We start from the raw sequence: 72,089 nt of genomic DNA on the forward strand, positions 1-72,089 counted from the left end.
GAAAATAAATCTGATTACCAAAATTGAATTGCAGGTAGCGCATGTGTGTGTGTGTGTGTGTGTTTGTGTGCATGTGTGAGAGAGAGAGAGGTAGAGAGAGAGAAAGAAAGAGAAAACAAAGGAACAGAGAGCCAAGAGCAGTCTGCAGTCTAATGCAGTAATTTAAATCTAATGCCAAAAGCTAAGTTTACCTGGGTTGTGCAGTTTTTGGTTGTTGTTTTTTTGAAATACCAAAATGCATTCATTAGAGGTTTAACACTGCTGAAAATAAATGATGGCTCCAACAAAATTCACCCATGACGTGATGCTGTGATATTACTTCAGAGCTGACTAAAGGCTACCAACTCATGCAGCCAAATTCCACCCACCTACAAATTCTCATTTGTGTGCTTTTCATTGGTTCATTTAGTCTCACTTGTATTATACACTTTAAGTTTCTTTTATACAAACTAACAAAACTTCATTGTCCGTGGCACTTGGAGTGCCTACCTTCCTACAGTTAGTTTTCCCGAAAGAGCCACATTATGTTGCTGTGCCGTGACCTGTAAGCTCAAGTATAAAGGTTTACATCAGTGACGTCCTCATGATAGTCCAAAAGAGGTTTATATTGTCTCACTTATACACTTAAATGTACTCAGCCCAGAGGACAGTAAACCAGTACACGGGGCACATTGTAGAAAAACCGAAGAACAACTTTAAAAAATGGTACCAGATTAGATGCTGGATAAACGCTAACAGAGGGGAGGCAACTGAGGGCAGACAGTGATATTGTGTTACTGTTCCTGCAGGTTAGGACTTGCAAAACATTTGGAGTGGCAATGTATATTTGCTCTTCCTATATAAAAATAAATATTCTCATTTGTTTGTTGTCTTTTCTGATGGGGTGAGAGCGTGTCGTGTTAGCGAGGCAATTAATGAGCTAGCAGTTTTACAAAACCATATTGAAACAGTTGGTAACTGTTATGTGTCTATGGTTATTCAACTCAATATGATATACTTCAGGTATATAATTAAACCTTGCTGTTGTTGTAAGTCTTAAGCCCTAAAGTGGGAGGTAAAAGATTTGTGCGATATCTTTAACAACACAAAGTCAACCACTGAAGAATGCTAACCTTGTTTTGCATAGAGACGCCCACAAACTGACAAGAAACCACTGGCAAATAAATGTTACCTGACACACCAATAAAGCACGTTGTGTTGTTTTGACATAAAAACAACCACACACACAGGCCCTCAGCCCATTTAATCAAACCCTAAACCCTCGGCGGCTTAATAAATGTCCCTGCCAAGTTTCATAAATGGGGATCAATTATAATTGATTTCATAGTCTGATACATTTATTAAAGTGACACCCATTTATTCACATGCTTACCTGTTTTGCCCCTGCTTGCAGTTGATGATAGAATGAGCCGACTACCTCATAGTTTATTCAGAGTATCACTTTCAGATATTTGGGAAATAACATGGTCAAGGCGGATTTGTTACACACACTCCATTTCTCACATCGGTCAGCCAATGAGACATCTCTATAATTTGCTAACTACATGATATGTGCTATTTCGTGTTCATACGGGTAGGGAGGAAATGAAATTTCCCCCCAAGAGCAGAATAAATTAGTTCCAGGGTGTCACCCGCCATCACATTAGGTGACATCCCCCCCAGATGAAACCTGCCACTCAGCAAAGGAGACCATCAGTGATCCTGATCTAACAGACGACGTCTCTGACACGCTAGATTGAGCATGCTCTGTTGCCGACCGCTAAATGTTTGTTTTGTCATGGCCATAAAGTCACAGCCAGGGTGTCAAGTCAACAAATATGTCAGTGCGTAAATCTATATGTGTATTTGAGCGGTAGTGTATTTCCTTAACCAGATGAGGCTGTGTGCGTTAGATGATTGACTATGAATGTTCCGCACCATATTTAATCAAGTACAGTGCACCCATATTGACTTTCATTATAGATAAAAAACAAAAAAGGACAAGAAATGAATGAAGAAAGTTTCAAACTGGAATTTCTGCCTTGCAGTACATACACCTCTGCCAGCCAGTCCAGTTGCAGTTTACATTTACATTTGTCGGGACTCGCCATGTGGTGCAAGTGTAACAGTAAAAATACAGAAATATTTGTGCCAAATCTAAAGAATTTTCCTTCAGGTGTTTTGATATTGTAATGACAAGGATGGGTCACTCACCTTCAAATGAAGTGACAATGACCTTCACTGTTTGTGCCAACTTAACTTCTTTTACAGAAGTGAACTGACAGAATGACAATATTGCCCACCATTTCCCGCCGATGCCCTTATTATGTTTATAATATATGTCATCGAATGAATTCCTGAAAATCCGCAGGAGGAAAAAAAATATCTCGTTACCTTTTTCAAACTTTATTATACAAGACATGATTTGACTTCATATAAAAGCAGTATCTTCGTGAAGCAGATTCTACAGCTTTGCGCCAACAGATAAGCATGTGCTGCTGAAGATGGAAAAGTGTGTTTTCTCATTATCAAAAAGTGAAGTGGGGCTCAAGCTGATGCTTTGCTGATTTCTTGCTCTTTTTTTTTTTTGCACTTGACAGTGTGTTTTCTCTCTGCACATGGCAAATTGTATTTTCACTTTCTCTACATCTCCAAACAGAGTACACGAGACAACTGTGAAACAGATGGTTATTTCTCCAAGAGATTCTCTGACCTTTGAAAAGTAAAGAAGTGACTGGAAGGTCTGTTCTTTCAAGTGCAGAATAGAAAGTGTATTTCGTGCTACGCAGGTGCTCATGATGGGAAAGATAATGAACCTGCTGGACCACTTGTTTGTATGTCCATACTATCCTTGATAATAATGTGATTAAATCAAATAAGCTCTCACATCTTAACTAAAGTGGTGAGCGTTTCTCTTGCATAATACTGCATACTTGCTCTCCTGCATTTGTGACTAAAAATAGATGTGTGGGCTCTGAAATTGATGTACGAGCACTGTAATGTTATAGCTGCCATTGTAGCAGCGGTTTTATACGATGTACCGTTGTTTGTTTGTTTTCTTAGATGTTGCTGACCTTTAAGGTCATCATAATAATAAACCGCACCTTATGCTGGATCAGGGTTTGTTCAAGGGTGGAATAGCATGATCCTCCCAGATGCTGCACCTACTCGCCTTCAAGTGAAAGGTAATGAAGTAATGTGATCTAATGTGATGGAGGAAGCATGCGGTAGTCCGAGGGGCATAAGAGCTGCAGCAACACAGTGAAGCAATGCAGAGGACACCCACCCCCCCCGAAAAATAAAAAAAGTTGTGAGCTTAAACTTGTACATCTGACTTTTTAGAAGCCAGAATGAAAGCGCCATTCCACAGGCCAACTTTACGTCAGAGCAGACCACCTCATAGAATCAATCAGATCCCCTTCCAAAAAAAAATGATTTAATGAATTGTTGTGATACCCCGTAACTTCTTTATGTAGTCCTAAATTTTTCAACTCCAGAGTAACCATTACCATGTCATTTTTCTGATCTGGCAACCCAGTCAAGATACAACCAATTACTCAGCGTAGGTTAGGGAAAGTTCATGGCCATGATAAACATATCAATCACCAATGGATGTCTTTGATTAATGCAAAGAAAAATAAAAAGCCACATTGAGGTTTGGAAGTAAACTCAAAGTAAATCTCTTCTGAGTTCCAAACATCACCCCCGCCCCCCCATTCCTTGCTAAGAAGCTTCCTTCCCCTGCTAACGTTTACTAAGTTGGTCTGATGCATTTCAGCTGTCTTAACAGTTTACCTTCTCTCAAAAAATATGCTTCCATACACACACAAATATATCTATAGATGAGTAAATCCACAGCAACTCAAAGAGGAGCGTGTGTGTCCCCTTAGATGTTCACATATAGGTGAGGAACAGTTCAAGGATAAGATACAACCACCGTCAGGTCTGGTTTGGCACCGATAAGGTGTAATACGTTACAATCCTCTTCCCAAAGTGATGCAACCCAACGCCCATTGGACCAGGAAATGCTCCTGAAAGCAGTAAAACAGCTTAAAACATCCAGCTGCCCTCTTGATCCCATCTCCGACACCTTTTGTAAAAACAAGTTCAACCCATTTATCTGAAGAGATAGAAGCAATTATCAACCAGCCTTTAAAAACCACATCAGAGAAACCCATCCTGAAGAAAAAACAACCCTGATGCATCAGTCTTCAGTAGATTTGGGACAAATTGTAATTTTCAGTTAGTAGAAAATGTAGTTTTTTTTCAAATTTTTTCACCAGTTTTCTGTCTTTTAAGTAAACTTAAACTACTTGATCATCGTCATAGTTTTTTCTTGACCTGCAGTCAACCACTAACGCGTTAGCCCTGGTCTCTCATAAATATAGAAAATGGATAGGATTGCCGATGATACTCACCTCTGTTGTTGTGTTTCCTGGTCCCAGGAGTCCTGTTGATGCCCCTCCTCAAATGAAGTCACTGGAGTTCTTTTTATTCAGTCACTTACACCTCATTAATTCAACCACCTGTGTTAAACCACTTGTTCCTCATTACCGTAATCACCTGAGCACACGAGTCACTAACACCTCTTGTTCATCTCACCCCTTAACCCCCCCACAATTCTTCTCCTTCCTCCTCGCTTTCCTTATCGGCAGTGTTGAACCACTGGGCCAGGATTTGTCATCTGTGTTCACTCTGTGTTTTATGTGGGTGCTACAGTTTCCTCAAACCGGGGTATTTATCTAACTTTTCATTGAAGGAACCCAAGGTGGGAGTCATGGCTTTGGTATCTGGCCGCTCAGAGGTTCTCGATACTCTGTTTGATCCCACTTTCCCATTCATCCCTTCACCATCACCAATCGTCCCTGAGCTCCCATCCCTCCTCCTGTCCTCTACCTGAACCTTTACCAATCTAATTAAACTCCTTTTTAGAACAAACTGTTGCTGTGGTCGTTGTTCGTGAAGTGTATTAATACTTGGATGGCTCAGAACCTACTTCAGCACAATACAACAAACCTGGTCACAGGGGGAGAGGAACACAATGACAGACTGCCTCCTTAACCCTAGAACACTAACGTCAGGTGATTTTCACGCACACGCGTCTTCTTATGTCATGTTATAGGGTCCTCCAAGGAACCCATTTTTTCATGTTATGCGACATTGCATATTGGGAAATTAAAGAAGAGCACTTCAATTTGGCATACAGTGTTTTACTTTAATATGTTTTGATGAATACTATATTTTATCAGGAATATTATATCAGATAAAATAGACCCAACGTTAGTAATGGTGTGACTAATTTTAATGTTACTGTTCTGGGGTAGGGTGATGCAGTGGTTAGCACTGTCGCCTCACAGCAAGGAGGTTCCGGGATCGAGTCCCGGTTATGGCACGGGATCGTTCTGTGTGGAGTCTCCATGTTCTCCCTGTGCCTGCGTGGGTTCTCTCTGGTACTCCAGCTTCCTCCCACAGTCCAAAGACATAAAGAGGGGATGAGGCTGATTGGTACTCTAAACTGACCGTAGGTGTGACTGTGAGTGTGAATGGTTGTCTGTCTCTATGTGTTGGCCCTGGGATGGATTGGTGACCCGTCCAGGGTGAACCCCGCCTCTCGCCCGAAGGCTGCTGGGATAGGCTCCAGCCCCCCGCGACCCATAACAGGAATAAGCGGAAGAAAATGGATGGATGGATGTTCCAGAGTAATCATAGTCATTACCATGGTGATACATCCACATACGTGCACGTAACCTTGTACAATTGTGGAACAGCTTTATGACATCTATTTTATCACTTGACTTTTTCTGGATTACAATTAAAAACCAAGCACCATCAGAGTGAAGTGTTCGATGATTGAAGGTGGGTGAGTGGTGAGGGGTTTGGAGATGGGTAAAATGGTCCTAGAGGGCATTGAAATATTGAAAAATTAACACCATGAAGGCAAAGGTGTAAAGTCATTTACGAATTTGAGGTATGATATATATATATATATATATATATATATATATATATATATATATTGTTGAAAAATTCCTACAATATATATAAGAAATATCTTAAAGACGAGATTTAACTAGTTCCCTCACTTTAGTTATTTTGAGGCCCCAATGTATCACTTCTTTGCTCGATTCAGTTAATTTGTTGCCCCGCGCTGTGGAATGTTTTTTTTTTTTATATAGATTTAGTTAATTTAAATTTATGAGCAAGATAAACCTCATGGCTTCAATATATGCATACAGTATAGATGTTTTTTTAATATCCATGAAAAAAAAACAAGATGTGCGCTATCTATGGCCCCTCCAAGTCTTTGTACTGGCTTCTGTCAATTATTAGCCCTTTCTGCACATTTAATGGCGCTGGACTGTGTTGTTGATTAATTAGATTCTGACTGAGGTGAGAAGCATCTACCTTCGGCTGACACAGTAGTTGAAAACAAATATCTTTATTTCCATGGGAGCTGTGAAATCTCCAGAAAGGCCTGATCCAAATAAAAACACTGCTGCATCTTGATGAGCACGGATGAGTCACCAGAGACAGACGCCGCTAAATACTTGCCCTTGTTGTTTATTAATTCCTTGTTGACTTTTAATAATGGAGCTCTCAGCTGCTGCAACAAAACCAAAGACCTTGTCTGCCTGATCAGCCTTTGAAATTGCTGAATGCCAAAAAAAGACCAAAAAAAACAAAAAACAAAACAACAACAAATCATATCAAATGCAGCATTAGCCAGACACCTACGGAATGATGTTGTTGTATTGCCGAAGGCATAAGAGAAGCATCATGTTTTATTCAGTCTTATGTGAATTAAACTCACACACACAATCCCTTGAAGTGACCACCACCAGCAGCAGCAGGCCTGGAAAGTTCTGTCTTTGGGCTCCATCCTTTGGTCAGTGGGAACAACTGCATCCACAAATTGAGCTTTTTATTATGGCTGAGGGCTGAATAGCAAAGAATATAAGTGTTTGGTTGCTGCTGATTCTTACATTTTGTATTTCATGTATGCTTCCTCATAGAAATGAGATGTTTATTTATGCATAACTAATTTTAGATTTTCACAGTACCATACTTAGCTCTTCAAACAATTCAGTCTGACACATTAACCAACCATTTTTGCACCCCGATGAACTGTCTGACAAGAAGTAATCTACAAACCCTACAATATTACGGCCGATTACATCTCACACATCACTCCAAGGGACTTTTCATTTTCCAAATGAGTTATCCCGCCTGCACAAATGATGTAGCCGCATGACATCAACTGTTAAATAAGCTTTGGACCAAGGCTATCCATTCTACTTTGTGCCTGCATAGTAATGTCTGTTCCACCATAAAAACATTCTATCCAATGCAGGTAAACAATCTCCCGGGATATTCATGTGCTCATTTAACTTTCTAATCGAGGACTTTAAAGACATAAATGCTGTCTCAAAGACCAGATAGGCCTTCTCAAGTGCATCCTGGCATGAGAGCAGTTGACAAAAATGCATGAGAAATGTGGGTGGTAGGTAGATGGAGGCTTTCCAAGGGAAGAAAAAACAAAAGTGGGACATCTATTTATATTTATTTACTTTCTTAGTATTGGTTGGTATTGTAAATAATACTATGTGTTAAATAGTTTGAGTGTTATTTGGATTTTCTTTGGCTGTGAGCTGTCATGGAGGAGATGCAATTATGACTGCAGCTGAATCCAGGTAAAAACTCACACACAGACAGAATTTCAATTGTGCTGTGGCGGTTTAAACTGACACTGTTTATTTCAGTGTGCCTTCACGCCCTCACTAGCAAATGATACTTGTTCCACCAACGAAAAACCTGAATGCTATCCAAAATGTCAGCTAGTCCTTGAAGCTCAGTGGGAGACTCTTACTCATGCCTATAAACCCAGACAGAGCTGTCAGATGAGCAGAGAAATAACATTGATTGAATCGCTGTGTGTGTGAGCGCTGTCAATGTGGTGAGAAAGGAGTGATTCCTGAATAATATAGCGAATCATGTATTCAGAGGCAAAAAAAAAAAAATTTCACCTTATAAATAGAGAGCAGTTCGTACTTGCTCGGCTTCTACAAAGAGATATCTGCATTTGAATGCACAAGCCGACATTGGCTAAAATGTATTCTGGAAATCTTCAACAGATGAGGATTTTGCTTCTTTATTGTCAGTCTTCATATTCACATGTAAATGGTGAATAAATATCCAAGCGTTTTTCAGTTCAACTCTGTGCACGAAATTTCTTATCAGATGGTAAACTATGACCAGCAGTTTTAAGAAGAAATGGCCCAGATGTATCTTACCCCTCCTTTGAGCTGTGCCAGACCAGAAGCCGTGCTCAAACACGTTATCATTCTGCTATAGTAGAGAAAAATACCCTGATGGAGATGGTCTGTTTCTAATTATCCTAGCAATTTATAATTTTAGAGTTTAGTTACAGTTCTGCAGCTGCCAAGTGGAGTGAGTTTCATGGATCTGACATTTTCCTTGTGGGCGATAGGAAGAGGTGCACTTCAGACTGGCTCTGGCTTGCTTGTATTTCTGTAAGCTAATCGTGATTGAGGTGGGCGGAGCTAAACATACAGGAGGAGGCAGTAGTGGTGGCCTTGCAAAATAGCTGGTCCTCATGGTCATCAGGTCAATTTGAATTTTTTCCTGAGGTAAACTCAGCTAGTAAAGTCTGAGGCTGTTGTTTCACATAGCAAGAGGGACTAAATAACAGCACAGAAGTGGAAAGACGGGATTCTGCTGACAGAAATATTCGCTCAGTTAGACCCCCAGTGTTGATACGATAAACTTTTATGGAAGCAATTAACCGATGACGACACCAGAGGCCCCAAATCTGTGGGTGATGTGTTTCAAGAGTGATCCCCTTTTGCAGCCTATAAAAAAAGTCTAAAAATCTTAAAACTAATTAGAAAGAAAGAAAATAAAATCTATTTAGACTCTGCCTCTAAAGGGACCAATATTATTTGAAATTAAGGTGAGGATACAAATGTCTTGCTTCAGCAGAGCAGGAGTTCCAGTAGACAATTTTGCATGCTTGTTCTAAAATTATGGATTACGGCACTGAAAAGGAAGAATGATGAGTGAATGAGAGGCCTGCGCAGGAAGTTTACTCGCCAACGTTTCCATCTGTCTCGGATCTTAAAGGAAGCAGTCAAATATTTCAGCAAATCCAGGATTTTAGGGTAGCAGTGTTGGCAGATCGAAGCTATAATGGTCAGATCATGGAGTAGCTCTTTTGCGTGAGTCAGACATGACTAACAGTTGCACATTTAGTATCATTTACCTGGAACTGGATGAACGGAGAAAGTAGTGCATGTAATGATTATATCTTTTCCTCTATGAATCTAGAAAGTACTTAGAGAACCACCAAGTTTGATCAAAATCCCCTGCTGCTGTCAGACAGGCAAACGCAACTGAAGGCATTACCTCTTTGGTGAATTTAATTATTTCTCTCTCCTGAATACAAAGAAGGCAGAAAAAAAATCTGTAGCTGCTACAATATGTGTCTGTATATGTATATCTGGCCACAGATGCACTTCTCATCCACTCCATTCTGGGATGGACTCCAGCCTCTGCAACCCTGACAGATGATGAGTAGCACTGGAAATGAATGGATGGAAATTAATATGACTGACTTACTCTCTACTTCTCCTACCAGATAACTGAGATGATTGATGAAGAGGATGATGAAGAGGATGATGAAGAGGAGGATGATGATGATGCACAACCACTCAAATGAGAACCATTATGTTTACAAATAATGCTGATGCAACAAATCATTAATGTGAGATCTGGATTATAGATTGTGTCTTTAACTGCGATGGGAACCCTATGTAGGTGTAAGCAGCAGACCAACTGCAGTCTTATCAAACCCCCACACACAGTCCTTCCAAACCAACAAACACATTTCACAAAACATCTGCAATGCATTCCCATCAGGCCTGAAATGTACTGTACATTGGCTCAGGGAAATCTATAAGCCTGACTCACCTCACTAGGTTTTTACTTTTGTACTAAAGTTCCAGTGTGTTGCTTTCTATCAGCCTGGGAGAGGTGACACAAAAGCCCAAACAAAGCAGACCTCTCCACTAAAATTCTTCTTTTTTTTTTACTTTGCTCAAATAAACCATAAATCATCCATGGTTCATTATGACAGTTCCAGCTACGCTTCACCACATTATTTCACAAAAACACCACAGTTACATGTCTAGATATTCCCAAATCATAAAAATGCTATTTGGCTTTACACGTTTTGTTTCTCCTAAGCTAATAGAATCATGGTTTTAATCATGGTTGGTGGGCTGGAAAAATGTATGGGAGAAACAAAGTGTGTGAAAGTGTGCAGGCTATACCCACTTGGAATTATTGCTGTCAAATTGTCAGAAGCACATTTATTTCCTTATAAGGAACAACCCCCTGTGGTTTCATGGTTCTTAAAATGTTACTTTAACCAAAAAGTGTATTTTGCCTTTCAATTACTCACGAATAGGTGACTGCTCTGACAAATGTGTTTTTTGTCCCTCCTGTATTACTTTTTGTGACTCCAGAATGCTGAAAGAGAGCCATCCATCCTTTTTCTATACCACCTATCCTTAAAGGGTCGTGGGCGGGGGGCTGGAGCCTATCCCAGCTGAGATTCGGCGAGAAGCGGGGTTCACCCTGGATGGGTCACCAGTCCATCATAAGGGGCTCAGTATCTTGCTCAAGGACACGTCAACATGGTCACCGGGGAAGTGAGGATCGAACCAGCGACCTTTTCGGTTGGTAGATAACCACGCTACCTCCGAGCCACGCTGCCCCTGGCAGTAAGAGCCAAACATATATTTAGCTTGAAGCTGATGGCTAACAACAATAGCTACAGCAACAGAACAAAAACAAAACTGCTCATCATCCAGTCAATTTCACTTCTTCTTTATCTTTCCTTAATACTGCGATATGAGCGAAGAAAACAAACACCCACCCCCCATTAATGATTTAAATGAAGTAAAAGGTCACATCTGTGTTGTTATGTGGAAGCTTTTTAAACCCTAGAACTAACATGTTAGTGTTGGTGACAGGCATCAAAAACACCTTCTGAATGATTCACCATTCTTTCACTCACTGAAAAAAAGCAGCAACATCTTGGATAATGTGCACCATTAAGAGCACAGAAAGCCATATTATTCCTCTAGAAAAAGATGCAACCATAACAATTTTTTTAAAATTGCAGGGATAAGAATCAGCTGAGGAGCTAGACAACTCCTGGCTATGCCAGCACTCCCACCTGGCACTAAAGTTTTTAGTCTTTATTTAAGTTAACCCCTTCAATGGGTGAGTTGTCATGAAAGGGGACATTAACTTCAGAGGCCTAAACAATCTTTGTGGCAGGCTGTAAACATGCCCTAAAGTTGGGCTGTGTAGTGAAGCGGGAGATGTATGCAGTCTGCAACACTGCAGTTAGACTCCTTTTCAAACTTGCTTGGTCATGTTGTTAGTTTTTACCAAGAATAAACTACAATTAAGTACAATATTAGACTTAATTGAATATGTAATTCCTCAGCCAACTCAGCAAATGTTAGTAGCCTTAAAGCTGCAGCTACACGCAGGGCGAGGAGTAAACAGCAATGTGATTAACTAGGATGGATTCACATGCATTCTATTGTGGGATACATCAGTGGCGCCTGTAGCATTCAGCCTGGCTATGTTATAAGCTGACTAAAGCGTTTCCACATTCTTTCACAGGAAGTACTATGAAACATTTTTATAATTCACCAAACATGTAAACGTCCCTTACACCACATTTGTATTCTGTGATTTGTGATGTTACAGAAGAAAATATGACTAACGGTGTGGACCAGAGATGAGGAACCAACCATTATTAGCTGCACAGGGCGCATCTCCATCAGAGTAAACAGTTAGCAGAGCTGATAGCTCTTTCCCCAAATGCCTCGGGCAGGAGAGACAAGAAGCAGTATGTAGTTATTGTGCTGTGGCACAAAGGGTGTTGCTAAAGATTTTTCATAAAAGGAGCACATTGTTTATGTGTTTAACCTCTGGCACCTCGGCGGTTATTCCCTGTCTCTCACTGGAGCGGATTACTTTGTTTTAATCCAGCTCAGAGAGCCCCTGCACAGCACACATTAGTCCTTCATCATCATAACAGGCCAGGTACCGACACACAGGCCCCTGTTTACCTCCATAGGGCAGAGGGATTAGAAGCCCCAGCTTTGATGTCAGATTCACAGACAGTAGTGGAGCAAAGCTAAAACCTCTCAGGGTTATTATGATATCCAAGTCCATATTTTTTTTCCCCTCTTGCCATTATAAAGCAACTGGAGAGCAGAGTGGAAGAAGAAAAATGGCACAACATTTTCTTTTATCTTTTAATCGTTTTAATATCAAGATATTGCCGTTCATTTGTAATGTGGAGATAAATAATCTTAATTAAAGTCCATTAGGAGATTTCAGCCCTTAAATGTGTTTTCTATCTCTGAAACAGTTGATAATGATGATGCTGTCTCTTTCACTTGAGCCTCTTTAAAAGCTGCTTCATTATCTATACCCTGCTGTTGCAGTCAGATTTAATCTATCTGTTGCACTTGTAATTGCTTACAGGAAATACAAAGGACGTATCCATTGTTATATGTTAGTATTAGATTCAACAACAGGACTGCTACCCTGAGTCAGAGTTTTTTGATTATCTGTCAATTTCCCTCCTGGCCTGCGGCAGAAGCAAATCCATCCTTTCAGCTCTTACTTTTGGAGTCTGTAAACACTGCCGATGTGTACCTCTATCGACGTGATCAGGTTGAGTGGTGCTGATGCAGTGACATTTCCAGTAATAGGAGACTGATAATCCTCACACAATTGCTTCTCCACTTTTACACCATAGGGGAGGCCATGGGGGACACGTAGTGCTTCTGCAGTGAATCTGCTGCTTACTAAGTGACCATGAACATGATAGCCTAGCCCTCTCTCTTTAACTCTTATTGCTCTGTGGAAAATGGGAATCTTGCTAGATCAGAACGTTTGTGCTGACTTGGTGAATGCTGAGGAGGATTTGGGCCGGAAGAAATAAAAAAGGAGCAAGAGCTCTCTCAAGTGGTAAAAAATAAAACTTTTCTCTCTACCAAACAGTCACATTTCTTCTTTTTTTTAATCCCCTAGGATTTTTATCATGCAGGCAAAATATATTCTCTGTGATTTTTAATTGCCTCTTTAAAACCGCACAGTAATTTGTCCAGATCAAATTTTCTCCATGCAGCTGAATTAAGTCTTAGTATGGCAGCAGAATGCAGAATTGCAGCAGTAGATGTTTAAATGAGATACTTAAACCCGGGAGTATTATTCAAGCAGGTGTAAGTCTTTTCATTTTCTTGCAAGATGAGTCTACATTTCATACATCCTGTTGTGTGCAGATACAGTACTCAACACATTTAGCAAGTACATGTAAGGGAGGTAACTGTTTTCATCACAGGTATTGCTACAGTCCCATGTCAACTGAAGTAATACTAGCTTGCTTAAAGATGTCATTCATGAGATCATGACTGTAGCTCCAACATCAACACCAACCACTAGTCTTCAAACTAAAAGTTGCCATACCTGAAGCCCCACCCACTCCCTGCCTGCTTTGACCTAAAGACCAACAGCCTAGAAGTTAGCATAGCAATGAGTTTGCTCAATCAAAACCAATGGAATTTTTAGATTATTGCACAAAAAATGATCTGCCAGCTCAAATGAATTACTTTTTAAAATTTTTTTTTAATGATGGGCTGATGGCGGGTGAGCTACAGTGTAGCATGAACACACTGAGCATGCAGGGAGCACCAGGGAAGCTGTCAGCTCACTCAGTGTCAATGGGGCGCTCCGGTTTGGATTGGTTGAGGAGAAAAAGTAATGCTGGAGTTTTGTGACACAACTTTCTCTCCGTATTTCATTCATACCAATCATGTCTGTGGCGGACAAAGTTTATTTGAAGTCACGTTTTTTATTGATAACAATCATCCTCTCACATGTTGATTTGAACTAGAACACTAACACATGACATCACCTCAGTTAGCTTTGCAATTCTGCTTTTGGATTGATGACTTTTTAGAATCGTGTTTAGCCATGAACAACTCATACATTTATTTTATTCCATAGAACCTAACATAACAATACATTTAGCAAGTGTTATGACCTTCAGGCAATTAACCACAAACACATTTAAAAGTCCCACTGAATTTGAGACAAATGAAGCGATGCTCAACAGTGCTCACTTACTTCCAGGACACATTCCTGCCCCTACTGACAATCTGTCCATGATGACTGTCTTTCCAAGCAAATAAGCCTTCTGCAACTGACAAATGCCAGACAACTGGATGAGTATTATTTCTGGACACAGGTGTGTGCTCATTTTACATTGGAGTGCACACAAAAATAAAGGCTGAAGGCTGCTGAAGTGGTATCCAAATGAACAAATTATTTGCCCAAACATTTTAATCATGTGGGGTGATGATCACATTTTCGATAAAGGCAAAAGGTTGGATGGTGTTGCCCATATTTTAGGTGGTTTGTCATATTGCTAGTGTGATAATATCGTGCCAGTGCATCATGAGCAGCAGCTCTCAAAGGACCATGATTAACATGAGTTATGCAATCACAGGTGGACAGTCATGAGTATGCGAGCCTACACCAGGAATACATCTCCAGTGACCACTTCTAATCGGTTCTTATTTCCCAGCTCCCTGTATGCAAAGACACACCTACGTGGTTTCAGTTTACAAAAGCCTGGAGAGATGATTTTTCACATGCTTAAAGCCGGTCATGAAATAAAATGAAATTAACAGCAAGAAGAAATGAAAAACACAGGGAAACCAACGCACCTAAAAAGCATGACTCACACTTGTAAATGAGGTATTCTCTTGGATTGTTAACCAAATTCCTAGATTTTTTTTTTACTTCTTGACTTTTTTTTTCTTAAACATGTGATAATAATTTCTGTTGCTGTTTGTTTTGGTTTGGACAACAAAATGACTTGGTTATGTCGAGGCAGACAGAGGTGTACCGAGCTGCTGCACTGAACTGGTGTGCAGTGTATAAATCGTAAAATGAACGAAGCTGTGCATGTATATTATTATTCACATGTTGCCATAAAAATAAATCATGCAGTCAGGCAGACTTCCTGCATTTTGTGAAGATGTATTTTTTTCTGATAGTTGTGACATGAAATATATGTTCACTGGAATATATTTATTTGGCTTTCGGCTGCAAGTGAGTAAACCTGACCAGCCAGGGGCCAGTCCGGACAAATATCGTGCTGAATTTGATTCCCAGTTCAACCTTGACAGACTCCTATCTTCAACCTGACCTGCTTCCAAAGCTGCCTTGTGAGTTCTTTTCCAATCAGATTCCCACTCTTATAATATGTGGAGCCAATGTGAAAGCCATTAACCAGCAGTAAGCAATGTGTGTTTCTTTTTGCTGGACGAGTTTATGGCTTTGGTCACTGAATACGGCTGGAATCGAAATCATCAAAATCTGTCTTAGCTTATCGTTCACATTTGTAATTACACCAAAAAATATATATTTCGACACTATTTTATGGAATGTTTCAGAAATGAACTTCTGCATTGCACAACAAGCCTGAATAGAGAATCCTTCCACAAACATTCAGCCACCAATTTCTATAACTGCATGCACCTGATTGAAAAGATGTCTTATCTTTGACGAGCTTCTTCTGTAACGAGCCATCAAAGTGACTCCACGTCGTCCACACTGGCAGTGACAGCTGAGGGATTTGACAGGATCTGAGCACTGTGATGTTTCCTCTAGATCTCTCCTGTAACAGGATCTAATTATAAAAGTATTGTATTTTGACGCCAGCTACGTGAAAAACAACTGCAACAACAAAAAAGAAGGAAATCAGCATATCAAAACTGCTGATTGTGAGTACATGAGAAATCCTCTTAATGGTGTTTGATTGTGCTGGTGCAGCAGTAAAGTTTTCCTGTAAGACCAAGAGTCCCACAGACCTGTCAGCAGACATGAGTCCTCACTTCCTTGATTTGCTCACTGATGATCCAGCATTGTCCAGGTTTTTAGAAGATGCTGAATTCCAACGGCTGACCTCTGACAGAGGTCAGTTACTCCATTCTCTGTGGTTTCTCTCCATGCTGCCACCATCTCTGTCACCAGGCTGCTGCTGATCATGTTCCTCTAGTTTCTTATACTACTTGTATGACTTCTTTTTTTTTCTTCTCTTTTTGTCCCTGTGGTTGAGGAAGTCAACCATTAGCTCAAGCAAATGTAGGTCAACTGTAAAAAATACTGTAAAACAAAAAAAAAGTTAACTATTATTGAATGCATACAGAGATATCCCATTGAGTGTTACATGGGATTGCATGCCGTTATAGTCTAAGTATTTCATATGTTGCTGTTGTTTTTCTTCTAATCTTGGGGATATGTAATATCCAGCAATGATCAACCCAATACCAGCTGTTGTCTCCTGGCATTTTTAAGCAAACAATAATGTAAACTTTGTAGCTATGAGGTTCCTTTTAAAGAACTGAGAAACTCAGTCCACAGATATAAGATAAAGCTTGGCACTTTCTCATCACCGGTTGCCATTTTGTATTCCTGTAAGGGACGGGAAGGTGACTACATCAAGGCCTGTATTTTTACAGCGGACCATCAGTTGTTGGCCTCCTTGTTACTCTGCTCCATGAAGTAGCCGTAGTACACTGCAGCAGTGATAAAAGGTCAGTTTGTGGTCTTTCTTGAACGTGGCAGGTGAAGTAAGATATTGAACCCATCACAAATGTTCGGTGGAACCCCCATTTTTTCTGATCTTCAGAGAGCACTGGAACTTTTTTTTTTTTGGGGGGGGGGGGGTGAAAACAGTCTTCCTGGAATTAAATTTCCACCCTGGTTCCTGCAGTCAACAAGCAAAAAAAAAAGAGAAAAGATCCAAGAATGTCTTTTCATGCTTTAAAAAAAACAGCACAGGGGACTGAGGACATAAATATTACAACTGAATGAAATGATGATACTATGACATACTGATGAAGGCCCAGCCAAAAGGTTCATGTCCTCAGATTCCAGGTGCTGTTGTTAAAAGCATGATATGATAGATACTCTTTTTTTTAATTGATCTGTTGTTTCTCCAAAGGTTTCTTGTTATTGGAGAAAGTTCTGTGGTCCAGGGGCTGGACTGTACCATCTACTGTCTTGGCCCTGTGGTATACGGTCAGGCCTCTGGTCAAGGTTCTTCATGGACAAATATTACAAATTATCAGGCACGTTTTAATTCACATTAGATGTCCCGTTGTTGAATTGCTTTTCACAAGAAACACGGATTAATCATTGATAATTAAGTTGTTTATTGAGAAAATATTGAAAACGCAAGTCCAACAGAGTGCCAATTAATTCCTCATCTGCAGTGAAAAAGAATTGAGAGGAAAGAAAACTGCTGAACTAGCCTGGTGATTTCTCAACTTTGTCTAAAAGATTTTTTTTTTTTTAAGTTTTGTTTTTATTGAATAACCACAAATCCCTAATTTTACCATTGTTACAACTCTTTGGACGCTTTGCAAGGCTCAGAAAACATCAGTTAAAGTCAAATACCAGATTCACTCTCCTCTTGAGCCACTAGAAGGGTGGCTCTGCACTGCAGTCCTCCAGCAGGCTAACATTTTTGAGTTAACCAAACACAGATGTGCTCAGTTTAAAGTCCACCTCGGCTTCCACCCCCTCACATGATTGGCTGGTTGAAAATGTTACAAGTCAGGGTGAGAAGATTTCTCCACCCAGCTGTAATTTAGGTGTCATGATTTTCTTTTCTTTTCTTTCTTTTTTTTTTAACCGTATTTCTCTGCTGTCTTCACAGAAGTAAAAATGGCCTCAGCACATGACAGAGCCGTTCTCCAGGCTATATTCAACCCCACCACCCCCTTTGGAGAAGTCCCCGGCCTGAGCCAAGAGGAGGAATTAATTGATGATGGTGAGCATGTGTCTCTTCCTGTATCTTCTCACAGCTTTTTATGTTTATCTTTTCGCAGCATATTGAACTGATTTGAACGCATTTCCTTCCTGGACCAAAAAAAAAGGAAGAAAAAAAACCCAACAACAACAAAAAACATGACATTTTAATCCAAGCTGAGTCCTCGTGACATTTCTGCTTCCTTGCCATGGTACCTGTCAATTGAGTTTGAGTGCTTTTTTTCAACCTGTTTATCTCCTCCTGCCAGACAGTGGCTTTGACACAGAGTTACTGAAGCAAGTGAAAGAGTTTGAGATGCAGGGCGTCTCGGCTGCAGAGGCTGGGGATTTGCAAACTGCACTTCAACGGTTCAGCCAGGCAATCCAGCTTCTGCCCCGGCGAGCCTCCGCATTTAACAACCGGGCCCAGGCACTGCGGCTGCAGGGGAACACCGCAGGTACCTGCCACAAACTCAGTAATAACCCCCTCTACACACGCCGCAGTGCGCTGACATCTCACACTGATGTGAGGCAGCATGACAACGCATTAGACAGAACTTTATTCTCAATGCACTTTGGCAACAGTTAGCCGTCTGTTCACTTCATGTACCTGCTGTCAGTCTGGCAGGGTTGTATACATCGAATTTGAAGAATTATAGTTGTGTTTGCATCATTAAATTTTATTTATATTTGCTGCAGTCAGATCTGAATTGCCTCAAATTTGAAGAACCTTCTGTTCAGTGCAATACATTGAAACTTGTTTTTTAAAAAAAACTAGTAGATAAACTATTCATTTCTATGAATTCTGTATTAGTTAGTTTTGAAATGTTGAAACATTCCATTATATGTATTGTATTTATTATATGTTGGTATTTGAATAAGGGTTGTATCTTCAAGTCATCTTTGGCTTATTGTCCATTTCACAATAATACATGCAACAAAACTAAAACGAAATGAAATGAAATGTATTAAACATTATGGATTACAAACCTTTTACCTCTTATAGATTATATAGTGCAGCATTGTTATTTTCAGTCAACATCTTAGCCATAGTCTACTAACCTTGGGCATTCTTTTTTCTTCTGTTACACAACCTCTTCTACTGCTGTGGTGCCATTCTTTTGAACTCCCAGGAGATCACTTCAGTCACATACACTTTAAACCCTATTTACCTCTATTGTCTGTGTCTAAAATTAATGGATGTATCTATAGGTGCCAATGCTAACCTGAGAGATGTTTGTGTATTTCCAACAAAACTCCCACACATCTGTTTACAATCACTTATTCCAAATGAGAAATGAATTGGTTATAGAATGAATCATCGCTCCGTAATGGAATAGCAAAATAGGGCCATAACCACCCAGAAACGTTATAATTTAAAAACACTTTGAAATGTTCCACTGCGATTTTTTTTTTTTTGGACAAGTGAAGAACGTTTGAGTAATTGTCATCTGCAGACTTCACCTGAAAACAAATTCAGCTCCACTGTGTGAGACAGATTCAGCAGAGTGACTCAAAGCCCAGAATCAGCAGTCTGTAAAACTTTACAAATTGAAAACCAACCTTCCAAACCTCACCGAGCTCCTCTCTCCTCCCAGGAGCCCTGGAGGACCTGGACCAAGCCATCTCTCTGAGTGGCGGCACTGGGCGAACTGCCTGCCAGGCTCTGGTGCAAAGAGGCCTTATACACAGATTAACATGCCAGAGTGATAAAGCCAGGGACGACTTTGAGAAAGCTGCTGCACTTGGAAGTGAATTTGCCCGACAACAAGCTGTGGTTCTTAATCCTTATGCAGCCTTGTGCAACAAAATGCTGTCAGAGGTGATCAACAAACTGCGCAATCCTGATGTGTCGGAGATGCAGTAGTCACTCTATGCATTTCAAGTAGTTTATCGAATACAAATAAACTATTTTTTTTGCATTTGGTGTCATTTTTCAATTTATTATATCAAATATATCACAGACAGAACACAGTCCTGTACTTTTCCTTAACTACATTATTCATATACATGCACTTTTACATGCTATCAAACAAACTCATGTGATCATTGCATCCCAAATTACAAAGAGAGGAAAGTACTACAGCTTCTCACCAACAGATGGCAGTATACACTTGTACCTTTCTAAGAAGCATTTATTGCTCAGTGGTGACACGAGCAAACAACAATACACAGCCAAGTAAAGTAATCAAGGCAATATTATCTGATATAATCCCTGTTTAACATCAATATATCAATAACATGGATGGAGAATTTGAGTTTCATCTTCTGTTTGTCAAATTTACAATCTTGCAGCAGTTTGCCAACAAAAAAAAAAATGACATTGAAAGAAAGTCATGGGGAAGTAAATCACAGGAAAGAGTTCAGAAATTACAAAGTTAAATCTTCACATCTATAACCACTGGAGTATCTGTGAGCTTTAACACTGCAGCAGCTCTGAATCCCATTCTCTTTCCACATAACTTCAAACGCAGGAGCCTCTTCCTCGCTTTTGCGGGTGAATACGTATCTCCTCTAAGTGATTCTAAACATGCATCACTTGCTCGTCCACCCACTGAGCTCTGGGACCACCAGTATCATCTTTTCTGCTTTACTTCTCCATGTTTGTGACCTCTACCAGGCAATTTAAAGCCACCGGCTCAGTGCGCTTCTCTATCTGGTAGTAGGAGCAGGTTCTGAGATGATCTGACATCGAGGGTGTGTTGCTGAAACTCCATCTGGCCACAGAGGAAAACCGAGTACTGAACTCCCAAACCTGCAAACAACAACAACAAAAACAAATAAAAAATAAAAAAAAACAGTTGGGGGGTAGAGGTGGTAGGAGGCTGCTGTTAGTAACTGCACAGAAGCTACAGCCAGGAGGTTGAATTTACTTCTGATATCCATGGAATCTCGATCCACAGGTTTCTTTTATCACGTGAGTGTAGGATGTTATTTTTGTGTCTATCTATTTGAAATGATATAAATTATGCCCTTCATTGGGGAGCAAATACCCAGCTGTCACCCACACAGTCTTATCAGCATCCTGTTTCCATGAATGATCACATATCTGGCTTGTTATAGTGGGACTCTGTTTACTGGCAGGGAGGCTTCAGGCCATTCCACATCACTGATATCATCGTCACGCTGTTATACCCATAATAACAGCGTGCAGTCGACAGAGTCAATGAAATACACACATTTACTGTGCGGGTTTTATTATCTTCCCCAGTGAGAGTCTATTTATGTCTAATATATCTCAAAAAGTACTTGAGAATTTGCCAAATAGCAAAGAAAAGCTGAATAATGGCTAAGTGATTGGCTGCTTCTCAAAATGAGTATTGCTAATTTTATCCGTCAAGAACTTTCACAGCAGACACTTTGACATGTCAAAGCAGGAAAGGCACAGATGTATAAACACTGACATTAATCACGGCCCCATTCCAGTTAGCATGTACAATACCAGAGCTCTGGCTGGCTCACCTTGAGTGCAGCCATCATAAATATTCTGGTCTGACAAGCCAAAACGTTTGCTTTGAGAAGAGCCCAACAGATTAAATTAGTAGACGACATGTTAAAAAAAGATTCATTATGATGTTGAAATATTTATACGTCCCCTCCGAAACCAAACCCCTCCAAATAAACGAATGGCTGAACTTTCATGCTTCTACGCCAAGCTCATAATTCCAGACGGGATTGAAGTAATCTCCGCAAATCGATGCAGCTGGGGCCGTCCGCGTGGCTCAGACCACAAGGAGACCATGTGACCTTGCATTTAGAGCTGAGGGGTCTAAGGTCTAGATTAGTGGTCTGAGAAGCATACCATGTATTTTCAGGGTTCTGTATTTTATTCCATTTGTGACAAATCATCCAACTCATTTCTGTATCCTTTCAACAATTTAATAGTGCAAATTTCATAACTGAAAGATTAAAAAAAAATCAGGACATTTATTATATATTTAGAGAAATTGTCTGTAATTATGCACATTCTGTTCCAGGTCTGGATCCAGATGTGCTTTTCTATCATTAAATTTAAAAAAAAAAAAAAATCTGATTGTGCAGCCTTGGCAGAGTCCTCTCAGAGCTTCCTTGAAAACCAAACTAGTATATTGCAACACAAAATTATAGTTAATTACAATGGTGCCATTTCAAAACTCCTGCATGTAAGATGCCCAGTGAAGAAAAGTAAACTTGCTGACCTGTCCAGAGTTGTGCGATTGAGTAAAAAAACAAAAAAAAAACAAAAAAAACAGCATAACAATAAAAAGCTGCTTCTGCCAACACAATATGGGGCAGTTTGTAATATTGCTGGAGAGGCCCAGCGAGACTGTGAGCAGTGGTCGCAATGCGGCAGCTGTCACGCTGTATGAATGGCTGAGATTTTTCAGTGACAGGATGAAGTCAGATACCAAAGAGGAACTGATATGGATGTTCACCTTTAACGTAGAAGAATACCTTTTATACATGCAATATGATATTACTAAATAACTGCATTGCACTATCAAGGCTCCAAAAAAATAAAAACCTTTGGGGATAATGGTTTGGAACTTACTCAGTTATTGCTAACTCAAGGAGGCAAAATGTTTAAAAAAAAAAATGTTGCACTTAACATCAGCTAAAAAATGGTGTGAAACTAATTTTACCTAAACCTGTCAGACTGCAATTCAAGAATAATTTTTTGAAATTTAATCACTGGGTATCAAATGAGTTAAGAATGATGCAAAATAATAATAACAAATACAAGAAAATATATCGAAAATATGAGGGTACTTGCTTTCTTTCGACATCTCCAGGAGCTTCCCCCGTGAGAATAGGTCTTCTTCTCCCACTTGAGAGACACCATCCCTCTCTCCTGCAACAATGTAGCGCACACATCCCTCATCAGATGGGAAACCTGGGACAGCTGAGATAATGTAAGACTGTCAAGGTAGCTAGCAATGTGCTGAAGGATCTCCAGGGGCAGGCAGCTCAAGGGATCAAGATTATGTCTCTGAAGGTTGGCGGTTTTCCCCCCTTCACACAGTGATGAAGGGACTTGTGGCTGGATGACTAAGGTATTGACACCTTGGGAGTATTTGATTGTAGCTTGTTGACCTGCAGGGTAAAACCTTGTCTGGGTGAAAGTGCAGCCGAGGTATGCTAAAGGACAGCGTTGCTGGAACCAGCCGTTAAGGCCGGCCTGAATATCTGAGTGCACATTCCTGAAATGAGAGTGGTATTCATCACGGCGAAAGAAGAGGCCGCACATGGAGGTGAATGCAGAACTTGTTTTGTTATGTCTTCTTGTAACAGATTCTGCTTCAGTGTGCAAGTAAAGAACAGGAGGTTTTTCAGCTATCACATCTGCAAGCGATGCATCGGTTTTGAATGGCGCTGAATCGAAGGTGTACGTTTGTGTTCCTGTGTCTATATAAAAACCGTCATTTCCAACCGTCTCTGAGATTAAATGCCCTTTCAGTTCCTTCTCCATGCAGCAAAGCAGCGTGGCACTAATCTCGTCACACTCTGAAAGATTCTTCACATCTAAATCATCAGTGTCAACACTTTGGTGCTTGACCATGTCCTTTTGTGTTGGGTCCTTCAAGTAATTCCGTTTTGCTCTGTAGCTGGTAGGTATATTGAAAGAGCGAATTGTTTTAACTTCAATTGGATCAAGATTTCCATAAACAAAATCCTTTTCTCTTGGGGTGCAAGCAGGAAGTTGGCCAAAGTTGATCAGCATCGCTCCATTGTGTACCAGATACATGTTATATTCAGCGATGTTGAATTCTTTGCCTAACCTCTCGAGGACTCCGTCTTGCCATGGTGCGAAGCCAGTTGCGCCAGTCATGCTTGAGGTAGCATTTTCTTCATGGGAGTCTCTAGATTCTCTCTGACTCTCTTCCTTTTTTGTTCCCAGATCCTCCTTTTTATTCAGGTTTTTGACAGTTTCCTTGCACCCATCCATCTCCTTCTTGAATATTCTCTCCCAGGAGCTACGGCAATGAATACCCTCCACATCTCTGTTTTTTGCTAAAGCTTCCCTCGCCACATGACTCAGTTCCTCTTCCTTCATCCCTTTCCAGCCATTTTCTGTGAATTCACCACAATCTAAAGAGCAGGCTGCTCCCGCTGCAGGACAGCTGACCCCAGAGGTGTTTTGATGAGTGTCTGGATCCTCCATCATCATCTCAGGGAAAATGTTTTTCATTTTGATAGATTGAAATAGCTGCTCTTGATCCCTGAGAGCCAGGGCAACATCAAGATCTAGTTCAGTGTGCTTGGAGACATTTCTGTAGAAGGCCAAGTCAGTTTCAGAAACAGGCCAACGGTTCCACTCCTGGGAGCAGCTGACCACGCTGGCAGGACACACCTCCAGGTGTTTGGCTAGCCTGCGGCGCAGCATGGTGAGGGGACAGCCGTAGCCAGCATTGAGGCAGGGGACCGTCTCATTGGGACATAGAAGCTGGTGCTCCTCTTCCTTGCACATATGAAGAGCAGCACCGCATTTATTATGGCACTTGATGACCATGCATGCATTGGAGATCCGCAGCGGGACTTGACAGCGGATATCGTAACACTTGTTGCAGTGTTCATGATGACCAACCGGCATGTTTCTTCTTTTAACCTTCAAAAAACAAAAAAACAATCCAACACTAAAAAAATAATAATATAACTTCGCAATACCATAAGATTAGAATCAATAATTGTAAATGTTCATGCACTAAATGCATTCACTGTTCTACATACTATGATTTAAATGAATATGATCATCTGAGTTAGAAAACACTGCCACAGAACATGTTGAATTATTTAAAGTTTGCAAGTTTATTGGAGCATATCCTGTGAATTATGAATGTTAGAATGGGGAAAATACTTCCACAGCATAAATATTGATATTGGTAAATTTCCCAAATGAGTATTATCTAGTGTAAAAGAAGGCATTATATGTCCAGCTCAAAAGAAGACGGCAAACACACATTTATTCTGTATAAAGCGTCACCAACAACAATCGCAACAACAGTAAAAATTCTCACCCTTTGCTCCTCTGTGCCTGTCACCTTGTGTTTGCTGGCACCTCTGAATAACCTCCGCACTGTGTCTGGACTTTATAAATAGACACAACAGAGGGGTGGATAGGCCAGTGGGACGGGGCACCATTATCACCGCTGTTAAGAGGCAAGGTCAAGTTACAGTCTCAGCCACTGACGGCTCACCGAGAGGCTGGTGATTATATCGGATAATCCAAGTACTCAACACTTCTGTTTGTTCAAATACATCAGCATTATACTGTCCATTCTTCTTCTGTATTTACACTATACTATCAAACCAATGCTTACTCTGTTCTATATAATTCTATTACTCTGCACATTCTCTTACAAGTTCATTCTCTTACAACTCATCTGTGCACACAAAGTGCACAGATGAGTTTTTCTGATGATAGATTTAGTTTGAGGGGATGAAATTACTACTCATATGTGATGCTGTTGGTCATACCATTCTCACACAATTAACTATTCTGTAGTTAATAATGTTAATACAAACCAAGTCAATTGCTTTTAGTGTAAAGCATTATTTGTCATTTTCTGCCATGAATACTTTGAGCTCCTGACTCTTTCAGCAAGTGCATAGAATAAAAGTATTTCAAATAAACATTAAATAAATACTGTATCATTAAAAAAAACAACACATGAAACATGTTAGACCTTTGTGGCTAAAGGTCACATGATTAAGTTCGATTTTAGTCACGGTTCTGACTGATAACAAATAAAACACACCTAAGTGTTATTCAATAAACAGTGTTATTACAGGCTTAGTTGATTTGATCCCTGCTGTCCACTAGATGTCAGTATCACTCCTTTAAAAACTGGATCAACCTCTCTCAGCAGCTGTGACTTCAGGGTCAGAAGGAAGTGTTTATTTAAATACATCAGAAGTCTGCACGTATTACATCCCAGTCAGATTATCAGCACATCATATTGACTATTTGCTATAGCGCTATAGCTGCCTCTTCATCAAATCACCATTTTGTGGTGTTTTGTCATATATCACTGCTCCCAAACAGCACTGGTTTGATTGCCTTTATACAGCTGACTCCGAAAATATGGGATTAAAAAAAACAAAAAAGAAAACAAATGATGAAACATGCACATATCACACTTTCCTTTTTGTCATGCATTATAATTGTTTTATTCATTTGCATAATTCCTCTGTTTTTGGAGCATAATGGGGCATTGATCCAGCCTAACTAGCTTTAACTAATTACTCTGATTTACATTAAGGCTGGCTCAACTATCACCCCCTTCACTCCTCCCCCACACCAATCTGCAAACACCCTCTGAGACCCGTTTTCCACCCCCTGCAAAAATGTGCTGGAGTAACAATCTGCATCTGGAAGTCTTAGTGCAACTTCTTTCTCCACCTGGCGCAGATTACAATAAATGTCTTATCAGACAGCTGCCGCGCTCTCTATAGGCTCAGTAATCAGTATACATCTCATCGAGAGAGAAAGAGAGAGAGAGAGAGAGAGAGAGGGAGAGAGCAAGCAGAAAAACAATCCTGGTTATGGTACACAACTGCAGTGCAGCTGAGACTGATTGTTGAGGTTAGATGAGACTAATACAGTTTAAAAAGTGTTTTCAAGCAGGTGTTGGAACAATAGGTCACTGCTGCATGATTGTTTCAAAATGAGCTGACATGATCTTAACACACCCTGATGTGATTGAAACAATTTGTGCAGGTTGTTGTTCTCAAACTTTAGCATAGGAGCACGTTTGAACTTTGCTTTGTCTCAAGCAGGAGGAAGCAAGAGGTTATAATATCAGCATGGTCGGGCAGGAAAGGGATAACCCACAAATCCTGCTGGATATTTCTAAGACGCAGAGTGTATACAGCTTAACGACTTTGACAGAGAGCAGTTTTGTTATGTTTATGTTGACCATACTTGTATGTATTTATCATTTTAAAATTTGCATCATACTGATTAGGAATTGTCAATATCATCACAATCTGGATGGGTGCACTTTAACTCAAGCCTTTTTTTCTTCGTTCATCATCAAAGAGCAGTAAATCATGTACAATAAATTCATAGATGTATCTATGATCCTTATGTTGAGAAAAGCATTATTTTAAAACTCTTGTACAAAATGAGGTTTTTTTTTCCAGATAATATCCATAAAAATCAGGCCATATTGTGAAATATCACCATATCAGACAGCTATGAAAATGAATTGTGGAACCCAGATATGAAAGATGTCAATATGGAGTCTGATCTTTTTTAAGCTTCAAAAAATGTAATTTTACTTGCTGAGTGTAAATTAATAAGACATTTAACGGAACATAGTCCAACAAACTTCATTTGAACAGCCAGCTTTAGCTGTTCTGTAGCCTGGAAGGTCAAAAAGGGAGTAATTACAGCTTGTACATTGTTTCTGTAGTGCAGATTTGAACAATCCTGAGACGAGGGGTTAACGATTCATGCAAGCTCCGTATCATTTAATTTAATGTTTTGAAATCTGACTTGACAACAGAGAGGAAAAAAAAGTCAAGCTGTGTTAAAATGCAAAGCGCCTGAAAGCTGTCAGCACACAGCAAGACTACTAAAAGTTTCATATTTAGAAGGTTTGCCTGCAATAAGCAAAGAACACTGCATTCTTTCACATTCTGCAGAACCTCATATATCTCAGCCTCCTCTATGAGATGGTTTTGTCTTGGTAACATTATTCTTAACAATCGCTCTCCATTTTCCATCTAGTTTAGTATAGAAGCCAAGCATGTTAATTGGCCAAAGACAATGGGACAATACTCAGAAAAATATGCCCAAAGACCTAGAAAAAAAAAAAATGTTGGTGCTATTTTTATTTCAGCTCTGCAAGGCAGACACCTATAAATAAGCTTTAGAAGACTAATGAAAATGTTGTATTTCTGGACTGACCTTTAAGGGGGTGGGTAAACCAAATAACACATGTATCCCAACTGATACAATTGACACCCGAAGGTCAAAGTTACAAAGACAGCACTAATGTTAATTTTAACACGAATAACATCGTTCGATCTAACAAGCCAGTTATCAGTTTAACATTATTGAATTGCCTAGTGATAGACTGTATTATACAGTCAAAAAAAATGGTGTATTTTACATTAAACCACCACACAGCCGTCCTAGCAAGCGACAGTGTCAAAATGGTGCCAACCAAGGCTGCTCTTGAACGTACATCTTGACAGTTGACTGTCATATATAACTGTGACATTTGCTATGAGAGAATGGGTCTCTACATTTCTTGGCTAAGCAAAGCAAACCACAACCAATGTTCTCCTTCTAACCGTGGGGGCTATTCTGATTTTTTCTGTTGTCTTTGTTGGTGTGGTTGGTGTTGTTGTTGTCAGAATTCTTCTTCTTTTTTTTATTTTTGTGTGATGTCAGAGTCACTGTGTGTTCACACCAAACGCAAATGCGAATTTGACCGCCGGATCATTTGTGTCATTGGCGCGAATAGGCGAATTCACTCACTTGCCCAAGTAGCGAGTATTTCCAGTAACGTTTCTTTCCGCCATTTCACCACAGATATTCAAAGAACTGTTGCGTAATTGGCGAAATTTCGCGCATTCGCCTCATTCGCGCTGCCCGACCAAAAATTTGCGTCATTCCCGCGTTTGCATAGACTTTGAATGGAAACCGTTCGTGTGAATTCGTGTTCAGTGTGAACACACAGTAAGGATTTCTGATGTCAGAAAAGATAACTGAGGATGTATAAGTTAACAACTCATCATTTAACAGATTCCAAACCTGTTGGTGCCTTGCAGAGAAAACTATAAAGACAGCTCAGTCTTCCTTCTTTAAATTCTAAATTTCCATACCCCACACATAAAAAGATGGCTCTTGAATACAATGTCCAGAAGGCCAAGGGGTTTGGAGTCGAGGGAAACCATCATGATTCAGCAAATTTCCTCTACATGGCTCTAAAAAAGGAAGCCAGGGTCCTACAGATGGCCTGGAGAGCCCGAAATGCCGAATACAGAGCAGAAGAGTATAAGGCAGCAAAAGCCCTGGAGGCTTACCAGCAGGCCACGAAAGAGACGTGCAATGAGGGAGCAGAAGTCCCTGAGAACCAGCAACAGCCCGACAAGGACCATGGTGATGCACCAACGACCCTGGAAGATGGGCTGCCACAGCCACCACAGGTGGAAGAGGTTTCCCAGACGGGAGGCATCATCCAGCAGTCCAGCATGATGGACCACGTGAACGCAGCAGAGGTCCTGGAGACCCATCTACAGTCTCTGGTGGACCATAGTGATGCAGCAACAGCCCTGGAAGAAGAGCTGCCACAGGCACCACAGTCTGCCCAGGCTCAAGATGACGTACAGCAGCCCAGTGTGATGGAGCGCAAAGACAAAGCAAGGGTCACGAGGAACAGGCAGCAGGAGGAAGTGTTGCCCTGGGACTGTGGCAGCATGGCTACCCAGTTCTGGTCAGCTGCTGTGGAGTATTTCAGTGGTTTTTCCTATCTGCTTTGCATCAGTCCTCAATCAAAGGATGTAGACTAAGTTTGGATTGCACAGAACTGAAAATTGTGATGAAAATAAAATGTGATTGATACTGAAAAATAATGTATTTGGAATGTTTTGCTTTTCTAAGGAACGCTCAGTAGTAGGAACATCACTAATGTTTGAAAAAGTCCCATGATGCATTATTTTTTGGGGTGGACAGCCCTGTTGTTGTTAAAAGTGAGATACACCTTAATGTGTTTTGAGGTTTTAGTCACATGTCACCAGACAGTTTAATAGGTTAAGTAATTTTATTAAGATTTTTAAATAAAGTGACAGTACTGCTTCCTTTGTATGTCTGGCCGAATGCTTTTTTTCAATCATGTAAGACAGGATACAATGCAATAATAATAATGATAAAATTAGCTTTGCTTTCGTCAACGATAAGTATGACTAAATGTCCTCACCGAGCCTTTATCACCTGACAAAGACGAGATGCAACGTTGGCAGATGACAATGACGTGACTAAATGTATAATGCAGTCTTGTTGAGAAATTAAAACAAGACTAAATGTGGTTTATGAAATAAAAACTATGCTAAATTGTCTCTGCATTTTCGTTGGCTAAAACTAGACTAGATGAAACGTTATAAAGTTATTTCGTTGAAGTATTTTACACTCGACGTCACTCCCTCAAGCGCACTCAGGATTTTTTAGAAGATGCATGCAACTGGCAGTTCCAGAGAAGCTAGAATCTAGCTTAAACAACATCAACGAAGGTTGTAAATTCATATCAGTGTCTGGAATGTGTATTCTTAAGTCCATCTATACTGCTTTACTAAAAAGAGACTGAAATACAATTTCCATCGACTACAAATACACTACAATGTCATCAGTTTTTGTCGACTAAGACCAGACTAAAATGCTTAGACTTTTAGTTGACTAAAACTTGACTCGACTAAAAAAAAGAGTATGACAGCGACTAAAACTAATAAAAACTAAAACATTCGTTTGAGACAAAGCCTAGACTGGACTAAGATTAAAATAGGCTGCCAAAAACAACTCTAGATAGAATATAAATGTACATATAAATATATGTGTTACACGTGCTATATATCACATGAAGTAAACATGGTAAAATTATTTTATTCTGGGGTTTTGAAAGATGGAAAAGTGATCATGAGGACTGCTATTCTTGGCTTTCCATTTAAATATTTTAGCTTCATGACAATTATATACCGGGTCTGTCGTTTAAAGGTCTGTTTAACCTGACACTGAATTAAAAATTTGTTGGCTGCATTTAACAGAATATGCTTTTGAGAGTACTGAGAATACTGTAATTAACCCCTAATGGATAAACTATGTAGTATATGGCTTGCAAAAATAGGACAGAAAATCACACCTAGTTTTCACTTTCTCATTATACAGACCCCCCCCCCCCCACCACCATCACCATCCTTTCCCACTTAATCAAGAGGGTGTCATGCATGCCTTATTATAATCCCTCTGCAATTCAACTCTCCAGCCTCTTGTCAGACCTGAGTAAAAACTGAACCATTTGCTAACCCTGACCAATGAACATGTAAATGTTTATGGGCATATCAATTTAGCTTCCAGCCTTTCTACACCATATATTCTGATTTTAATTACAAAGACTAATTAAAAGTGCCTTGTAATGAAGCCTGTGTTGGTTCCCCTCAGGGCAGCGTACTTTCTGTCACATGGTATAAACTGAAGAATGATCTCAAAAAGTTGTAAATTTGACATTTTACGTCAGATTTAATAACTTCTCAGAGAGAGGGATGCTGGGTAGAGAAAGATCTCTGCACCAAGTCATTTAGTTTTCATGCCACACACACACATAAAAAAAAAAAATATATATATATATATATATATATATATATATATATATATATATATATATATATACACACATACAAGATACATTTCTGTGTCATAACATAAGCACAAACAGCACTAATGTCATTGTTGGGGAGATGATTTCATTGTGCCATGCTTTTAGCAACACCGAAAGGACAACAGCTATTTTACTGTCAATGTAAATTCATCAAATTATAATTTAACATGCATTTATTTATCCTTTTGTTGGGGAGTTTTGCGAGCCTTGTTATTTGTCTGTCTTTATTCAAAGATTATGAGACCAAATTTGGAGGAACTGCGTGCAGCATGAGCCAAGGAAGGAGGGAAAAAATGGTACCTTTTGTGCTGGATCCAATTAACATTGCAAAAAAGTCTCCAAGTGCCTTTTTGACACTTTTAATTAAAGTATACCACGCAGCAAGGTCCAGATTTCAAATCAAATATCACTACCAAGCCTTTATGATGCTGATTTAACTTTACTTGCCAACAAATGCAAAATAATTTACATCAAACTGAATTCCCTCCACCAAGTAGGTGATGTGATTACTAGCATGGGTGGAGGTGTTATATTGCCATGGTGGCTGTATTAAATCTCCAGGTGGCCATCCCATCCATCCATTTTCTATACCGCTTGTCGGTTAAGGGTCGCGGGGAGGGGCTGGAGCCTATCCCAGCTGACACTCGACAAGAGGCACGTTCACCCTCGATTGGTCACCAGTCCATCACAGGGCCATCAGGATCAATCGGTATCTTGCTCAAGGAAACTTTGAAATGGTCACCAGGGCAAGTGAGGATCGAACCAGCAACCAGGCCACTCTACCTCTGAGCCTTGCCGTCCCTCTCCAAGTGCCCTTTAGTTTATTTATAAGTCTCTTGGGAACAGTATAAAACATCTGACCGAAACACAGGTGACATATTATTATCACCTTACAATGCTGTCATGATTCATTTCTGAATTTGGTTTTATTATTTTTGACATGTGAAGCGTTTCTCTGGTTGTCTCTAACCTTTGGGAGAAACATGCTGATCTTATAAGCTGCTACTTGTTAACTTTGCTCAGGTTCATCAGAGGTTGTTTGCCTGCAGGGGATTGATGAGTGTGGTGGGACTGAGCCTTACTGTTGATGCGCTGTGATGGGTTAAACCAGGCTTAAAAAGCTCCATGTGGGGATGAAACTCAGGGTCACTACAAGCAGCCTTTACACGTGTTGGTCGTCCATAAATGGCAATGAAAATAGTGATTAATTGGGTATCGTTCAATTTGTTTATTACATCGTTTAATACTTTAAGCAGATGGCTGACTAATAATGAGATGATTTACATGCACACAATAACCAGGTTATGGCAATACTCTGAATTGACATGTCTACAGTCACTGTGATAAGATAATATCTGATGAAAAAAAGGTTTACATGATGATATAAAATTAAAAATCCCAGCATGACCATTTCTGAAGATACTTTTAAACATATGCTTCTGTACCATTTCTATATTCACTTCAAACTGGGAGATACTGTTAAAGAGTGTGAAGTTTGTCACTGCTTAACTCCCCAAAAACAGCTGCTGCCCGCCTTATTTACATCTTAACAACATCCAATTTCTTCTTTTGTCTGTGTTTCGTGCAGATTGTACACACACACAAAGATTCAAAATATTTCCAAAAAAATCTGCATCTTTATACATGCACTGAAAAAAAAGATCGCCTTTATCTGATTTCTCATAACGGATTAAACGCTTTACATCCAAACAACCGATCTCCCAGAAAAATCAGTCAATGATTGATCTATCAGTGATAAATGTAAAAACACTCGGCATTTCATCAAAACTTACGTAGAGAGCTTCAACACTCAGTAGAAATGGTTCAAATGGCACTTGGTTAACTGTGTGGTTGGCAGAAGCATCAACCGTCACCTATCTGGTCAATGAGCACTTATGGTTTATGTGTGTCATCTGTGCAGCCAATTTTGAATCTGTGCACAAATCATGTTTCACTGTTTTTTGTCTCAGTTTCTGCTGCCAGCATGTAATGCATAATTTTATCTGAAATCCACAGGGGGGGTGGTGTGGTGGGAGGTTGGGGGGTGGGGGGCTAGCAGCATGTCATGCAACATACACTGATAAAGATAATTTCTTCACAGGTGCTGCAGCTAAAATAGTTTCAGTGTGTCTCTGCTCTTGTGGGGCTGAGTGATAAGCAGCCAAAGCTGATAAGAGACCTCAGCCAAACTGCAGGATGTCACGAACCCCGTACAGTACTTCCCTAACATGTTAAGGAATGTTCCTGTGTGTGTGTGTGTGTGTGTGTGTACGTTTGTAAGCACGCTCACATATACATATGTTTTGATCTTATCCTTTGGAAAATAAAAATGAAGTATCTTGCAGCATTTCTATGCCGCTAGTGCTCTGACTATCGTGCGGCATATTATGCAAATATCATATATTTTGAGATTTTTTTTTGTGTTATATCCTCCATGTGGCATTACACCCCACAAAAATGATGATTATTATCTGAAACTGTACCAAGGAAATAATGTGAAAGTTTGTTGTATCTCTCAACAACAAAATGTGGACATTTGAAGGTTTATCATTGGGAAGACATTCTTCTTGGTCGTAATATCTACTATTACCACTTTAGCTAATCATGATGCTTTTATCAAGATGCAGAAAGAGCAGTACTTCTCTCACGTTAAGGTACATTGACTGGCATTATTTCATGCACTGAGGAGCATTTACTAACAGCTAATAGTTATAGTTATCATTTACTTGGGCTGTTCTCAGGTATTAATATGCATAATCTAACTGTTTATGAAGATGTCCTTAAAACAATAATTCATATATGAATACAGTCAGTGTATAACATCTGCTAGGAAATAAAAATGTGTTGCAATTTCAAAATGAGCTAAATACATACTTTTCTCACTGTTTACAATGATTTGATGCTGCGCCTGAAAACTTGTGCACACGAATGTTTGTTGATGACTGAGAGAGCTAGTTACTGTCACTATCTGTGAGGATGAGGAGGATTAACGTCTGGAAGCTGATCTATGGGAATCAGAATACATAGAGGAGGGGATAAAGGTTTCGAGGCTTGATGGAGATAGGAAGCTGTAAAAAACAGTGAGCATTGGAGTTCGCTGACTTTTTAATCAACAAAATGTTGACGCTAGAATGTACGTGTTATATGTATGGTGTCAAATTCTAAAAGTGACTTACAATAATTCCTTTTCATCTCATTCATGATACTGCTCTGTAAGAATCTTAAATGTATGAAATTCCCTGCTGTGTTGTTGTCCAATTACAGCCACTGATGTTTACCCCCGAATTGGCCCAGAGTCACACAGCATGCCCTCTTGGTCTCAGTCTCAAATAACTGCTGCCTGCAGCTCCTCTCCGAACGGGGGCGTGACTCAGCCACACAACTTCAGGGTAACTGTCACTCTCATGCTCCATTAGCTCCTGTGTCCCCAGTGGATGAAGAAAAATGTATTCACCACTGGGTTGCTGCTGCTGCTGCTGCTGCTGCTGCTACAGTCATCTAAATAGCAACCGTTCCTCCTTTGTGCTGTGTTACCGGCAGTTGAGATGACCTCACGACTAGAAACCATTTTTGTGGTTGAATCAGTGGAGGGGAAACTGGGTTTATAATCTCAGCATGGAACAATAAGGAGGTTGACATTGATGGGTTTACCCTTAAAATGTGCTGATAGATGAGGTGTGGGTTATTTCATGCAAACATAGACGGATAAAAAATGTGGATTCAATCTTCAGAATATCAAGCAAGCAGGGAAGTGGCATTCAAACAAGGTTCTGGAGGATTTAGGTGTCAGTAATAACAGTGGCTAGGTATGTAGATATACCATCTAAAGTGTGTATTTGCCACAGTCCAGATCCAAATCCAGAGGGAAATCAGGTCTTGTATCTGTCAGACTGGCAAGTCTGTAGCTCTAAATGGGATGAATCAAGAAGCAAACGATCAGTTCACTACTCCAGTATTGATTACCAATGGAAGCTGTCTGATTCTGTTACTCAAGGCTCACTCTTTCACCAACCACACACACACACACACACACACAAACATATATATACACACATACTCACAGAATACTACCTTTCTCTTTTTTTTAGTTTAGTTAGCTAAAATGTTCATGCACAAGCTAGAAAACTGATCTAGTCAACACACATTATACAAAGAGATTGCTCTGAACCAATTTCCAATTTATAGAGGAAGTGTTTTCCAATCAGCGTTTGCTAGAAATACTGTACAGTATCACTCAATGGGCTGGTATTAAATTTGAAAGCTTGGTGGGGTGTTTATTGAAGTCCTGACCCCGTCTTCTGCTCATTAAATTGATTCATGGATTCAATAAGTGGGGCACGGGCGGCAGGTGTGCATGTCGGTGTGTGCACCAGGCTCACAGGCATCCATCACTCTGATCAGGTATCTTCAGCTGCATTCTCACAAGACCCCTGCAGATGTTGCTGGCACACAGCCCAGCCTGACCCAAGGCATTACTATATGTAGGTCCATATACACGCACCCACAAACTCACACACACGCACACACACACACACACACACATACACACACACACACACACACGCACACACACACAGATGCATACCTGCAAAAAGAAAGAAAAAAAAAGCACACACATAAGTGAGCATTAGCGTCCTCAGTTTCACTATCAACTCTGAGCCATTCAGGCCAAATGCCAATTGAGGTTAAACAGTCCTCTGAAAAGAGATCGTTCATGTAGACTGGACAGCGAAGGCCCAATCTAAAGCCTCACATCTAAGGATATAAACTGTGATCGAAAACATTCTCAGTGTTCAGCAAGTTTTTGATGTTCTGTGAAGCTTATCTTATAGAGAAAGAGAGGGGGGGGGGGGGGGGTGAACACCAACAGCCAGTTAAATGCCATCTGATGCAGGCAAAAATTCCATTACCAGGTTGTGTATTTTTACAAAATGCAACATTTTATCTCAGTGACTGAGGAAATGTTTTAGCTCTAAAACATCTTGATTTAAAGGGAAATTTGACATAAAAAAAAATCTTATCCTGATTCATCACAGAATGTTGAGAAAAACCAATAAACCAGAGAGCACTGGCAGGGGGCACACATTCATTACAAAGTAAATATTCTGCTTTTTTTGTGCTTGTGTGCGTAGGCCATCAAAATTGTGTTCATGTTGCAGTGTGCATCTCTTCCTTGGAGCAAGAGGGTGGTGGAACCTGGATGATGTTTGTTACATTACATTTACTTCCTGTATCAGCACTATGACTCAAATTCAGCTCTCACCAATCGTCTGAAGTTTAGGAAAAAAATCTGAAAACTCACAGTCTTCGCATCACCCCATCAAGAAAGTTGTTTCTGACTAAACTTGAGACCGATCTGCCCAAAGAATTAGGAGGAGTACATCAGAGTGTAATAAAGAAACAAAACCATACACTTTCCTTTTGCCACCAGGTGGCACTATGACAAATCTGCCCAAAAAGGCAACAGAGTCTTCCTTTGCCCTCTTTACACCAAGTTCGGTGAAAATTATACTCATAGTTTTTTGCATAATTCAGCAAACACACAAACAGACGATATTAGAATCATGACCTCCTTGGTGGAGGTCACTATCTAATAATCATGCAACTAAACAAAGCTGTTTTAATCTGAAATGTTTTGTTGTGAGATCATTTTTGGCCTGGTGTTTCTTTGTCAACCAGGCAGCAATTTCATCCAAACAACTGGGAGGAATTGGAAGACCTGAGGCATTTATAGTTCAACCTCTGACAAGTGAAAATATTCTATTAAAGTGTTTTTAGTTAATTAGCTCTTCCACAGTGATAGGAAATTCTGTTTACAAGCAGTTCTGAATCATATCTGCAAATTAATTAAATCCACATGGTAAACAGGACAAGATTTCTCAACAGTCCGTCATCCAACTTTCCACTACAAAATGATTACTTGGGACTCAAAACAAGTTTTATCATTCACAACTTTTTTTTTTTTTTATGAATGTAGTTAAATTCCATCACCTTAAAATAATTGCTTGAGTTAGTTTTTGACAATTTTTTCCTTAAATCAACTCCTTATGATGTCTTGTCTTCAGTTTTTTTTCTGAAAAACTTGTATCGATGATTTAGGCAATTATTTTAAGAGAGCAAAGACATTTTTTCTTTTTGTGGTAGATAGGTATATTGTAAGATATTACATTCTTATTTGACTACAATTTATTTTCATGATGTTTAATTAAACACGATTGCATTTCAAATTTCAATCTTAAACTCGGATTCAAACAAACTCATGAAAAGTGGCACCAAGAAAAAAAAAAAAATGACGGTGTGAATAAAGTGTGAACTTTGGCACTTGGTAGTATTTGTATGAAATATAAGCAACACTTACTACAACTAGAGCACTCTTTTTTTTTGTATTGTCAAAGCTAGGTTCAAACAATTTACCTTAAAAATACCGCAAGTAATGTTCCTCATCAATGCTCCACTAAAAAATTGTAGGCTAAAGCTGTTCATCACAGTGGCAGCTCCTTATAAGCAGAAATCTAGTTTGATTCACCATCTCAGATCTCCCTGATGGGTACAGATTATCTTTGGTCACGCTGCATCTGCTGTTTCTCTTGCTGGGCACACAGGCTAAGTAGCCAGTCAGCTTTGCCTCCTGCCACTCTATCAGCTTGTGGGCTTTTCCCAAGAAGTACCAGTTCAGATGCTCTGGCATTGAAGAGACACACGGGGTCAGTTTGAGGTCACTTTTTATTAGTTTATTTATGGAAGCAAGAACAATTCATTTCCTTCATCCTCCAGACGATGATAGAATCCCATCCTCTCACAAATCATCAAATGTGGAAACTTGGTCGAGCACTTCAAACTATGATTCATTTCAGCTTGGGAAGTATGTCACCTTCCAAAACAAAATAAGAATCTTAAAAATAATGATACTGTATGATGTGTGAATGCTTGAGGTTTGGTTAGACACAACACAAATGGTGGACTGCTTCTGACATGATTATTTTAGCCTGAACAAGCCAGCACAAGACCAAGGACCTGACAGTAAGTGGTTATACTGCAAAGTTTCAACTGTAGTCTCTTTACATGTGTTTCCATTAAAATAGTTTTGATAAAACGTTGATTGCAACTATCAAGGTTGTGCAGAAGAAGGACCCGAATGCAGAGAAGAGCGAGAAGCAGGACAGAAAGAAGTTGCTCGCTTTAATGATAAAAATAAATAGCACATGGACCAGATGGCTTCCCTGCCGAGTTCTACAAACATTTCTGGTCCACTTTCTCACCATTATTCATGAGAATGATAGCCGAACTCTGAACCACCTCCAAAATCTCCCAGTTTATGAGCACAGCAAAGATTATCCTCCTTTTAAAATCAAATGAAGACCCCACTTATCCAGCTAATCGATACCCACAGAGATTATAAACAAAACTTTAGCATATAGAATTAAAAGACTCATCCTATATCTTATACATCCCAAGCAAACAGGTTTTATTAAAAGGACGACACTCAGCAACCAACACTCGCAAACTATTCAACCACATGCAGCTTTCCAATAACCAAAAATCCAGCTGATTTATCGTTATCGATCAAGACAGAAAAAAGCTCTTAACGAGGTCAACTGGAAATTCTTATTTGCAACACTGAAAAAAAATGGGTTCAGGGAGTCATGAGCTGGGCAAGGACAATCTCCTCATCACTTTTCTTTCAACAATAAACCATAGCACTTCACAGCCTTGAAAGGGATCACTCATCTCTTTCATATCATTCAAAATAACTCATTTATCAGTGTCCCCTAGCTCATTCAGGAATTACGTGTTTGTTTCCTGGAGCATCTTCAATTAAAATCAGTTGTCACAACAAACTTGACTCAAATTTTAGCAATCAAACTCGAATCCAGTGGAGGAAATGTTCAGCATCTCAGGTCCGAGTAAGATTATGCCAAGAATCGACATATTTCTCAGCAACTCAAACATTTCAAGAGGCATCCCAGTCTCCATGAATGCTGACTTCTGAACTCAAATCTGTAAAAAAAAAAAAAATTTTAATATATGCAAAAATGTGAATTTGCAACTCACACATTAGAAGGTTAGTATACACTGCAGTGGTGAGAAATAAACAGAGGATGATATTCAACGACTCAGACACACGCACTGTTCATAGAAAACCACCGATACTTGCTTACCATAATATGTTAATCATCATTAATAATATGCACGAGGTACAAACTAAACAGAACATTATTCAACAATTTACACACCACCACAACAATTTAACACTACACCAACCGCCCCACCCCATTTATTATTTTTTTCAATTATCTTTTTTCTGTCTCTTTAACCTTTAATTAATCAATTAGTTTCATCATTTCTCTTTTTATCCTCCTCCAATATCTTGCCTCTCCCTTTCCAGCTCAGCCAATCTTCTTTGAGGAAAAAAGGAACAAAAAAGACACCTTAAAACTGTCGGATTGATCGACTACTCGAATGAATAAATAAACCTCCCATTGAATGTGGGGGTTGTGCCGTGAGGTGATGGAATAGTGGGTGGTGGCTACCATCAGCCAGCTTCCTCCCCAGGGCCTGGTGGAGACAGAGTAAAAAGAAACTCCTGTATAACTAGACAGTTTTTTTTTTTTTAATTTTGTTCTCTTTCTCTACTTAATTTATTTTATCTAAATCTAATTTGCTTAACCAGCAGCAACAGCCAGCAGGGAGGATCTGACAAGAACCGACTCAGACAACTAAAATACAAACTCTTCTCAGGACACTCCGGGAAACAGGTGTGAGAACGCGAGGGGAGTGAGGGAGCTGATTGGATGAGAGCCGTGAGACAGGGGAGGTGACATGGCTGTGACTGACGAGGACTGATGAACAGATAAGAAACAGGTTGGAAGTGTTAAATGTAACACGAACAAAGACACTGGATGGATGTGATAGCAAAATTTAAAAAAAAAAAAAAGAATTTTCTAAGCTCATAATGAAAACCAAACCACAAACAAAGAAACATAATCAACACAAAGTTGTCAAAGATCACGGTTTTCTGACAGCGATACTTTAGAGAATGGACGGATGTTACGAGTATTTTTGCCCAATTTTTTTGTGCGTAATGTCGAGCAACATGACGAACCAATGAGCAAAGGCCTGCAATGAGAATATCAATCAAAATGACAGCTTTTCTTAATCTTCAGTGAAGTAACTGCAATATTTTAAAGGGGCCACAGTATAGTGTAATGTGTATTTACCAAATATTTACATGTACATAAGGTATATATATATATATATATATATATATATATATATATATATATATATAGTATGTCTGTGACGGAATGAGAATAGGTCAATTTCATTGGTCGGAAGAGAGAAGACTGAAGTGCTTATTTTTTCAGATCACATACAAATGCCACCTATGCCATTAAGTGATTTCTGTCGTCATGGTTACAATAGTAACTCACATTTATGTTGGTAAATGTCAAACTCCAGCTTGGAAAGAACTGAATGTTTGAAAACTATGTGACTCATTTATTCTCCAGATTTCTTCACTTTCCTTCCACATTGTTTTGCCAGTCTTTTGCTAAACAAATGTGCACGTCCAAAAGTGACACTTGTAGGGTTCTTACAATCCCATATTTCCACACATGGGCATAGGTTTAATCTCTGAGGCTTTTCTGCTCTGTACGTAAAAAAGCAATTTGAGGTATCTGTAAAGTTTATTTTATATCAGCAGGAACAATGCCTTCACTTCACCTCTAAAGGATGATGGAAACCCAGGTTTGCCGGTCTCATCTAGCGTGATGAACCGCCGCTGCTGCTGCAGGTTGCAGTCAGCTCTTTGCTCACTCGCTCTCTGCTTGACTGCAGATTGAAAAACCCCATGGCGTCCTCGTCAGAGTCACATACACTTACTAGGACCACAGCTTTGGGCATAAAACGACAATTAGAGGGAGGTGAACTTTACCTGCTGCCTTTAAGGATTATGCCTCTCTCTACTTGTCATAGCTGGTGCTGGATTACAAAACGTTGGCATAGCATTCTGCTTGGAGCTGTGTGCACTGAGCATAGCTGGCTCTTTGTATTCTTAGTTAGAAGTATGGGGACATGTCATGCTACATGTCACCAAAGCTGAATGCACGTTAGAGCAAAGATGATCTGTTCATCTATCATCATGTCCTGTAAATGTCACCGACCAAGCAATTAATGTAAAAGTCAATAAATGATTGGAAGTGATGAATTTAGCTGTTGTTAGAGGGACAAATGTGTGAGGAAAATGCATCTGCAGCTGTGATAAATCTTCTTTCAGGAAATACACACTAAAGTCCAAACAACTTCAATCCCCTTTCAGCAGAATCATTCCACAAGCATAGCACACATTCCACAATCTGTAGCAGTGCTGTTGTAAAGCCTAGTGACTCTCTTCTGCACTGTAGAACCATGATGATTATTTTTATTATTTATTATTTTAGTGTAGTACACATTCATATTGGAAATGAAAGAGTGTTAAAATCATTCCATTTTCTTCTGGTTCAGATGTGAAAACATCCTTGGAAAACTGTAAATGCGCGTGGAACAACCCTCATTGGAAATATGTCAACGATTCCTTGTAATACATCTTTCTCTCATTGTTTCTAACATTACACTCAGAGCACTTGATTGACATCCGTGCGTGACAGTAAAGAGGACAGATCCCTAATTTAGAACATGCCTTCAGTTCGTGTGTACAATTTGAATTCTGATTGTGGAGGAGCTGCATGAGTCCAGAGAGGATACATCAACATGATGATGCAGACAGGAGGTGTGAATGCTTCTAATTAGCACAGCGATGGCGATGAAACCTGGCTGGCCTGAATGCTTTCTCACTGAGATGTTCAATAATTTGACAAAACCTCAGGCTTTGAAAAAAAAAAAAAAAAAAAAACACTTGTCATTGGCTTGTAGGTCTATTCCAATTGGTCAACTGGACAATCATATATATTATACAGTGACACTGTAATACTCTGAGTAGTAGTGCAACTACAGGATGATGTGATGATGCTCTGTCCCTCTTTTAATGATACAATCTATGGGTGTAATTAGCCACTGAGCAGCAATTAGCAAATAAGCCTCCAAACTGACAGCAGTGGCACACTCTTCTCTGGAGAATACATTTTCTTTTATGTTTGTTTCTTTCTTTTTTTCTTTTTTTGCAGGGGGAGGGTTCATGTAAAGTAAGTAACACCCTGAATTTCAAGCGAAATGGAATGCACGTCATTCGTAGATTTGATGCGTACAGCGTAGAAGAAGTTTAGTTTTTCTGACTTTTAACTATATCTGAGGAGACTTTCATGGATTAAAAAGTAGCAGGGAATTGAAAATGAATTGCACAAACAGGTTGCTATATGTTTCATGGGAAATTTGAACGATTTTGAAAATGCAGTTTGATGTTTTTTAAAAAAAAAAAAAAGCAAAGAATTATCCTTGGTATATCCGGAAGCATTTGATGTTGAAAATACTTGACATTTATCTTTAATAAAACCTAATTTTCTTCACACCATCTTTTATTTAGCTGAGGCTCTAAGAGCTAATCAATGAAAATGTACATTCTGCTCTCTTATCTTTTTCAGTATTCATGCGCTGCTGCATACTCACACTCAGCAGTTATTTCCCAGTTGAAGTGAAACAGAAAGCTTTGATGTTAAGAATGTTTTTAATGATTTGGCAAAATTAACAGAATAAAAGTGACAATATGTGGTTAAAGGGCGAGCAAATAAGATACAAATTATTTCCAAATGAGCGTGATGATTGTTGAATCTGCAACATGGTGTTTCAAATTGTAAGAAAGTAATAAGAACATGAATCAAAAAACATTATTCAGAAGTTCTTATCTAGAAAAAAAAAAATCAAAGCTCATAAGCATTTTCCTTTATGTGCATATATACAGTACTTGATCAAAGATGGTCGATGCGGATGTTAATATTTGATATATTTTAATTAGAGACAGCCAAGAAAAATGTTTGAAATTATTGAAAGATTGAAAAAGCTGGAATCCCTCAAATCAAGTCTCATGTCAGAAGGTTTGAAAGAAGAAGAGCGACTGTTGTTTTGTTTTTTTTGCTATCGGCCTTTAAATTAGCTCAATAAACTTCCTTTTCTCCAAACGTTTCTAATGTGTGAAAGATCATTTCTGTTGTCTGCCATTGAACACAATTTGATAATAAAAAATCATGAAAATAGAGACGGCATTTAAAAGAAAAATCCGTGTGTACAAAGGTTGCCCTCGGACTTAAATGCCTCATTCCTCATTCCAGTAACTGTAACATAAATGTCTGGGTGACCATTATGGTTATTGATGGTTTTGATGGAGGTCATTATGCATGCTGTGGGCAGCATATGCTCTTCCAGTGCTCTTGAAAGTCCTCCGGGTTAAAGAACTCCTAAAAGGCTGCATGTCTAGACGTCAGTGTTTACACCGAATCAATTACGTGCCTCTATTTTGACAGCAATTGCATAAACGTATGCAACTGCATGTGTATTCTCAGTCAATATGTCTGGATGCTGCTTTGCTTATTATGACTGCGTTACATTTCACTCCATGCACAAAGGGGGTTTATAATATTAATGTCAAAATGTAGTTGAAGGAAAGTGGATTCAAAATTTGTGTGCGTTCACTGAGAGCACTGAGATATGGCTAAACTGTGTGTTTCAAATTCAGATGGAACTACATTCATGTCGCACTTGGGGGAGTTTTGATATCAGAGCTACACCATGGCATGCCTGCGAGCAAACATCTCACTGTCACTGCTACAGATTAGTTATTGACTCAATTTTAGATAACTAGTCAATGTCACTGTTCCTCACACTCAGTGGCAGTAGCATATAGATATATATGGAAAGCATTCATATCTCTCAAAAGGCTTCACAATTTTCTTGCCTCCGATTTTTTTTTAAAGTGTTGGATTTACATAATCAAGAACGATGATACTTCCTTTTTTTTTTTTGTCAACCTTAACGCTGGATATTAGAATTCCAGCCTTGCAGTTGTGTGTCGACCAGTGTAGTAGCTGTTTACATTAATATTGTCCAGACTTCCAATATACTTTATGTTCTGTAGACTTTAGACGTGTGAAGTCCAGACTTATGGCCAAAAAAACCTGCTCATGTTGTCACAGTAACCTTGACCTTTGATCTTTACGTCACTTTTATAGTCCGAGTGAACATTTGTACTGTGTAAACTGAGATATTGCGTTCATGTATACAGGTGACAGACACCTTGACCTTTGTCAATCAGAATCTTTTCTATCAGATGTTAGCAAGAATGGAACATACAGACAAAATGAATAAACAATGCCCTATAAAGTAGTTAGTGAAACATGTGCTGTAAGACATCAAAATAAAGCATATTTGTCATAATTTTCTTCCAACCCTGAAAAAAATGTAAGCTACACTGTATAGGTTTGTTTGAAATGTGGAAGCTTTCCTCTCATTACTTGGTATTACATCCTTGTTACTTTCATGGTTGCTGACATTCAAACACTTGTTGGGGGGTTGAGAGACAGCAATTTCAAACCACATTTATCTGCAGTGAAATTCGTGCTGCTGATCTTGTTTGATTGCAATTTGAGCGCAGATTTATCCACATCCCCTCAGCCTGCCTTTTTGCTCTTTTTTTCTCAGTGTCCCAAATTTTACAAAAGACATCAGAGGTGACCAATCCATTGGCTGTGAGAGGTATTCAGATGTGGTCAGGCAAGCTTTGTCCAGAATTTTGGGGGTTATGTGGCTTCATATCACAGAAGGCACCACATGGAGCGCTTGTTTTATTATACATTTATTCATAGGTCTCCTCGCAGATTTTATGAGAGAGGAAAAAAAAAAAAACATTTTGGGGGAATTTAATTTACTCAGCCTTAAAAAGACCAACCTGATTCCTTCCTTTGTTTTCAGTTGTAACATAACATGCTGATCCTATTACCATTGATTCACACTGGCACATTAAGAATGTTCTTTAAACATTTCTCCATAACCTTTTTAATCATTCGAGTGTGTTTGCCGCTGTAAAACCATTAAAAGAATGACATTTCTTTGTTAAATTAATCATCCGTAAAATGATGTCATTTACAGCAGATTGAGGTTACCAGGTAACCAGATGAGTGCGGTTGCTGCGGGTCACAGGTTGGCATCGTCTGCGAGCTAAATGAACGTACTGACCTCCAATCGTTAATGTACAGTAAAGGGAAACATTTTTACAGTCCATCCAGGATGATAAAGCAGAGAAATGCAGTTGGATCTTTTAAAGGAACAGTTGTGGAACAATCACTGCTGTCACTGCATTTCTGCGCTGATGTCTCAAATAAGATATTCAGACAATTAATTAGGTGTTATGGAAGCGTTACCATGGAGATAAAAGGGGAGGATAAAGCAGGGCGTCTCAACATGAGGAACATTTGAATTTCACTACTGTAGTTGCATTATTTTAAGCTCTTTAAATGCTCTCAACTAGTGAATATGACACAGCACTGACCTGACCTGTAAATATATACAGGTATTTGAAATATAATTTTCTCTATTTGTTGAGAAAAAATTATATATATATATATATATATATAGTATATATATATATATAGTTTGATTTTCTTATCTTATTTTTTGACAATTATTTGATTCTGATCCTATTGTTAAGGTATATGTAATATAATATTCATAGTTACTATCGGTGATGTTGGATCACATTTTTTGTTCATGTAATTTTGATCCAAAATATTACTACATTTAATGGACGATACTTAGTTAATCAAATCAAGTAGGGGTCTGCAGCTGATTGGATTTGAAGCTCTTAAACACTAAAAAAAAAAGTTTGAAATCCCCTACTTTAACTTGTCCCTGCAGGATTTCATCCACTAGATCCATCACAAATAAGTGCAGTGAGGCTGCCAAGTCCAGAAGGTCAAGAGGTTTTCCCTTCATTTGTTGCCAGAAAGTTCTATAGGCATATAGGCTTCCTCTTTTGCAGGGAATGTAGCGCTCTCTCTCCAGGAAACATGAAGGCGACGTGTGTATGTGTCAAAACTAACACCCACACGGCCCTCCTGCTTGCTCACTCTTTCATATCTTCCACCACCTCCAGTGATAAGATGGTGATATAGAAACGTGTCTACATGATCTGCGTGATCAGACAGCATTTTCTGAAATCTTGTTGTAAAGGTCCACCTTTTTTCCTAAATCCATCAACAATGCACACTTTCACCTTTTTCAGCTGAGTTTTTTTTTTTTTGTCAGTATATGATATTAGTATCACTCCTGAGATACACACATAAAGCAGACGTTAAATCATGAAAATCATCTCAGCCATGCGTACTGTATATTACGTGTCTTAGTAATGATGGGCCATCTCATTACGACTAATTAGTTTGTCTTTCATCATTAAAGAGTGTAAAATAGTGTGTGTATGTGTGAGTGCGTGTGTGTACGTGTTTTTTGTTTGTTTGCTTGTGTGTGTGCATGCGTGCATGCGTGCATGCGTGCATGCGTGCATGCGTGCGTGCGTGCGTGCATGTGTCCGACCTCGTGTGAAATGTACAACGCAGCCAGTAATCCATGATGTCACTTTTGTCAGTTCAAATTTAGAACGACAAAAAAGCAAAACAACTAAGTGATGGATGTGATAAACTGAGTTATTCAATTTGAGGCTGTTTATGCAGGACATTATTGGTTTATGCACAATCATTTTTTTTCTTTAATGGCAATATGGAGACAGTCGGAGTCTGGCGTGATTAATTATATTCTAAGAAAAGGACTTGAGGCTGCATAGTTTGTGTACCCTTTGAACCAGAGAGTCATTTTGATTGAGCACAGAACTGGCAGAGGTCAAAATATTAAGTGATCCATTAAACTCTATATTTAACTGCATGTTTTAACATTTTGCATAATTTTACAGAACATGAGTGCATTCAGCCAAAGTGAATAACATATTTTAATACAAGAGGGCACCCAGATATAACTCTACCAAGGAGACTGGATGGTAATGTATTGCAGACAGAAGGGAGCATGGAAATTAAAGTCCTAAACCAAACCCAGTGCAAAATAATAAAAAAAAAAAAAAATCAATTTTACATTATTTTGAACTGATCCACCCAGAAATTTAATGGGTCTTGCTTTGGACCATGTTACAACCCTCAACCAAGTTTGGTAAAAATTATATTCCTTCATTCATCACATCATGGGGTAGAATAGAGAACATGGATCAAGAAAATCAGTGGAGGAACCCATTCATATAGCGGGAGGCTAGCATGTTTCATGCACCATGTTGGTCGTGTTTCAGATGGATATTTTATGCATCTGTTTAATTTAGGAACTATTTTCTTATTTCCTCATCTCATTTTTCCTTCATCTCTAACGGCATGCTTTATAATTGGCTGAGGCACCTTCCTGTTCTTGTTTTCATTATAAACAAGGTGAATGCTTTTTATGTTTTATTATGAAGTTAATGATTACTTTTAGCTCCAAACCCAGAGTGAAGTTTTATATGATACTGACCTCCTATTAGAGCCATGCTTTATTGAGGTTGTAACATATGCCATACACTCCAGATACTTTGGGCTTGAAATATCATTCCCATTCTTGACAACTCTTAGTGCTATAGAAAAGTTGTGCATTAATGACGTTCTATGTCCATGAATGTTAGAATGTACATCTTTCAAAGTACTCCCGAAATGTTTTATTTGATATTTGCATGAGTGGAAACATTTGCACTCCAATAGACGTGTGATGGTTCCCAAGGAGTGGCGAATTTATCCTCCCCTGCCAACATAACAGAGGCTCTATTTTCTTGTTCAGTGAAGTGGAAGTGGGTGGTTCAGCGCTGTTTGCCAATGTGCTACCCAACAGATCTTATACAAATGCAATTAGAGCACTGCTTGGTTCTGTTGTGCATAACATTGACAATTGGAAAGTAGCATTAGTGAGACGAACTCTGCAAATCTCAGAACAAATGCTTTCTTTAGAGGCGGAATGAGAGGTATGCCTACTGCGAAGGTGGAGATTTATCCTTGGAGCTGCAGGTTATTATGCTGAATATCTGCAAACCCCCAGGGGTATTAGATTTACAGAGCTGGTTGGACCAATCCAAATATCCAACTTTCGCTGAATTCCCACTGAATCTACTCACCCAAAAAAGCACAAACACGGAAGAAAGGTACAAGAAAACTGCTGGAGTCTCACTGTTGGAATTCTTGCATGGAGTTTGGGAGGAAAATATAAACATACATAAAACACACATGGCTGTACTTTTCTGTTTCTCCTCCGTGGCTGCTTCCTTTCCAGCTCTCCTCACAGCACAATTTGCATCGGGCGAGGTTAGAAGCCCCTTGCAGTCCGTGTCTTTGATGTCGGTCAGCAGCTGGAAGTCGCCCACTGATACGTATATCGATTGCTGTGAACCACAAATATAACTCCTATGGTTCTGTGTTTCTTTTCCCTTCGTTCTCCTCCAAGCTTAATCTTGATATTGATGTATTTGATAAAAAACACACTCACACACACACACACACACACACACACTCATACACAGTTTGAGCTACAAATAGCAAAATGTTTGTTTTTAAGAGTTTAATCAAAAGCCAATTCTGGCAGTAAATTTATCTGTTCTTTAAGATTTCAGGGGTGCTTTGTTCCTCAAATATAAATGATAGATTGAATTTGACTTTCTGTACGTTTTTATTTTGATATGAATTTATCATATGTTTAGGCCCTGTTTATTACACTAAGGAGAGTTATTTTTCATGTCAAATCCATATTAAGAAGTTATTAAACCTTGTCAGAAGTTAAACTTATCTTGTGTTTACAACCTTGAGCTTTATTAACATTTTGAACCTTGGGAGTGTTTCCCTCTTGCTTCACTGACTCTCTTAAGGATCAAATTTTTATTTTTTGTCCTTCGAACCTCAAGACAACCATCCACGGGGGACTTGGATACAGATTCGGGATGTGCTTTTTTTCCCAAAAAGGTGTAGTACTAAGCATGGATGATACAGCATCATAAGAGAGTGTGGCTTTCTCACATGTCATCCGTTATAGACTCATTCTTTACTGTCAGAGTCTGATAAAACAGGGTATAAACAAATGAGAACACGCAAACAACAGCACAAGTACATTTCAGTGTGTCAAAGCTATTTAAGGTGACAGCTGAGGGCACGATATCTTCTCGAAGCCCTTTTTTTTGGCAGAGAGTGTGTATCTGCAGCCGGAGAAGAGGAGGATGAAGCATGAAGGGTGTGTGTGTGTGTGTGTGTGTTTGGGGGGGGGGGTGTTATGGTCACTGCTCTGAGTGGTGCAGCATCAATTGGGAGAGGAGAGACCAATTATTTTAGAGGATATATTGGTGATTTTCAGGAGCTTGTTCTATTAAGAGACAAGAGAGTGCAGACTGTGTTGTCAGGACAGGGTGTGCAGTTCTGTTAAATTAGGATTATTAGAAAAGGTTTTGGCTGCCAGTTTCTACAGAATGCCCCTTCAGCATCGAGCCCCCTTTATCTTTATAGTCATTTAGTGCAGGAAGTATCCTCCCATGGATTCTTTTACCTGCTCAAGATGAACAAGACATCCGGAGCAAAATCCATTTCTAAACAGCTTTCAGCATTTACAACTGTAGACTTAATGGATTACCAAGAAGTGTTTATTTATTAATAAGCTATTTAGGAAAGAGAGTCTGGCAATCGGAACCTATGAGCTTATTCTATCAAAGGGATCGTTCAGATTTATTGAAGTGAGGATGTATGAGGTAGTCGTCCATATTAAAAGGTCTAACCTTCATCAGATCTGTGTCAATGTGTCTTCCTCGAACATTGAGTCGAGCGAGAGTCTGCGGGTCGAGGTCAGACTCACCACTGTTTCCTCTCTTGAGTACGGCTGCAAAATAAATATATATGATGATTTCATTACATATGTTGACAATTATATATGTTTATTTGCCCCCCAAGAATGTGAATCTATGATTATTCTATTCTAGTGAATGCAGGTGTTGTACTACAACCGCTTATGTACATTTTTGCTATCTTGAAGCATCAAGAATATGTGTGTATGAATCTCAACTTGTCATATTTAAATGAAGCATCCAATGAACCCTTGCCAACACAAGGTTAAGTTGTTGTGGCTGTGCACCAGTCACAGCTGATGAGGGGTGTTGACACGTTCCAGCATCCCTTCACATCTCTGATTACCGCACGTTAACCATTACAGAGACATCCAGGTCAGCAGCAAGCTTCCCCATGATTTGTCCACGTAAGGCTGTTCCTAGCAGATGACCGTGAAAGTATATATACAAATAAAAGGACTAAGAATAAAAAGCCCTCTGAAAAAAATGCAGAAAAAGTATCCTTAGACATAGCATATTCAGAAATGACAGGCTTGGAATAAGAATGGACAACCAAAAAAAAGCTTTCTTTATTTATTTGCTTAGATTCAGAACATGTGCTATTACTCCCAAACATCAGAAGCTAAAAGAACAGAGTTTCCTCTGATGAGTTCAGAACAACAGTTTTTATAGAGTTTTGCTGTCAATGTCCAATATTATGCTGCAGGGATGTTCCTGAAAATTCAAATGGACTTAAGCAGTCTGTCTGATCTTTACATGAAATCATCAGATAAACAACAAACATCAAAAGAAAGCACAGTAAATAAATCAGCTGTTCATGCCGACGTGTGGAAGTTTTCAATCATCAATGGTGCACTGAGTAGATGCTCTTATCATTCCTTTGGGTATTTAACACACATATGGATTTAGTTATCTCTTGTGCCATAACCTGCTAATATGCTTCTTCATTTCAATTTTCGACATGTTCAACTATCATGTGAGCTGAGAACGTTATGGTGCTGCTGCTGCTTGCGGAGTACAACTTAAAGGAAAACAGGGGAATTACTTATTTAAAAAAAAAAACTACAAGTACACGGCAAACTATTCACAGTAATGCAAGTAAATGCAACTAGTTTCTTTCCACCCATAAACAGGAGGTACATTGGAGATGAGTGCGAAATTTAGATATCAACAAGGTAATCACATTAACGAAAGAACAGTTCATATAATTTTTTTTTTTTTTGTAAAAGTGCATATAAAGCCTAAAAACTGAGTAAAGCCAATGTTTCGGCTCAATTTCAGCTCCATAATGAAGAGGATGACCATATCATTTCCCCTGACAAATTTAGATCTCTTGGTAATGTGAAACTGATCTCAGGACAAATATTTGCCCGTAGATGTTGTCAAGGAGAGTAAAGAGCCGCAGGATGATGAGAGGCAGCTCTCTGCAGGGCACTCTGATTGTTCAATACTTATGGGAAGTCCTGATACACACGACTCAATAATGGAGGAAGCAGCGAACCAGATATCTGCTCTGTGTCAGGGCTGACAGGGTAAAAAGGACTTCAAGAATATTTCCCATTGCATTCGTGGGTTTCCATACAAATCAGACAAAAAGATATTGTCCTGTACCCTTGTGTAGCCATTCATATAGTGACTGGATGTCAGCCTCCAAACAATGCAGAAAACTGCATGTCTTCTTAATGACCTGCAATGGTTTGCATGATGTCCTGCAAATATCTGCAGATACGCTACTGCTGTACAACTGAAAAGGGGTGCTTTCTTAGGCAGGTTGAGGGATGATGGACTGATTTTTCCATACAGTCAAAGGCCTGTCATAATGATGATCAGTAAAAAGAAAAAAAAACAAAAAACCAGAATGCACATGTGAGCATAATCCCCTTTTATGAGCTGCCAGTCAATCAGACTCACACCCCTGTGGCGTATATACAGTAGGTTAACCCTTTCTGTGCTGCTGTCCACAGGCATCTGACAGGTTTGTACTCAACATCATGTTTCTTTATATTTAGGAAATGACACCACACACTCTCCTTGTCAGTCAGTGGATTATTTGGAACATATTATTTTCAAAGGCGATACAAGAGCTATTTAGGAAATAGCAATTCTCCCTATCAGCTCCCCTAAAGGTTTCTAATTAACTGATTATATCTTTGTTAAGTCCATTTAAAATAGTATAAAAATGTCCCATTGTAGTTGAAGGCGGTGGGGTGGGGTCTATTCTTGGCCAGTCACAGTGAAACAAAAGTCTAACAGTAATGATAAGGCTGCAGCTGTGGCTGTGGCTCTACTGTGCAGACATGAGAGTGCTATTGATTGCTTTCTCTCAGTCTTGGCAAGCATGTGAATGAGGGTATTTCCGTGGATGTCTGGAAGTACTCCTGTATTATCATATATATTTGTGACTACAAAGCTCTGCTCACTACTATTGTATTGAGTTAGGGCAGATAACCTCTTTAAATCTTGCACTAAAATATTCAGCCGCCTGCTGAGTACCTCCTCCACCTCCGCAGATGGCCAACTCCCATAAGATCTTACATTTCGCTGCATTTGCAACAAAAAAGAAGGGTAACAAACGTAAATGGGCTATTACATGAATGAATGACAGGTCCTGCTCTTCATTCAGCCTTACAAGTATTTCATATTTCATCATGAAATGACTGACATGATGCAGGAATAATGTGTGACTTCTCACTATAGTGGATTCATCTGTACTCTAGGTGTTGACACTGCACCAGTGTTTCCAGTGGTTAGGCTATAGCGCTATATTTAATGCCACCTCTGATAGACATGATACTGGAGGCCCTGGAACAGTCTGGACTTTGTCTTCAGCTGATGTATTGCATTGATTGACAGTTTCTACTTCCCCTGTGAGAAAGAGGCCAGGTTTGTCATCAGAAGCTTTTGCAATTTATCCATATTTCAGCAAAGTATTGAATTAGGGTTGCGGGGGGGCTGTAACCTATCCCAGCAGCTTTCTGCACCAAAGTGCGGTTAACGCAAGAATCGGTTTTCCGCCAACTTCTACGGCAGCTCCAGATTTGGCGTGAAACAGCGCAAGAATCGACGAACTTTTCGCGTTGATACATCTGAAACGTGAGCGTCGATGCTTGCGTACGCAAGTTTTTCTTGCGTAAACCTCGTTGATACATGAGGCCCAAGAAGAACAAACAAAACAAAACATCTATCCAGCCAGCCATTTTCTCCCTCTTATCCTGTTAAGGGTGGTGGGGGGTGAAGCCTATCCCAGCGGCTACGGGTGAGAGGCGAGGTTCACCCTGGATGGGTCACCAGTCCATCGCAGGGCCAACACATATAGACAGACAACCATTCACACTCACAGCCACACCTACGGTCAAGTATCCAGTCAAATAGCAATTACCAGTAAAATATATATATATTTTAAATTAAAACCATAAAGCTAATATATTTACTCAAACAAATGACTTCAATGATTTTAACCACTGCACCACCATACCGCCCAAAAACAAAAGATGCACAAAAGATGCACAGGGTTAAAAAAAATGTATATTATAAACTCAAGCCCAACAAATATACAGTAATAGTCATGATTACTAGTACTAAAAGAAGTACTTGAACTATTAAGCCATTAACACAAAAGGATGACCCTGATGCACTGCATCAAACTGTGATGCACAGAATAAATTAAATTAAATAAAAACAAGAAATAAAGTGTGCATTAAACTGAGGGCAGTGCAACGCAGAACAGGACTCAAATGATATCGTGGGGATATTGCGAGTGGTGGACGCCTCCAATCGTCTCTGTCGTGCTAAACAATCCAGCGTGGTTTGCTTTACGGCAGAAGGAGCGGAGGGCTCTCTGCATCAGCTGTATGCTTCGCAGACAAGTGATAAAGACTGCTCGTACGCCGGTGGAAACTAAATTCAGCTTTACAGTGTATGCATATCCCTTGTTTCCTGTCGAGACTGCCATCTGGCAGGGCTTTGAAGTTGAACTTTCCATTTAAAACTGACGTATTCTTTTCCATGTTAGTCCTACCTTAACGCTGATCTGCTCTCAGTTTTTTTGTTGTTGTTTTTTTTTGTTTACAAGCTGCAACCGGCTGCATCTCGCGTGTTTGACGAGTGGTGCATTCACTTCTGGTTGGCATGGTCAAAGGGTCAAGAAGCACTGTGCGCATTTATCACAATAAAAAAATTATCAGTGATATAGGGACGTTGGATTAACTAATAATGCGTTAACACTGACGCCTATTTTATATATATATATATATATATATATGTGTATATGTGTATATGTATGTATATCATGGTGTATGAATGAGAGAAGCCACACAAGGTGTTGCAGACAGTGTATTTATTCAGCATCATGCTATTGCAAATGGCAACGCTGAAGGAAGATGGGATTAATGCTTTCAAGTCATCGGCTCATGAGACACAACAGCCTTAAAATGAGCTGCAAAACCATTTTATAAATCATTCATGGAGTCAGACCAATACATTTAGTGGTAGAGCACTCAGTCCTACAAGACCCCCCAGAGGATGACTTCATTAGTTTGTTGCTGAACATCCATGATATTCTGCAGGAAGAGCTGTATAGGGAGAAGAGCTAACAGCTAACAGCTGCACAGAGATTAGGAAGAACTTTCAGGGATATCACTGCGTTAGTTCGGGGTGTTCCTTCATCATCTTTAAAATAAGACAGGACAAGCGGATATGTATGGGAGTATCCACCTTAAAAGAGAGAGGGAAAGAGGAGATATTGATTTATGGCCTCCTGCAGTTTTCCTCTCTCATTCATCATGCTGTCCCTGTGCACCCTGCCGTCCTTCCTCGGTAGGGAGCTTCTCTTCCTCTCCGTGCAGCCGGCCACTCATTCTCACGTCTGCATAACAAGTACCGTGCTGATCTCAGACCCCCAGCAACTACCTCCATCACCCCTCTTCCCTGCTCTACTGCCAAACTCCAACACTCAGAGACACACCATGACAAGATTACTTGCACATACTGTAATGCTCTGAAATATGGCAGAGGCAGATATGTGCAGACGAATACCTCCTGTCATAATTCATCAAACATCTTTTTCATTTATTAACAGCATGGTCTATGTGTCAGCTAATTTGTTTTCATTGATAGTCCTAATTAAATGATTGGTTTTGAAAAACAACAGATATGATACGTGCGCTTGTGGCCTTTTAGAGAGAAGATCGAACTTTGCTGCACAGATCTCAGAACATGAAAAAACAAATGTTTGCTCCCTCATTATTCTGAAAAAACAAAGTGACAATTGCACCTGTGTGATAGTGGCTCACACTGAAGTAGTTTGATGCTAATTAGCACAATTTCTCGCTGCGGGATGTCTGAATAATGTAATTGTTCAACGTCAACGCTATTTTGCGACCACTATTTCTCTAAAAGCATTTATTATTCTCTGAAATGTTAATGAGCTCCTTCAGAAAGTTTTATTGCATTTTTTTTCCAGCTGCATCCGTAAAAACATTGTACTTTATTAATCCACTCAAACACAAACGTCTACACGATGTGTTGTTTATGAATATTCAAATCAGGTTTTGCCCTTTGATTAAAAAAGTTGGCACAGCCTTTAGAGATACGCTGTCAAGGGAAGCAAAAAAAAAAGTAGCAATTTTACCAAGAATGTTATACACTGGGCTGCGTGCTATTTTTGATTTCTTTCCATCGTCACGCTCCTGTTTTGCATCTAGAAAAGACAACATGACGACATGGAGCAAGGTCTAATGTTATTGTTTTCCACAAGGGTCACAATGGGAGTGTCATCTGACCTTGATGCCGGTGTCGGAATAAGATTCTCCTCCTCTTCTTTTCTTTTTTTTTTGTTTTTTTTTGCTCAGGGTGATGCAAGTAGCCAGGGTCACATACCCTTCACCCTTTCAAGGTTTCATGAAGCTTAGCTGCTTCCCTCACCTAACATTACCATTGCCTCTCATCTTCCATGAATATTATCCTGCAGTGTGGCAACAGCACATTCTCATTGCATTCCCTCTCCTTTCCTTCAAGGCCCTCACAAAGTCAACCTCAATTTATTTGCGAGGGATGGACTCATCATCACTCCAGCTTGCGTCTCTCCAAGCCACACTCCGCATAGGGATAGCAGAGCGCTGGTGCTCATTCACATGCAGTTGTTCCTACCGTATTTCATATATCCTGACTATGAGTCACGCTGAACCCAGGCCAGTCATAGTAAATTAAAAAACAGCAGCTGCATTCAGATGAATGCAAAATTAATTTTTAAAATGATGTTAAACACAATGATGCAGTGAGACTATCAGAACTGTTTCATACTCTCTTGGTTTGAGGCCCACAAACTGTCCCCATGTTTCTCTCTGACCATTTTATCAGCTTTTGGATTGATTTACCCAAATTTTGGATGCCCAGGTATTGCAGTGGTCGACTGTGTTGCTACACGGATGGGACCTGCTGGTTCGGTTCAACGTGTTGCCTTTAACTTGGTAGGTTATCTGTACAAGAACAATTGCTTGTGTCTGGAGTTGGGAAGAGAGATGAGGTTATGTGTCCTGGTCAGACAGGCACCTTTTCAGGTGTGAGGGAGAAATTAGGGCAACAGCACGATCCTTCCACATGTTACATCCCGGTGAAGCTCCGAGGTGAAAAAACACTGCTGATGACTCCACATGTGTTGGAGGAGATGTGTGGTGGTCTGCAGAACTCCACAGAGTGACAGAGGAGGTGGGGAAATGACAAGACCAGCTTGTGAATATATATTCTTATGGTATTTTCACTTTCTGTGCGTACCAGAAATCATATCCTAATTTGAGCTGAAGCAGAAATTTCAGATTTTTTTTTTTTTTTACTTGGGCAAATGCATGAAACTCCATGGATTCTTAAAGAGAGAAAAGTGTCTCTTTAGTAAAAGGAGAGCTGAGGCTTTAAATTGTTTGTTTTGATGGGAATTCAAAATGTGTGTGAATCAATCAATCTTCTGTCTGCTTTCAGTTTTCAATTTGCAGTCATAGCGTACAACTTGTTTGAGAATCTGGTTGTGAATCAATCTTCTCAAGCAAGCAGTGGACTAATAAATATGTGATCTATAAATAGCATTTTTTATTTTTGAAATAAATTAATCTGCATAAATCTCCTAACTGTCTCCTTTCATGAATCCATTTGCATTTTCATATTTTGATATCGCCATCTGAATGGTATCAATGTGGACCAGCAGCTGCTTCTTTTGGATTTGCTGTGTTGGCTGACTGATTCCAAGACGGAGGAAAATTCATTCAGATCTTCTCGAAGATTTTACAGCGCCCGCATCATGCCTGCCTCCTCCCTCAGTGAGTTGTATGTCCTTCAAGAACAATTCCAAGCTGACTAATGAAGTCAAGCTGTTTCAGATTCACCCGAGCTGCACAAATTGTGTTCTTTTTATTCCATCTCCTTCCAGGAACAGTGCTCTTATTAGAATTTACTGTGACATTTTCTTTGTGTGCTGATGTCTGACTGGATGCAAATGCTTCTGATGACAAAATTAATGTTTGTATGGTTTGAAATGGAAATCTGCATAACAGAGTAAGAAAATACCACATACCATTTTATCTGATGTCTGAGTCTTTGCACATGTCTTGCTGCTAATTGGATCTTATCGGGAGCAGATCCATTTCAAAGGTGTGGCCCATCCTGCGTACACCGCAGTTGTCTCAGGGTGATGGAAGGCATGCGTCTCTTGCCATGCGTGCTGTTGAGGGCTCCAGATCACCCACTGCAGGCATGACCTTCCCTCTCTTGCAGCTTAACCAAATCAATTATGGTTCAGAACAGAAGCCAAGAGAAAGGGGAGACAGAGAGCCCATGACCTTGTCAGAGCCTGAGGAGACTGTGAATAATTCCCTTTGAGCTCCATAGAGTAGGTTTCCATGGCAGAAGAACACTAAAGGTATACAGTAACATGTTGAGCAGAAGAAAAGGAAGCTGATCTGTAATGTGGCAAGAAGGAAAGCTTGCGACCTACTCCTACTCCTGACGAAACCACAAACAGTGTCATAGAGTTGCGGACATTTATATTAACAGATCTATTCGACTTTCACACCAACCAACCTCGACCCGCAAGAGGGCGAAGTCTTACAACATTCTAAAAACATACTTTTTCATTCAGTCTTATTTGTTCCACATCCAACAAAAATCACCTTCGGAGTAGATGAAAAAAATATTTGTGATCAGTTCACAGTTCATTCAAAATGAGGCCATTTCTCACTGCAGATTGGGTACAGGGAACATCAGGCAACAAACTGCAATTTTACTGAATAAGTTAGAAGTTTCTGAATAAGTAAAATGGTAGTAAGTTGCATATTTGGTGACATTACTTGCTTATTTTGTGTTTTAGCTTCCCATCACAAACCTGACAAAGATGTTTCATAGGTTCGTAAGTTCAGATCTGCTTGACCTGAATCAGATCGGTCAGCGCTATGTGCTAGTCGGCTAATTAGGCTATAATTATATGACATCCACCATCTTGACTTTCATTTTGAATAAGGAAAAATCCCTTCAAAAAGCACCTTAATAAGAAGAAACCTTGGTAAGAGGCAACACATGAAGCATTCCTCTTTCAAGTTGGACATACAAGCAGTAGACGTTGCGTCTTGCATGGAATAGACCAACACGTACAAAGTAAGTGATACGGAGGGCATTCAGTTATTTCTAGGTCATGTTAAGGTCCAGAGTGAGGAGACCTCCCTTTGCAACAGCTGAGTTCTGCTCTCATTTCTCTGCAGAAGCCTAAAAGTCACCCTGGATGTCCACTGGGCTGCTGAGCCGTGACTCTGCCCCTCAGACATGTACAGTAATTAAATAGTCCACGGTGAGCTGAGTGTGTAGCAATGTGGAAGCTCACGGGATATTACATCCCTTATTAGCAGAGAAAGCTCTGAAATCCTTCCTGTAAAATCTTGAAATGATCAACATCTTTGTTAAGTCATTTAAATAAGTATCTACTTATACAGCCTACATCATTTTCCCCATGACAATGCACAATATGCATCTTAGACCTCAAAGGCCATAAGTTAGAGTAACGGTACATCAGGGTTTTGATGTTGCCATTACTGTCAAACCTAATTATTCCTATAGTAGTTAATGTTGACTTTTATTATTATAATCTACAATAGAAGCCAGATGTGAGTTCTGACAACTGTTCCATTAACAGAGGTTGTGTTAGAACACCAGCTGCTCTATTAAATTTCAAATGTAGGCTCATATTTAAATACCATATTTTATCCAGAATTTAACATGTTCTGAATAAAATCATGGGATGTTTACAGTTCCTTATAGTCATTGATGTCTGGAAAATATGAAATAATTAGTTTTTTCCATGGAGGACGAGATGGTTTTTTTTTTTATGACACCTCATAGAGATATCAAGAATCTTTTTTTATATTTTCAAGATAAATTCTTAAAAACAAATTTCAACAACACCCTCTTGATTTCCATAATGTCAGATGTCATTATCAGAGAGTAATAAGAGCATATGCAATACGTTTGTTCGCCTAATTATTCATTATAACGATTATCCTCTGGAGGGTAGGAGCACTTAGATTGAGGCTCAATGGCACCTTCTTAAAAAAGATGCATCAATGGTTTGTGTTTTACAATCAGATTGGTATTCAACCAGCAACCTTTAGGGTGCTCATCTTTACCCTAACAGGTTTCACATAATCATCTGCAACGACTGCACTACACTCCTTCGGCCCACCTTCTACATGATGATGCACTCATATGAGAATCTGTTTTTCAGCAGCACTTATTAATTTGAAATTGTTTCTCAGTAGGACTATGTGGCAATGCAACTTGGAGCTATTTCAACAGCTTGTCTCTGCATGAATTCTTGTCTTTACAACAGCTTATTATCTTTCGCTCCTCTATCATAGCCTGGGGAGGGCAGAATGTTGAGTTTGTACAACTATAAAATGTGTTTCTAGAAGGTTGTTATGTCCTCAATAGTCTAGTGAGAATTTTAAATCAAAGTACCTTTGGAATAGACAAATACAATAGCAAATCATTCAGAGTGACAGTGAATTTAAAATGTGTTTTCATAGCAATGTGAATCATTTGTGTTCCATAAATGTTCCGCTTGCGTTTGTTTTTTGTATTTTTTTCATTTTAGTGAACCACTGGAAAGCTGGACTTCATCCCATGTCAGTTTTCAAGTTAGGAGATTGAAGTAATAGTATAAAAACAAACAAAACAAAAAAACTCATAACCTTAAGAACCGCCCAACCGGACAAAATCATTACTGGCGGTGTCAGTGGAAGGTTGAAGTGTCCTATCACCCCAGTTTTTATAAGGCTTCCATGCAGCTAAAATTTAATATAGAGGGGGAAATCCCTGCTTGTATGCCCTTTGGCCAACTGAGTCGGCAGGACAACCTGCAGCCTTTTATATGCTAATTGCTGATAGCAGTTTTACCCTGTATTTCTTGAATTTCTCTCTGGATTCTTGTGAAGAAGTCTGCCGGATGTTAGGATTGACACTCCCAGGGCAAATGCAATTAGTCTGGAGAGCAAAACATCAGCAAGGGATATAAAAAGCTTATTTAAAGAGCTTACTACACACGAACAGTCAACATATTCTAATGAAAAATTATTATGATGTAGAAGAATTTAGGCACAATTATTCCTCAATAATCCTCTGAGTGTTCACCAACACCAATGATCAGTGTGGCTGTGCAGCGATAGACACTGAGGGATCACCACACAAGTTGTTTCATGATACTTTTTATCACAAGACATTTTAATACAATACCATCGTTGTCTTCCGCTTATTCCTTACTAGTAAGGGTCGCGGGGGGGCTGGAGCCTATCCCAGCATCAACGGGCGAGAGGCGGGGTACACCCATCCATCGCAGGGCCAACATACAGAGACGAACAACCATTCACACTCACATTCATACCTACGGTCAATTTAGAGAATCCAAATTGCATGTCCTAGTCCCCAAATTGCATGTCTTTGGATGGTGGGAGGAAGCTGGAGTACGCAGAGAGAACCCACGCAGGCTCGGGGAGAACATGCAAACTCCACACAGAAAGATCCCACGCCCGAGCCGGGACTCGAACCCGGAACCTTCTTGCTGTGAGGCCACAGTGCTAATCACTGTACCACCGTGCAGCCCTTTAATACAATATACTTTATAGAATTTAATGGAAATTTCAAAGTTGAACGGAAATATACAATTTGCTGATTGCCACTTGGGTAATCTTATAATATGTACTTCATATTATATTTATAATTCAGTTTACACAAATTGAGTCAAAACAGCTTCATTTGAAATTTCCATTCCAGTTTGTTTCAAAGCTGTTTGCAATGTTGAAGGAGTTAAAGACAAAAGTGTCAAAAAGTTCTTGTTTCACCCACTAAACACTAACACATTGAAATAGACCTGCCACAACAGGATTTAATCCCGAAATACTTATCATGTGTGTCAAATATTACAGGACAGTATGGATACTAGGAGCTGGGATATCAATGTCCATCCATCCATCCATCCATTTTCTTCCACTTATCCTGTTAAGGGTCGTGGGGGGGCTGGAGCCTATCTTAGCAGTTTTCGGGTGAGAGGCAGGGTTCACCCTGGACAGGTCACCAGTCCATCACAGGACCAACACATAGAGACAGACAACCATTCACACTCACAGTCACACCTACAGTCAATTTAGAGTATCAATCAGCATACATGTATGTATGTATGTATGTATGTATGTATGTATACACACATATATAATATACATAATTACATGGGCTATATACAAATGATAGTGCATTAATATTTGTAGGTATCACAACCAATGGAGAATAAAGAATAGATCATACAGTACATTGTGACATATGGTGCAGGAAATCACAGTCTGCTACCATTGATTCACCTGCAGTTTGTCTGGCTACCACACTGATTCCAGCAGCAGCCAATGTTTGCCTGTTTGTTTGCAACACATCAATCAAAGTCACCTCCTAATGACTTATTCATTAACTTCTCCAAAACACACATCTTGGTGATGGGACTGGAAGGAGCATGTTTCAAGACACACAGTTGCAGAGTCTGCAGTCCGTGGAATTAAAGCCACTATTAATCAATTTTAGCAGAGCTGGAACATGCAAGATCCTTAGAGCAAAGGACTGCTGTAAGCATATGGGTGTGCGTGCGTGTGTGTAGTAGATGTGTGAAATTCAAATACTAATGATGCCTTGCAGACCACAAATTAACCATGATAGCAGCAGATAGATCCTTAGATATTAGGGTTATCAGATCACAAATTTAACTCAGTGTTTGCCTGAATGATCATCTGATTCCATCTATGGGAATCATTCTGAAATGAAAACAGTTACAAGCCTAAAAAGTTAGTTAAATGCAAACTGACTGGCACCATAGGAAGCAGAATGTCTTGCCATTTCTATTTCTCAAGCACTGTAACATATTACTGTGATCAAGGAGAGTTTCAAAGCGTAGCTCTAGGATACAGAGAGTCTTTCCTGCGCTTCCTGCAGAGAGAGGACGACAATATTTGCCCTGCTGTCAGACACAGCAGCTGGCCTCAGATGTGATACCCCGGGTGGATGCAGCCTGCAGTGGGTGGTGGCAACACAACTCCTGAGGTGGCCCCATCAATTGGGTTACGACAGTGTTGCAACCCTGTAAAATATCAGTGTGTCATTGGGGTTGTGCAGCTGTGCTACCATTATTGATATTACATTATTCTTTCAAACATTACTGATTTTATCCACATGGAAATTTTGCCCTGCATCAACTCTTAAAAACAGAGCTTGCACAACTTCATTGATCCACCAGGTTCAGTCTTTGCAGGATTTTAACAAAGGCTGTCACATCTTTGGTTTATGCTTGGTTTATCATTTGTGATTTGGACATCAGCCACAGGTGGAGTGAGCAGTGCTTCTTCTATTATAAAGGCTCCTGGCTGTGCTGTGGCACATAGATAATCCAACAAGGAATCAATCATTACATCGTTACTGAGGTAATAGGTGAGCAAATATGTTTCCTGGTGCCTGTCCTTATTATTCTGGGGCCGGCAGACCCCCAGGAGACAGCCAGACCAGATGGAATTGAGGTGTTGTCACCACTGAGTGAACGAGTAATGAATTACTCCAGGACAAATGGACAACGGCAAGAGAGATGAAGGATCCTCTCACACAGAGAGTGAATGACAGAGTCAGGCTTTGAATCAAAAGAAGAATGGCTAGAAAAGGTAAAAACCCCCTGACATGAAGAAAAAAAGACAAAACAAATATCTTATCCACTTTTTTGCTTCTCCCCCTAAAGATCTACCAACATCTGGCTTTTGTCTGCATTGGGAAAGGGGTTAAATCTGCATTCAATCCCAGGTCAAATGAATCTCCAGTGCGTGTATTTAGTTCTGATATGCACGTATCCTTTGCTACGACACATGTAACTTGGCTTCAAAAGCTGAATGAATGTGCAGTGGATAAGGGTAAGACTTACGCATTATAAACCTCACCCAAAAAAATAAGTATTTCTCTGTTGCATGAAATTACATGATACACTATACAGACCATTTCCAATTATAGGGCCCAACCTTCCTGTTCCTCTACTTTCCCAAGCTCCTGTCCTTCAAAGCAGCCTATTTGTTATGACATTAGAGTAATGGTGTTTCTCTGGTGACAGTCATTGCTGAGGGATATGATTACGCAGTGGTAATTATGATGGTTACCTCCGATCACAACTGAATGAAGTGTATTATTTCAGCAGAGCAGACAGCAAAGGAGTGACTATTCTGCACTGGGTGATTCTGATGGGGGCGATTTGGGACGCATTCCGCTGGCACTAGCACTGACAAATGCATTCTGTATTTCTGCGGGGATACAGCGGACAATCTCACATTCTCTGCAGGTGGATCGACTGGCCGCTGAGGCAGCTGGATGACTTTATAATACTCCAGTAAAGAGGAAGATGTTGAGTCTGACCTTATATATAAAATGAAGATAAACCTTTTTTTTTAATTCTGAGATCATGTAGCTTGAATAAACTTAAGATAAGAAATCCAAGCATCTAAAAAGTTGTTTAGGTTAAAACAAACTGAATAAAAGAGATTTTTGCCAAGATAAATGAGAAAACATGACATTTCAAACATGGACAAACAATAATCCTGTTGTAATTTATCAAATTTATACTATTTGCTAATTATATAGGCTAATTATACACTCTGATAATAAGTTGGGTTATCTCTTAATACTCCTTCCAGTTCCTTTGCAGAAATTTAAATTACTTCATTCATAAGTGTTGGTTGATGGAGTTTGCCGTGTACTATGCTTTGCTTTGCTTACGCTTGTTAATTTTTTTTTAAATAACATTTTAATTCATGCTGGACCTCAAGGTTGAGGCCCCATCAATTAAACTATGTAACTGATCAAAAAGTAGATTCATATCATGATGACGTCATATCTCCTAAGCGGAGGTTTGTGCTCTCAAAGTCCCTTGCAGCTGATTAGGTTTTTTATGGGCTTTTTTTTTTTTTTTACATCTAATTAAGTATAAGTAAATTAGGTGTTCAAGCTCTCTGATTGCCAAATAAATACACAGCACAGTCTTTGATTTTTTAAGTTACTGTAAATATGTCTTCAGCTCCCTGACAGATTTGATATCTTTAATTAATCCAAACTGCACTGTAATTTTTTTGTTTTCTTCACTTTGTTCCAACTAGATTGCCAATCGTTTATCCCTCAGAGTGACTTTATGCAGCGACTTGTATGCATAAATACTCTACCCAGCAGATGTTGGTGCTGCCAATAATGAAAAGAATCAGTCTACCAACCAAATTATAATTTACCACCTCTATATAGTCAGCATCTGCTGAGCGATAAATATAAATTGCTCAAATTTGCTAAGCATGTTAATGTAACTCACCATCTGTACTAGTCTACCTTTATGTTTTCCTGACATTTACATAGCAGGAAGTTGTGAAAAACCACACAGATGCAAGGCTTAAAACAGACGCAGATAAAACACACGCAGATGTAAATACACACACACACACATGCACTAGTAAGAAAGAATACAAATACAAGCTTTTCTCCAGCACAAAAATATATCATCACCATATTCATGCAGCAGCATACATTTAGTTGAATGGTACCCAAAAGTGTTCTGATTTTTCTGACTCTGATTATGCAGCATCAGTCATAGAGTGGAGGAAAGTAGAGAAGCTCAACACGGCTCTCTGGATGTGTAACGAAGAAAAAATTTAGATATTTTCTCTGTTGATAGTGTTATGTTTGCTCAAATGCTGAATATTGCCATCTCCTTTGGCCTTTTTAATGTGAAATTAGGATTCAGTCAGGTGCAACATACACACCACCACCCAAACCGCGGATGTCAGATATTTGCATTGTTAGAAGCGTGAAAGACTTCATGCCCACACTGACAAAAAGAGACAGTCTTGAGCGAAGGAAAATTATGTCAAGAACAGGTTCTGCCAGGCAATTTAACAGATCTGTGATGTGATCCAGCCATGCTCCTGATTTCTTAAAGGTACAGCAGCAGTCAGTGGAGGGGCTCATCGCTGTCACCCTCCTTAGAATTTCCATATGTCCATCTATCTTAACATGAAAGACATACAAATCCAAGTCAGCCATTCATCTGAGGACATGCATTTAGTCTTTGTCTGAGATATTCACACCAAATCACCAATGTCCTAAAATATCTTATCTTATTACTCTCAAACTCTGTCTACACATTTGTTTGCGAGCATTTCTTCTCCTCTCTGATAATCCATCTCCTGCGCAGGTGTGGAGTATCAAGATGCTGATTTAAAGCCATGATCACTACACAGGTGTTCCTCATGATGGGGTCAATATCAGGACACAGATCCCCCTGATTTGTCACATCACAGTACCACAGTTGTGAAAAGTCAACAGGATGAGGGCAACTGGGACGTTGAATGCTGACATATCAATTTGCCAAATGGCTGCAGGTGTAAATGTTCTTTTTAGAAGTTGCTCCAGGCAGGTTTGCACAACAGCCAGTCAAACAAATACCTGCAGAAGACCAGTCACAATGCTAGTTTAGGATTAGAAAATTAAGTTGCTGCATCTGTGTGTCCACCGCAGAGCTACACTGGAGAATCTATGCACATTTCGCAACTGCCAGAGAGAAATCACCTTACGTTATCTTCCCCCGAAGGTCTTGCCTTGGTGGCTATCCAGCACAGGAACAGATTTCAGCGGCCTAACACACACATTCCACAGACTCTTGCATGTTGGAGGAGAGTTAATTTCACAGATAAGTGTGTTGGACACTTGTGTTTCCGAGTGCTTTGCTAAGGGGTAGGTTGTCCACTGAGGGGCCCATGGACATCACACAGCAGCAGCTCAGCATCAAAGTGGACATGAGTGCAGACTGATAAAGAATTAAGTGTCTTTTTTCTTATTCTGCCTTTTGTCCTTCAACACAGAGTTACTTGATCTGTGTGACAATGTCACCAGGTAGTATGAAAAGTCTCTGGAAATAGAAAGCATCTCTGTTTTCCTGTGGCCTCCATCCTCACCAGACATGTGCGCACCTGAGCATCTGCGGGATATTCTCGTCCATAATATATGTCAACATGTTCGTGACCCTAGGACTCTCTGTGAGCCTCTCAGATTGAAGTCCATGGTCAGAGTCATTCAATGAAATTCACTGCATTCATTGTAAAAGGCAGATGGCTGTTATTAATTCTTCAGAAAGAGAAACATTGAACATTCAACCCCTCATTCTCTCTTTGACCTTTTGCTGCCATTCTGGTCGACTCTTTTTGATGAAAGTGTCCAAGTTTTTTTTTCATATTTATTACTGTATATCCTGTCTTGAATTATAAGGTTAAAATCATGTGTCACGTATATATTCTCTCAGTGTACAGTACATGCAAACCACAGCACATACATTGCCATGTCATGCAGTTCTTTCTTTTGGGTGGTTTGATTATATAAAATACAATCTAAATCCTCATTACCACAGGTGAGCATCACTTGGTATGAGGAACAGCTGCAGTTATTGCAGTACAGGGAGCTGTTGGACTTATTCCATTCAACAGAGATTTTCAACATGATGTGTTGCATTTTTAGGCAGTAAAACCAGACTTTTCAATGACTACGTTTCCTTGGGACTAGAGAAAAATTGGATTGGATTGTTTACTAGAATCAACCACTGACAGATTTATATCAACGAATATAAAAAAAAGTTTGGCTGAGTTTAAAAAGAATTACATTTGACCATGTAACAATTCTTTCTGCATTGTATTGTATTGTACTGCATTGCACTGTATTTTCTTGCTCTTGTTCATTATACTGTACCTTATTTGTTGCAAAGCCTCAAAATTCCTATCTTGCATTTAGTCTGACAGATTTTTATTGTGAGAAAACTGGAATTAAGAATAGTGATTGAAAGTTGAGGCTTTGCAAGTTCCAGTGTTTGCTATAAAGTGTCCTCCAACAATCAATAATATCCCTGCAGCACTGAGAACTGGGGGGGGGGGGGGGGCGGACATCAGACCAGACATGCAAAAAGCAATACAAGTCAGACCTTTAATATAGAGACTACAGCAGGATTTGCCTACATGAGGTGGTGAGAATTAGCTTTTCATAAATGCTTTAGTTTGTGTTATTGAATGAACTCTTTGTAGTTGCAATTTTTATTTCCATTAAGCAGATTTGTGATTGGTGCATCTTTACAAGCTCTTTCAGTCTCTCTTTTTATGTCTGCATGTGTGTGTTACGAGCCGTTCTCACAACAACAACAACAAAAAAAAACAATAACAACAACATATATGTTTGCTGCAGATGCTTTGTAGGTTCACAAGGACACACCGGACCTCATTTTTAGAGGTGGTTGATAATATCAAGCTGGAATTATCCACTGCCGACACACAATCAAATACAGGCTAAAAACCAATATCGGATATCAGTAACATTGCAGGAATTTTACACAGTATCTGGAGGAGTCAACCATTCCCCTCTATTGCTGCAGCTCAGTGCTGGTCCAGGCACTTGTAAACTCTTGCCCACACTACTGTCATGTTCTTTTGGCTGGGCCACCACCTCTGCCATCAGGCTTGTATGGTGCATCCAGAACACCACTGCCTGTCTGGGCTTCAGCCAACCCGTTACTCTCCTCTTCCGATGACTGGCTTCCCATCTCTACGTGAATAAAATCTGAGACAGTGAGAGTCGCTACAGGGCAGTTCATCAGACTGCCCCTTTCCCTCCACCTGCAGTCTATGGTCCGACTCCAAACCCCGTCTCACTCCATCCGTTTCTCTACTCTTGCCAACTGCCTTGCCTTTTCATTGCTGGGGGGGGGGGGGGGCTAAGAAGTCGCTCATCCAGAACTCTTCATCTGTGGTGCCATGAGCTCCGTGCTTGTGAATGTCCAAGTCATTGCCCAGCTTTATGCAGAGACTAAAAACACATCTGTTCAGACTTCTCCTAAAGTAGAGCCTTCTTAAACTGATCTTTTCATCTTTCTACCATTTCTGAAAACAAACCAAACCTAATTCAACTGACTCAACAACTACCTCAACTATTCAACGCTCAACAATCTTAACTGATGAAGAATGTGGTGTATTCAGTCTGATTGATGACACTTCTGCACTTGTACAAATGTGTTTGCTAGATGACGTAATTTAATACAAATATCACTGTGGAAGCTTTGTACAGATTGGCTGAATGTGTCTTTTCCAATGTGGATGGTATTATTTGTCAGTTGATAACTAACTGCAGTGACATCTGCAGGCCTTTTAAATTAATTTTGGTATAATTAGCACATAACTTGAATGTCTGATATTTCATGCCCTCAGGTACTACTGTCTCATTTGGCCTTGAAATACTGTACTTATTCTAATTGTATTAAAGAAAAAAATAAAGCAAGTATTTCAACCCTTTGAGATGTAGAAATCCCGACACAAGATCTGGATTCAGCACCTGCTGAACACTGACAAGTGTGTGTTTTGCAGAGTGATTGCTTGAGAGCAAAACAAATGCTGCCGAGGACTTTGAAAAATGCTGCGTTCATAGGTCCTCCATCGTGGTCCCATTAGCCGCTTAACAAATGCAAGGGATTAGTTGTGTTTGTGTAGCTTCAGGGCAAGATTCCAGTTTATCTTTACTTTAATTACATCTTCTTTATCTTATTTGGACTTTGGGTAGATAGCCCAGCTGTGACACAAAGATGAATCAGCTGCAAGTCATCCGGAAAAAAAAAATCCATCCAATGAAATCTGGTGTAAGTGTGCATAGATGTACAGAGACTGTTGGATTCTTCCAATTTATTTAGCTTCTAATCCACAAACCCCACCTATGGTTACCATATATATTTTTTTTATATTTATATATATCGGGACATAGAGCGCTGTATTTTGGTTAGAGATCCCTCCTCACATTTATAAATGCATACAAAATACTGTAATGATTACTGTGATCTATCTCTGACATGGTTTTGCAGATAGAAATTATAATTACCATATTAATATCCTTAAAATACCACCTACTCCCTGCCTTCATTAATATCCCAGAATACATGTATATGCAAAGTGCCACACATTAGATTTCTCCTACTTTGTTTTAGAGTCCAGTCTCAGCGTTTGTGCACTGAAAGCTCCAAGTTTCTCCATTACACTTATGTATGCTGAAAATTGGAAACAAATCATACTCACCTCTTAAAATGAGATTTTCCCTAAGCACAAGGGGAAATGTACACTTTTCATCAATGGATGTGAAAACAGCCATGTAGTGTTTAACTCTGCAGTGAAGCTCAAACTAAACAATGAACAAGTGGAAAAACACATTTTTGATTGGAGGAGAACTATAAAGTTTAATTTTGACAGATTTTTGGATAATTGCCTTCTGTCATAATCATGCATGCCTCCCTGCTGAATGGATGATACTGTGGTAGAGGTGCATATTCACTGGTGCTGGGCGTCAGCAAGGACCTCACAATATGAAAGGTATGGCAATACATGGATCATGGATAATTTGATCACCATATATTGCAATACGATATGATGTGATAGGATAAATATTGCAATACTCTATGTAATTTACTGCAAAATTCAAAAATATGGGTGAAAAGACAACATTTATTCGACTTTAAGATTTATATTTAAAACTAAAGTGCACCTAAACATCAGTTTTCAAACCTGCAGGCGCTGCTTTAAAGTTGTCTGGCATGATGCTCTATTCTCTGACTGAAATAGCAGCGGGTGCATGGAGGTGAAAGGAGGCACCAGTTGTGCAGCGACATCTACAGGAGCAGATGTTTTAAAAAAATATGTATCTAACAATACTAGCAGCTGGAGTATTGATACACTGTCATGACAAATACATGGCGAAATATCGCTGTATTGATTTTATTGCAGACTTGTATCCACTGTGGTGAATCAACAACACTGTGTGCACAACTATGCAGCCGTAGTTGCAGTAATAATAATGAATCCTGCTCTTCCTTTGATCTAATGTATAGGACTGGAAGCCACACCCCTAGAGCTTATGTGAGCAGACATTAGAAATTATATTCCTGCCTACTGCAATACATTTCTACAGCACAGAACCATCTAAAATGCTATCTGTGCCAACAACCAAAGCTGTAAAAAGGACCCCTAATTACTGCTTTTCAAAAGATGGCATCTGAGAGCTGATAAGAGCTACAAGCATTGGAATTGATCATTTGTGCAATAGGAAGAGCACTCAGTCATGGGTACTGTTTAATTAATGATGGAGGGTAGAGATAAGCTGTTAGCTCTGTATTGTCAGTCAAACACTCACAGCAGAGGATGGCAATATGAGCTTTGTAACTGATACGTGAAACAGAAGGAGGAACCAATCCATACTTCCCAGTCGAGTACCATTAATGTTCGGTTAAGAGGGCAGAGGTGATGCTGCACGGCACTTGGAAACTTTCTAATTTCTTATTAATGCAGAGAAGCAAAGATAATGCATAAATAAACAAGAGACTATTTTTGAATTTGAGTGCCCCTGTGGGTTGTGAAACAGCATGACTGAGAGATGTTTCTAGTGGCCATTTTTTATTTTCACCACCCCTCTTCAATTTAATTGGCCAAGAAAAACCTTGTTTTTGGCTTGACATAGCACTAAAATATAATTTTACACTGCAAAATCTAATCAGACACTTGAATGATTATGGAAGACGCACATTTCAAGTTTGTTATTCAGAGGTAAAATTGCAGTTTATGTCAGACTAGCTGTCGGAATGACTTGTTTTCAATGGTGGTAAAATGGGGGTTTATTAAATTGACTTATCCACAGCAATTTTTTATGAGTTTCAGATCATCCTTCCTCTTAGAGAGCAGAGGTGCTGCTGCCCCCAATCCTTAAAATTTTGCACGAATGCAGAGAAGCAGGGAGTGTAGATAAATAGACAGGAGAGACAAATTTTGAGTTTGAGTGCCCCTGTAGGTTGTGGAAATGCATGAAACAGAGATGCTATTCTTGGACATTTTTATTTTACCATCCTTCTTAAATGTTTCAGCCCCCCCCCCCCCCCCTTTAGCAGACAATAGCTCTATAATGACATTGCGAAAAAGTAATCCAAAACTTGATAAATATTGAGGACACTCATCTTGAATTGGTTATTGAGAGTCAAAGCCTCTTTTGCCTCTCTTTCGCACATAAGCTCTTAGCATTACTTGTTTTCATGAGTGGAAAACTAAAGGGGTATTAATTTGACTTACATACATCAATTTCTCCACAGCATTAACCTATTTTTGCCTGAAATGAATCACCCCCTTCCTCTGAGAGGTGGTTCTGCACAGCACACATACTTTCTAATTTCTTACTAATGCAGGAAAGCAAAGATAGCTAATAAATAAACGGCATACTACTTTTGAGTTTGATTGCCCCTGTTGGTTGTGAAAATGCATCAACCAGTGATACTACCGCCACCAAGAGACATTTTTATTTCCACTACACTTCTTCAATTTAATCAACCCCCCCCTAAAAATAATTTTTTAGCATGCCTTCCA

At 39.5% G+C, this 72,089-nt stretch overlaps 2 protein-coding genes across 2 annotated transcripts; one reads left to right on the forward strand and one right to left on the reverse strand.

Annotated features, from left to right (window-relative positions):
• Positions 1 to 17,686: 17,686 nt before the first annotated feature.
• ttc36 (tetratricopeptide repeat domain 36) lies at positions 17,687 to 19,835 on the forward strand. The gene is made up of 4 exons (XM_086215239.1): positions 17,687 to 17,723; positions 17,822 to 17,935; positions 18,183 to 18,371; positions 19,512 to 19,835. Exons 2-4 carry the CDS (start codon positions 17,830 to 17,832, stop codon positions 19,778 to 19,780), a joined length of 564 nt encoding a protein of 187 aa, XP_086071365.1. The 5' UTR covers positions 17,687 to 17,723; positions 17,822 to 17,829; the 3' UTR covers positions 19,781 to 19,835.
• A 71-nt stretch (positions 19,836 to 19,906) lies between these two features.
• Positions 19,907 to 24,528, reverse strand: LOC147254886 (F-box only protein 40). Its single transcript, XM_086215240.1, has 2 exons — positions 22,667 to 24,528; positions 19,907 to 20,668 (listed from the first exon to the last, which is right to left on the reverse strand). The coding sequence occupies exons 1-2, from the start codon at positions 24,482 to 24,484 to the stop codon at positions 20,504 to 20,506; spliced, it is 1,983 nt and encodes a 660-aa protein (XP_086071366.1). The 5' UTR covers positions 24,485 to 24,528; the 3' UTR covers positions 19,907 to 20,503.
• Positions 24,529 to 72,089: the final 47,561 nt, after the last annotated feature.

This window comes from Aulostomus chinensis, chromosome 10 (genome assembly GCF_037954235.1).
Source record: "Aulostomus chinensis isolate RoL2024-O1b breed Wild chromosome 10, RoL_Achi_v1.0, whole genome shotgun sequence".
Lineage (NCBI taxonomy): Eukaryota > Metazoa > Chordata > Actinopteri > Syngnathiformes > Aulostomidae > Aulostomus > Aulostomus chinensis.

What these genes read in the sequence shown, in the direction of transcription:
- LOC147254886 (XM_086215240.1), bottom strand. Translation starts at nt 24,484, where the DNA reads ATGCCGGTTGGTCATCATGAACACTGCAACAAGTGTTACGATATCCGC. An exon ending in CCTGGAGATGTCGAAAGAAA is followed by an intron (nt 20,669 to 22,666) that starts GCAAGTACCCTC and finishes TGTTGTTTGCAG; the next exon opens with GTTTGGGAGTTCAGTACTCG.
- ttc36 (XM_086215239.1), top strand. Translation starts at nt 17,830, where the DNA reads ATGGCCTCAGCACATGACAGAGCCGTTCTCCAGGCTATATTCAACCCC. An exon ending in GGAGGAATTAATTGATGATG is followed by an intron (nt 17,936 to 18,182) that starts GTGAGCATGTGT and finishes TCCTCCTGCCAG; the next exon opens with ACAGTGGCTTTGACACAGAG. An exon ending in GCTGCAGGGGAACACCGCAG is followed by an intron (nt 18,372 to 19,511) that starts GTACCTGCCACA and finishes CTCTCCTCCCAG; the next exon opens with GAGCCCTGGAGGACCTGGAC.